Source organism: Ranitomeya variabilis, chromosome 4 (assembly GCF_051348905.1).
Source record: "Ranitomeya variabilis isolate aRanVar5 chromosome 4, aRanVar5.hap1, whole genome shotgun sequence".
Taxonomy (NCBI): domain Eukaryota; kingdom Metazoa; phylum Chordata; class Amphibia; order Anura; family Dendrobatidae; genus Ranitomeya; species Ranitomeya variabilis.
Window position 1 is genome coordinate 62,693,069 of NC_135235.1, and position 72,089 is coordinate 62,765,157.

Here is a 72,089-nt window from a genome sequence, read left to right on the forward strand (position 1 = left end):
AAACAAGCCCTCACATGGCCATTTTGACCAAAAAATAAAAAAGTTATGGCTCTTGGAAGAAGAGGAGCAAAAAACGAAGACGCAAAAACGAAAATACCTCCAGTCATGAAGGGGTTAATGAGCCTTACAACATGACGTTGAATAAAAGCCAAACCAAAATCTCAATTTGTTTTGGAGTACTGCCCCTAGTTACTGCAAATTGTGAGATCTGATTTGGCTCTATGAGGAACCTTTAATAGGTGACACTAAAGTTCAAGTTGTCATCCTCTCTAAAGAGACAATTCGCGTTTTTAATTTCCTAGATGAGCATTGCATGGCCTATAAGCCTCCATAACCTGGCATTTCTGGTATGTTACTCTCCATAAAGTACTACCAGTAGGTGGTGATATAGTTCAAGTCCTCCTCCTTTCTGAAGAGACAATTTGCACGTTGGGGAACTGAAAATAGCATATCTTTTTTAATCCATTCGGTGTCAACCTAGGTGACATGCAAGGATGCTCATGGATTTGAAAAAGACTCAATAAAGATGGTATTCTAGACTTTGCTCATACTGAGACTGGCAAAACAAGTCATGCTCCATGAGGCAGCTCAATTTAGAAGAATGGTTGATGAGGACATGGGCCAGTAGAAGGTCTAGCAAATTGTGGAGCAAGTAGTGATGAAGAGATAAGCAGGGGCAATAAAGATCTTGGAAATATTTCACACAAATGCATTCTTACTAAAGAAAAAAAGGCTGTGGCATTAATAAAATATCTACAGAGAAGGTGTGAAATAAGGAAAAATGTAGATGGGGGTTTGTAAAGAGCATAATGATCAATTTTAAAGTTTTTCAATGGAATTATATTTGGAGGGTCAAGGGACACTGTCTACTCACAACATTTATTTCTCAATACTATCAGAATATATATTTGCTTGGATCCTCACTCAATGTGAAGTTCTTTAGTTAAGAACAGCAATAAGGCACGTGGAAAACCTTATCTTCATAGAAGAATAAAGGTTCTGTAGATTTTGTTTTTCTTAAGGAGTCTGTCCCAGCGTAGATAACAAGTTGTATATCATTTTTAATGAGCTTCTCCAATGGAAAACAAAAGGGAGGAGGAAAGTAATTTATGTGTTCGTTTATCTAACTTTCCAATTACCAGAAGTGGTGATTAGAAACAGCTATAGTCATGTTCCTCAGACCTTACTGGGACCATGAACGGGTTTGTTCCCTATTAGATAAATGCATGTTTTTCCTGATACTACTGATGTCCATTCTCCAGCCTATAACACAAAGGAGTTGACGTCAAAGGAAATGTTGTTAAATGATATAGTACATTAGAAAAATGCAGTTCTAGATTATTTTGGATTTTATCTAGATGATAATGTTTGTGTCTGTTTTACCTTGGTTTTAATCATTTTTACATACACCTGCTTCTCTGCCACACACTCACTATCTTCTAAATGTGTAAAAAAAAATTGTGATTTTGACATTGATTCATTAAGACTGGCATTGAGCACTCGAGTATTAATGGAGGCACCACTGGAATAAGATGAAAATAATTCATTAGGAGTCACACAATGAATAAAGTGCATCTTACAATAGCCATGTGCCAGCGCCAGAGATGTTACTCCAGTCATGGACTGAACACATTTTTTTTACGTAAGTTAGGTCACTCAAGTAGTGTAATGAATTTGCCAGGCAGTTTTCACCACTCCCCATCCCGCCGTAGCTCAGTCCAATTTGCCACAACTGCCAGAAACAGGAGTAAAAATGCCAAAAGTTGCAAATGTTTATACAACTTCAAGTTGGGCAAAAATTGTGTTAAATTTACCCCGAAGCCTGCTTTCACCTTCCTGACCAGTTCAGATTTTACAATTCTGACCAGTGTCATTTTATGAGGTAATAACTCTGGAACTCTTCAACAGATCCCACTGATTCTAAGATTGTTTTCTCATGATATAGTTTTCATGATAGTGGTAAAAGTTGTTCAATATGACTTGCTTTTATTTGTGAAAATATAGGGAATTTGGCAAAAATTTGGAAAATTTAGCAATTTTCAAACTTGTAATTTTTATGCCCTTAAATCAGAGAATTATGTCACACAAAATAGTTAAAACATTTCCCAAATGTCTACTTTACATCAGAACAATTTTTAAATATAATTTTTTTGTTAGGAAATTATAAGGGTTAAAAGTTTACCAGCGATTTTTCATTTTTCCAACAAAATTTACAAAACCATTTTTGTTAGGGAAAACATCACTTTTGAAGTGACTTTAAGAGGCATACATGACAGAAAATACCCAAACATGACATTATTCTAAAAATTGCACCCCTAAAGATGTTCAAAATCACATTCAAGAAGTTTATTAACCCTTCTAAAATGAAAACAAAACACACTTTTCCTTTTTTTCTTTAAAAATAACAAACACAATTATACTCTCCTATTGCCAATTCCACTGAATCCCTCGTCTTCTGTAATAAAACAAAAATAAAAAACAACAATATCCTTCACCTGTCTGTTGTTCTGTCCCAAGCCATAATCTATGTCTATGGATTAATAGTTTTCAACCTAGACGGTGCCAAGATGTGACCGTCCAGGCCGAGACCCACTGGTGAATAAGCTGCTGCAAGCTCAGCATCAGTGACTAGCGATGATGTAATTGAGGTTACTGCCGGTCACTGAGGCTGCATTCTCAGTTGGGCTAATGAACTGTGGTTACCTCAGTATATTTTGTTTTTATTTCAAATAAAAGACTTTATCTTGGCTGTGTGTTAATTCACAATATAACTATAGGATTAGAAATGGATAGGTGTCTTACAGACGCTTCTCCTTTACTAATCCGTGGGCTTGATGTCACCGGACAATACAAAAGTGACATCAACCCCACAAATACTACCTAATTTGCCACTGCTACAGGGCAAGTGGGAAGACCCTGGCACAGTGCCAGAATTAGCACTTCTATTAGATGTGCCTTTTCTGGGCGACTGCTGGCTGGAATTTTTAGGCTGGGGGGCCAATATCCATGGTCCCTTACCAGCCTGAGAATACCAGCCCCCAGCTGTCAGATTTAGCAAGGCTAGTTGTCAAAAATGGGGGACCCCACACTGTTTTTTAAATTATTTACGTAAATATTTAAAAGAAAATTCTGGGCTGCAGCCTCCAGCTGTGAGTTTTACCTGGCTGGTTATCAAAAATATAGGGGAACCCACGCCACTTTGTTTTAAATTATTTATTTACAGTGCAGGCCCCGGTTGATGAATACTCCCATTAGCCACTCCTGCTCTCACTGTTATTAGCAGCAGCAGGCGTCAACTGATGGGAGCAGACGCCCCATCAGTTGACACCAGTGACCGGAGCTTCATTTTGTACCTCCTATCATAGTTGCAGGCTCATTCTGTAATTTGACAGAGTGGGAACCGCGGCTGTCTGACCAGCAGAAATGACAGCACACATGACAGCGTGACAAACACTCAGTTGGCCGAACCCAAACAGTAACATGGATTTCCTTGTGTGGGTGTTCGTTACGGACACCGAACTTAACTGTTCAGGTTTACCCATCGCTATTAACCCCTTTTTGACCTCAGACGGGATAGTACGTCCGAGGTCAGAAGCCCCGTTTTGATGCGGGCTCCGGCGGTGAGCCCGCATCAAAGCCGGGACATGTCAGCTGTTTTGAACAGCTGACATGTGCCCGCAATAGCGGCGGGTGAAATCGCGATTCACCCACCGCTATTAACTAGTTAAATGCCGCTGTCAAACGCAAACAGCGGCATTTAACCGGCGCTTCCGGCCGGGCGGCCGGAAATGAGCACATCGCCGACCCTGTCACATGATCGGGGGTCAACGATGCTTCTGCATTGTAACCATAGAGGTCCTTGAGACCTCTATGGTTACTGATCGCCGGTAGCTGTGAGCGCCACCTGTTGTGAATTCTGTTCTCGAACTCCCTCCTGTGGTCATGAATGGTACTTTGGCGAGTTCTGTCCATGGACTCCCTCTGGTGGCTGTGAGTGGAGCTGCTGGTTCTGAGGTTCCTTCTCCAGCTGACCTCATTTAGTTCTATCCAAATATATAATCACTGCACACGTACTATGGAATATGCTTGATGCAGGTGAACAAGTTTATTGAAATAATTGTTGCAGTAAGGTGAACTGAAGAAGCGATAGGCGTAAAGACGTTTCGGCCAGCTCGTGGCCTTGATCACATCATCGCCTGGTGAAAGGTTCCTTGTATACTGCCGGCAGTATACAAGGAACCTTTCACCAGGCGATGATGTGATCAAGGCCACGAGCTGGCCGAAACGTCTTTACGCCTATCGCTTCTTCAGTTCACCTTACTGCAACAATTATTTCAATAAACTTGTTCACCTGCATCAAGCATATTCCATAGTACGTGTGCAGTGATTATATATTTGGATGGTTGATGGGACTACTGGTTCCGTTCACTTGCACCGTCATATCCTCAACAGTCGAGTGCTAGCCTTTCGTACCTTCCTCATTTAGTTCTAGGCTGGCTGCTCTATTTAACTCCACTCAGATCGTTACTTGATGCCAGCTGTCAATGTTCTAGTACTGGTTCAGTTCTCTCTTGGATCTTGCAGATGACCTGTCTACTCCAGCAAAAGCTAAGTCCCTGCTAGTTAAATTGTTTATCTCTGTTTTCTGTCCAGCTTGCTATCATGATTTTGCCAAGCTAGCTGGAAGCTCTGGGATGCAGAGTGGCACCTCTGCACCGTGAGACGGTGCGGGGGTCTCTTTTGCACACTCTGCGTGGTTTTTATAGTTTTTTGTGCTGACCGCAAAGTTGCCTTTTCTATCCTCAGTCTGTTTAGTTAAGTCTGGTCTCCTTTGCTGAAACCTATTTCATTCCTGTGTTTGTGACTTCCATCTTAACTCACAGTTAATATTTGTGGGGGGCTGCCTGTTTTCTTTGGGGAATTTCTCTGAGGCAAGGTAGGCTTTATTTTCTATCTTTAGGGGTAGTTAGCTCTTAGGCTGTGAAGAGGCGTCTAGTGTTATAACCCCAATGGCAGAGGGTCTCAGAAGTAATTACCAAGTCTGCAAACACAAAAAACCAGCTCATAGGACAGTGGTAACTGGGCTGACCGTATAACTAATCCTAGCACCACAAATAGCAGCAGCCGGGGAACGTGCCTACGTTGGTTCTAGACGTCTCGCACCAGCCGGAGAACTAACTAACCCTAGAAGGGAAAAGATAGACCTTTCTTGCCTCCAGAGAAAAGACCCCAAAAGTTGGATACAAGCCCCCAACAAATAATACCGGTGAGGTAAGAAGAAAAGACAAACGTAAGAATGAACTAGATATTTAGCAAAGAGAGGCCCACTGACTAATAGCAGAATATAGTAAGATGACTTATACGGTCAGCAAAAACTCTATCAAAATTTCCACGCTGGATATACAAGAACCCCCGAACCGTCTAACGGCCCGGGGGGAGGATACCAGCCCCCTAGAGCTTCCAGCAAAATCAGGAATCACATTTAGTACAAGCTGGACAAATAAATAAGAGCAATGCAAATAACCAAAAAACAAGGAAGCAGGACTTAGCTTAATTTTGCAAGAACCACGACCAGCAGACAGGAGCAAACAGAAAGGAACTGATTACAACGATGCCAGGCACCAGACTGAGAATTCAGGAAGTTTATATAGCAACACCCCTGGCCTAACGACCCAGGTGGGTGCCAAACTAGGGAAAGACAATCCCAGAGTCATATCACTAGTGACCACAAGAGGGAGCCAAAAAAGTCTAATTCACAACAGTACCCCCCCTTTAAGGAGGGGTCACCGAACCCTCACCAAGACCACCAGGGCGATCAGGATGAGCAGCGTGAAAGGCACGAACTAAATCGGCCGCATGCACATCAGAGGCAATCACCCAGGAATTATCCTCCTGACCATAGCCCTTCCACTTGACCAGATACTGAAGCCTCCGCCTGGAGAGACGAGAATCCAAGATCTTCTCCACCATGTACTCCAACTCACCCTCAACCAACACCGGAGCAGGAGGCTCAACAGAAGGAACCACAGGTACAACGTACCCCGCAACAAAGACCTATGGAACACGTTGTGAATGGCAAATGACACAGGAAGATCCAAGCAAAAGGACACGGGATTAAGGATTTCCAATATCTTGTAAGGACCGATGAAGCGAGGCTTAAATTTAGGAGAGGAGACCTTCATAGGAACAAATCGAGAAGACAGCCATACCAAATCCCCAACACGAAGTCGGGGACCCACACCGCGGCGGCGGTTGGCAAAACGCCGAGCCTTCTCCTGTGACAACTTTAAGTTGTCCACCACATGATTCCAAATCTGCTGCAACCCATCCACCACAGAATCCACCTCAGGACAGTCAGAAGGCTCCACATGTCCCAAGGAAAAACGAGGATGGAAACCAGAGTTGCAGAAAAATGGCGAAACCAAAGTAGCGGAACTAGCCCGATTATTAAGGGCAAACTCAGCAAACGGCAAGAAGGTCACCCAATCATCCTGATCTGCAGAAACAAAACACCTCAAATAAGCCTCCAGAGTCTGATTAGTTTGCTCCGTTTGTCCATTAGTCTGAGGATGAAAGGCAGACGAAAACGACAAATCAATGCCCATCTTAGCACAGAAGGATCACCAGAACCTGGAAACAAACTGGGATCCTCTGTCAGACACGATATTCTCAGGAATGCCGTGTAAACGAACCACATTCTGAAAGAACAGAGGAACCAGATCGGAAGAGGAAGGCAGCTTAGGCAAAGATACCAAATGGACCATCTTGGAAAAGCGATCACATACCACCCAGATGACAGACATGTCCTGAGACACCGGAAGATCTGAAATGAAATCCATGGAAATGTGTGTCCAAGGCCTCTTCGGGACAGGCAAGGGCAAGAGCAACCCGCTGGCACGAGAACAGCAAGGCTTAGCCCGAGCACAAGTCCCACAGGACTGCACAAATGACCGCACATCCCGCGACAAAGAAGGCCACCAAAAGGACCTAGCCACCAAATCTCTGGTGCCAAAAATTCCCGGATGCCCTGCCAACACCGAGGAATGAACCTCGGAAATGACTCTGCTGGTCCACTTATCAGGAACAAACAGTCTGTCAGGTGGACAAGAGTCAGGTCTACCAGCCTGAAATCTCTGCAACACACGTCGCAAATCCGGAGAAATGGCTGACAAGATTACTCCCTCTTTAAGAATACCAACAGGTTCTGCGACTCCAGGAGAGTCAGGCACAAAGCTCCTTGAAAGAGCATCAGCCTTCACATTCTTTGAACCTGGTAAATACGAGACCACAAAGTCAAAACGGGAGAAAAACAATGACCAACGGGCCTGTCTAGGATTCAGGCGTTTAGCAGACTCGAGATACATCAGATTTTTGTGATCAGTCAAGACCACCACACGATGCTTAGCACCCGCGAGCCAATGACGCCACTCCTCAAATGCCCACTTCATGGCCAACAACTCCCGATTGCCAACATCATAATTCCGCTCAGCGGGCGAAAACTTCCTAGAGAAAAAAGCACATGGTCTCATTACAGAGCAACCAGGGCCTCTCTGCGACAAAACGGCCCCTGCCCCAATCTCAGAAGCATCCACTTCAACCTGAAAGGGAAGTGAGACATCAGGCTGGCACAAAACAGGCGCCGAAGTAAACCGGCGCTTCAACTCTTGGAAAGCTTCCACGGCTGCAGGAGCCCAGTTAGCAACATCAGAACCTTTCTTGGTCATATCCGTGAAAGGTTTAACAACGCTAGAAAAATTAGCGATAAAACGACGGTAGAAGTTAGCAAAACCCAAGAACTTCTGAAGACTCTTAACTGACGTGGGTTGAGTCCAATCATGAATAGCTCGGACCTTGACTGGGTCCATCTCCACCGCAGAAGGGGAAAAAATAAAACCCAAAAAGGGAACCTTCTGTACTCCAAAGAGACACTTTGAGCCCTTAACAAACAAAGCATTCTCACGCAAAACCTGAAACACCATCCTGACCTGCTCTACATGCGAGTCCCAATCATCAGAAAAAAACAGAATATCATCCAGATAAACAATCATAAATAGTGTTGAGCATTCCGATACCGCAAGTATCGGGTATCGGCCGATACTAGCGGTATCGGAATTCCGATACTTGGCGCGTATCGGATACCGGAATCGGAAGTTCAATGATTCAAAATTCAGAAATTCAGCCAATGAGAAAGATTCCAAGTGTGGGCACATCCTGTTTAGCATGGAGGGCATGAAACTACTGGCAAGGCTGTGATTGGCTGCTGAAATGATGTCATGATGCAGTTTAAAAGTCGCTGGCGCCATTTTGCGATCACTCTGCTGTGAATTCAGTTAGTGACAGGACGCTGTTTGCTGACTGAGGGACAGTTTAGAGATAGCGATTTGCTTCTTTGTGCTTTCCAAAGGCTAATTTAGCAACCGCTGTGTTCACCTACTATTCACCTTCCTTTTGCCTTGTAGCGCTGTTTTCACAGCGATCTGCAAGGTCTCTCTGTGTGTGTGTGTGTGAGTGCAGCCCACTCTCTAGTCTGAGTGCAGCCACATAGGCCATCCATAGCTGGTTGTATTCAGTTCAGGGAGGGTGGTTCATTGCCTCATACTGTCCTTTTTTTTTTTTTTTTTGAAGTAGTGCAGGCTGCTGCACATTTTTTCCAAAAATTCCTATTAGTGTCTTTCCACCCGTCTCCAGCTAATTTGTGGAAAAACACTACATAGGATAAAGTAGAGGAGGGTTTTTGGGCCTTGCAGCGCCGTTTACGGCTGTCTGCACGGTCTCCGTGTGACTGCAGCTCGCCCTGTAATCTGTGAGCAGCTATAGCCTGGTTGTCTCCAGCTCAGGGTTTTTCACTGCGTCATACCGCCAAATCAATTTTCTTTTTTTTCAAAGTAGTGTAGTCTGCTGCTAATTTATTTTAAAAAATCCTATTAGTGTCTTTCCACCCGTCTCCAGCTAATTTGTGGAAAAACACTACATAGGATAAAGTAGAGGAGGGTTTTTGGGCCTTGCAGCGCCGTTTACGGCTGTCTGCACGGTCTCCGTGTGACTGCAGCTCGCCCTGTAGTCTGTGAGCAGCCGTAGCCTGGTTGTCTGCAGCTCAGGGTTTTTCACTGCGTCATACCGCCAAATCAATTTTCTTTTTTTTCAAAGTAGTGTAGTCTGCTGCTAATTTATTTTAAAAAATCCTATTAGTGTCTTTCCACCCGTCTCCAGCTAATTTGTGGAAAAACACTACATAGGATAAAGTAGAGGAGGGTTTTTGGGCCTTGCAGCGCCGTTTACGGCTGTCTGCACGGTCTCCGTGTGATTGCAGCTCTATCCGTTGTCAGTTCAGCCCCAAAAAAATAAATAAATAATAAAGTTCACCAAACACACCAGTTACACACCACTTTACATTTGTGTAGGCCACATTAGCTCATATTCAAGTCTAGTCCACACTTTAGAAAATTAGTGTGTCTTATACCTGTTAGGAGGAGTTGCTCAGGAATAAGCACACAAAGCCGTTAGTACTTTTCTGCTTATCTTTATCAGTCAACCAAGATGAAGAAGGCAGTGAGTAAGGCACGTGGGCGTGGGCGTGGGCGCGGAGCAGGGAGGGGACGTGGGGATTCTGTGCCTGCTGCGGGCACCGGTGAGTCATCAGCACCCACTTTCACAAGGGAACAGTCGTTCATGCGCAGCTTTGTCGCCGAGCGCCGTACACCGCTGCTGCGTGAAGACCAAATTGAAGCCGTTGTGGGATGGATGGCAGCTAATGCATCAACTTCCATTAGTGCCACATCCTCTCAGACACAGAGCACTGGAGAGCAGCCATCTGTCTCTTCACCACCTGCAAAATTGCCCAGGCAGACAGAGATCCCAGGACAGGAGCAGTCTCTACTTCTGTTCTCTGAATCATCTCTTGGCTTGGAAACAGGGGGCCAGCCAAGCAGCATTGGAGAAATGGAAGAAGAGGCAGGGTGCAGTGATGCCCAACAGCTTTTTCTGTCTTCCTCTGAAGAGGCGGGTGGGCCAGTGGCTCCGGTCACCACCTCGCAGGCCGCATCAGCTGATGATGACACTCAGGTGCCACTTACTGGTGCGTGCTCTGCTGCTGAGACTACCCAGGAGGAGCAGTTGGGGGCAGAGGGTAGTGTAGATGATGAGGTCCTTGACCCATCTTGGCGTCAGGGACAGGAAGGTGGTGGGAGCAGCTCTGAGGAAGAGATTCCCCGTACGGCCCAAAGAGGGAGAGGGAGGGGGAAGACTGCGGATCCTGCAGCCTCCGCTTTGGCACCCGTAAGGAGCATGTCTCTTCCAAAAGTCAAAAGGGGGGCTCCCAAGACTTGCAGTGCCTGGTCCTTTTTTGACACAGTTGCAGATGACATTTGCTATGTCAGATGCAAGGTGTGTCATCAAAAAATCAAAAGAGGTCAAAAAGTCGCCAACCTCAATACCTCCAACATGTGGAAACATGTGCGCAACAGGCACCCGGCGGAGTTAGACAAACACACTGAAGAGCTAGGCCAACCAACAGCGGCAGCTACCACCTCTTCAGCTCGTGTTGCCTCTTCCTCTAGCTCACACGCAGCTGGTTCGGCTTCCTCCCAGGATCGCCGTGGAAGAACCTCTGGCCCTGTTGTCCAGAGACCCGCTGTCATTCCACCCGCAGCACCACTTTCCCAGTCAACCACACACTCCCAGCCCAGTCTACAGCCATCGGTAGTACAGGCATGGGAGAAAAGGCGGCCTTTCTCGTCAAACCACCCACGAGCACAGGCTCTGACTGCAGGCATTGCCAAACTTCTGTCACTGGAAATGCTGTCATTCAGGCTGGTGGAGACTGACAGCTTCCGTGACTTGATGTCATTGGCAGTCCCACAGTACAGTGTGCCCAGCCGCTTTTACTTCAGCAGGCAAGCCGTCCCTGCCCTGCACAAGCATGTGGAGGGACACATAAAACACGCGCTACTGAACGCCGTCAGTAGCAAGGTCCACCTCACCACCGATGCGTGGACCAGTCAACATGGACAGGGGCGATACCTTTCCCTCACTGCCCATTGGGTTAATGTCGTTGAGCCGGGTACAGACCGTGCGAGTGGCGCAGGACGTGTCCTGCCCACTCCAAGGATTGCAGGAATCCATTCTGTACGCATTGACTCCTCCTCTTACACCAGTTCCTCAGAATCATCGCTGCAGGAGCCGTCACAGTCCACCTCCACATGGACCCGTGATGAACGTGTACCTGTTACGACCGACATGAGCACAGCCGTGGCCAAACGTCAACAGGCCGTGTTGAAATTAATTTTTTTGGGGAATCGTAGCCACACAGCGCAGGAGCTCTGGAATGCCATCAAGCAGGAGAGCGATGTGTGGTTTGAGCCAGCGAATCTCCAGCCAGGCATGGTAGTGTGTGATAATGGCCGAAATCTGGTGGCAGCCCTGGGCCTCGGCAACCTCACTCACATCCCATGTCTGGCACATGTGCTCAATTTGGTCGTGCAGAGTTTTTTGAGGGACTATCCGGATCTTGATGCACTGCTGCACAAGGTCCGCCTAGAGTGTGCTCACTTGCGGCGTTCCAGCACGGCAAAAGCGCGCATTGCGGCTCTGCAGCGCCGACACCGCCTGCCGGAACATCGCATCATATGTGACCTACCTACCAGGTGGAATTCCACGTTACATATGTTGGAGCGGTTGTGTGAGCAGCAGCAAGCTGTAATGGAGTACCAGCTGTATCAGGCGCAAAAAAGTCGCAGTCAGCGCCGTACAGACTTCACAACCACAGAGTGGGCCACTATGAAGGATGTCTGCCAGGTTTTGCGTCCCTTTGATTATTCCACGCGGATGGCGAGTGCAGATGATGCACTAGTCAGCATGACTGTCCCCCTTATCTGCCTGCTTGAAAAATCACTGCAAGCGCTAAGGGATGATGTTGTGGAAGAGGTGGAGGATGAGGATTCACCACTTCCATCATCTTCTGGACAGTCAGCGCCACGTGGTTCCTCACAAACGCGTAGGCAGGGGACAGTTTGTGAGGAGGATGAGGAGGAGTCAATGGAGGAGGAAGACATCCGTCCAGAGGAGGGAGTTCCCGAATTGTCCAGTACTCAGTGTGTACAGCGAGGGTGGGGTGATGACGAGCGGGCAGAGATCACGCCTCCAGCTGGGGACAGCGTTTCTTGGGCAGTTGGCAGTCTGCAGCACATGGTGGATTACATGCTGCAGTGCCTGAGAAACGACCGCCGCATCGACCACATTCTCAACATGTCTGATTATTGGGTGTTCACCCTCCTCGATCCTCGCTACCGGGACAACGTAGAAAGCCTCATCACACCGTTGAACCGGGAGCGAAAAATGCGGGAGTACCAAGACACACTGGTCAGTTCCATCATCTTCTCCATTCCAACTGAGAGAAGTGCTGCTAGTGCATTCCAAAGCAGCTCAGTGCGTCCAGGCAGTGGTGGAGGCTCTGCACAAAGAGGGAGCAGAAGCAGTGCCTCTGCCCAAGGCAAGACCAGTATGGCTGAACTGTGGCACAGTTTTCTGTGCCCGCCACAAAAGTCTACACCATCACAGACGGCTCCAGTCAGCAGGAGGCAACGGTTCCGTCAGATGGTGACAGACTACATGTCTTGCCCTCTTGCTGTACTCCCAGACGGCTCTTCCCCTTTCAAGTTTTGGGTCTCAAAGCTGGATACATGGCCAGAGCTAAGCCAGTATGCATTGGAGGTGCTGTCTTGCCCTGCGGCCAGTGTATTATCAGAACGTGTCTTTAGTGCTGCAGGTGGTGTACTAACTGACCGTCGCATGCGACTATCCTCCGATAACGTTGACCGGCTTACTTTCCTGAAAATGAACAAGGCCTGGATCTCGCAGGAATTTGCCACTCCTCCTCCTGATTAAATAATTAGGTCACTGTATACGTTATCCCGGTCTCCTGTTGTGTTCATCTTTCTACCACCTGAACTTAAATTCCTGGGCTCCAACACCGCCAGTTGAGGCTCAGATGTGCCGTCTGCACAGTCAAAACATACGACCCAGTGTTATTGGGTTTCAGTAACGTCAGCTGATCCCCAGCTGTGTAGCCGGCAATGTGTCATGCGACCGCCACGCTGATACAACAACTGAAATGTAAGGGAATCTGTCCCCCCCCCCCCCCAAGGCGTTTGTTACTGAAAGAGCCACCTTGTGCAGCAGTAATGCTGCACAAGGAAAAAGGTAGCTATTTTGGTTTTGCTCCTTGCACACGCAAAACTTAACACTTATAAAATGTGTCCACTGATACCGTAAAACCGTCCCGGAGGTGGGACTTTCCTTCGTAATATGACGCAGCACAGCCGTCATTCCTACCCCCCAGGCGCCGCGCCCCGGCTCCTCAGCGTTGTTTGATTCCGTCCCGGAGCCTGCGCTGTTATGTTATCCCGTGGCCAGGCACACTTAGCGCTGCCCGTCTTCTGGCATCATTTGGTGTCAGGCTGGCTGCGCCTGTGCGGCCACGCTGGCCGAGAGCCCGCCTCGCAGTGTCTTCTGATTTAATCCCACTGGGGGCCTGGGATCTATGGACATGCGCAGTGCATATCTGAACCTCCACCTCTCACTCATCTCCCTATGGCTTCTTCAGACTGTTCGGTGTCAGCTGGTCCCTAATAGCATGCCACGGCCGTGACACCGCACAGTCTGAAAAAGAAGCCGTAGGGAGGGGAGTGAGAGGCGAGGATATGCACTGCGCATGGCCATGGATCCCAGGCCCCCAGTGGGATTACATCAGAAGACACTGCGAGGCGGGCTCTCGGCCAGCGCGGCCGCACAGGCGCAGCCAGCCTGACACCAAATGATGTCAGAAGATGGGCAGCGCTAAGTGTGCCTGGCCACGGGATAACATAACAGCGCAGGCTCCGGGACGGAATCAAACAACGCTGAGGAGCCGGGGCACGGCGGCGGGGGGGTAGTAATGATGGCTGTGCTGCGTCATATTACGAAGGAAAGTCCCACCTCCGGGACGGTTTCACGGCTTCAGGGGACACATTTTAAAAGTGTTTAGTTCTGTGTTTGCAAGGAGCATGATGAAAAGAGCCACCTTTTCCTTTTGCATCTTTTGTGCTGCACAAGCTGGCTCTTTCAGCTACAAACGCCTTGGGGGGGGGGGGTTAAAGGTTCCCTTTCGACTTTCTCAGGCTTCGGCCTACATTGTGTTCCTCTGCTTTTCCACCTGCCCCTGGGCTCCAACACCGCTAGTTGCCGTCCAGAAGTGCTGTACGCACAGTCAACAGTCGCTCCTCTGTTATTGGGGTTCAGTAACGTCAGCTGTTCCCCTGCTGTGTGTGTGGCAATCCCTCCTACCTCCTCCAACCTCCTCCAACCTCCTCCTCCTCCACCTGTCCCTGGGCTCCAACACCGCCAGTTGCCGTCCAGAAGTGCTGTACGCACAGTCAACAGTCCCTCCTCTGTTATTGGGGTTCAGTAACGTCAGCTGTTCCCCTGCTGTGTGTGTGGCAATCCCTCCTACCCCCTCCAACCTCCTCCTCCTCCACCTGTCCCTGGGCTCCAACACCGCCAGTTGCCGTCCAGAAGTGCTGTACGCACAGTCAACAGTCCCTCCTCTGTTATTGGGGTTCAGTAACGTCAGCTGTTCCCCTGCTGTGTGTGTGGCAATCCCTCCTACCTCCTCCAACCTCCTCCAACCTCCTCCTCCTCCACCTGTCCCTGGGCTCCAACACCGCCAGTTGCCGTCCAGAAGTGCTGTACGCACAGTCAACAGTCCCTCCTCTGTTATTGGGGTTCAGTAACGTCAGCTGTTCCCCTGCTGTGTGTGTGGCAATCCCTCCTACCCCCTCCAACCTCCTCCTCCTCCACCTGTCCCTGGGCTCCAACACCGCCAGTTGCCGTCCAGAAGTGCTGTACGCACAGTCAACAGTCCCTCCTCTGTTATTGGGGTTCAGTAACGTCAGCTGTTCCCCTGCTGTGTGTGTGGCAATCCCTCCTACCTCCTCCAACCTCCTCAAACCTCCTCCTCCTCCACCTGTCCCTGGGCTCCAACACCGCCAGTTGCCGTCCAGAAGTGCTGTACGCACAGTCAACAGTCCCTCCTCTGTTATTGGGGTTCAGTAACGTCAGCTGTTCCCCTGCTGTGTGTGTGGCAATCCCTCCTACCTCCTCCAACCTCCTCCAACCTCCTCCTCCTCCACCTGTCCCTGGGCTCCAACACCGCCAGTTGCCGTCCAGAAGTGCTGTACGCACAGTCAACAGTCCCTCCTCTGTTATTGGGGTTCAGTAACGTCAGCTGTTCCCCTGCTGTGTGTGTGGCAATCCCTCCTACCCCCTCCAACCTCCTCCTCCTCCACCTGTCCCTGGGCTCCAACACCGCCAGTTGCCGTCCAGAAGTGCTGTACGCACAGTCAACAGTCCCTCCTCTGTTATTGGGGTTCAGTAACGTCAGCTGTTCCCCTGCTGTGTGTGTGGCAATCCCTCCTACCTCCTCCAACCTCCTCCAACCTCCTCCTCCTCCACCTGTCCCTGGGCTCCAACACCGCCAGTTGCCGTCCAGAAGTGCTGTACGCACAGTCAACAGTCCCTCCTCTGTTATTGGGGTTCAGTAACGTCAGCTGTTCCCCTGCTGTGTGTTTGGCAATCCCTCCTACCTCCTCCAACCTCCTCCAACCTCCTCCTCCTCCACCTGTCCCTGGGCTCCAACACCGCCAGTTGCCGTCCAGAAGTGCTGTACGCACAGTCAACAGTCCCTCCTCTGTTATTGGGGTTCAGTAACGTCAGCTGTTCCCCTGCTGTGTGTGTGGCAATCCCTCCTACCTCCTCCAACCTCCTCCAACCTCCTCCTCCTCCACCTGTCCCTGGGCTCCAACACCGCCAGTTGCCGTCCAGAAGTGCTGTACGCACAGTCAACAGTCCCTCCTCTGTTATTGGGGTTCAGTAACGTCAGCTGTTCCCCTGCTGTGTGTGTGGCAATCCCTCCTACCCCCTCCAACCTCCTCCTCCTCCACCTGTCCCTGGGCTCCAACACCGCCAGTTGCCGTCCAGAAGTGCTGTACGCACAGTCAACAGTCCCTCCTCTGTTATTGGGGTTCAGTAACGTCAGCTGTTCCCCTGCTGTGTGTGTGGCAATCCCTCCTACCTCCTCCAACCTCCTCCAACCTCCTCCTCCTCCACCTGTCCCTGGGCTCCAACACCGCCAGTTGCCGTCCAGAAGTGCTGTACGCACAGTCAACAGTCCCTCCTCTGTTATTGGGGTTCAGTAACGTCAGCTGTTCCCCTGCTGTGTGTGTGGCAATCCCTCCTACCTCCTCCAACCTCCTCCAACCTCCTCCTCCTCCACCTGTCCCTGGGCTCCAACACCGCCAGTTGCCGTCCAGAAGTGCTGTACGCACAGTCAACAGTCCCTCCTCTGTTATTGGGGTTCAGTAACGTCAGCTGTTCCCCTGCTGTGTGTGTGGCAATCCCTCCTACCTCCTCCAACCTCCTCCAACCTCCTCCTCCTCCACCTGTCCCTGGGCTCCAACACCGCCAGTTGCCGTCCAGAAGTGCTGTACGCACAGTCAACAGTCCCTCCTCTGTTATTGGGGTTCAGTAACGTCAGCTGTTCCCCTGCTGTGTGTGTGGCAATCCCTCCTACCTCCTCCAACCTCCTCCAACCTCCTCCTCCTCCACCTGTCCCTGGGCTCCAACACCGCCAGTTGCCGTCCAGAAGTGCTGTACGCACAGTCAACAGTCCCTCCTCTGTTATTGGGGTTCAGTAACGTCAGCTGTTCCCCTGCTGTGTGTGTGGCAATCCCTCCTACCTCCTCCAACCTCCTCCAACCTCCTCCTCCTCCACCTGTCCCTGGGCTCCAACACCGCCAGTTGCCGTCCAGAAGTGCTGTACGCACAGTCAACAGTCCCTCCTCTGTTATTGGGGTTCAGTAACGTCAGCTGTTCCCCTGCTGTGTGTGTGGCAATCCCTCCTACCTCCTCCAACCTCCTCCAACCTCCTCCTCCTCCACCTGTCCCTGGGCTCCAACACCGCCAGTTGCCGTCCAGAAGTGCTGTACGCACAGTCAACAGTCCCTCCTCTGTTATTGGGGTTCAGTAACGTCAGCTGTTCCCCTGCTGTGTGTGTGGCAATCCCTCCTACCTCCTCCAACCTCCTCCAACCTCCTCCTCCTCCACCTGTCCCTGGGCTCCAACACCGCCAGTTGCCGTCCAGAAGTGCTGTACGCACAGTCAACAGTCCCTCCTCTGTTATTGGGGTTCAGTAACGTCAGCTGTTCCCCTGCTGTGTGTGTGGCAATCCCTCCTACCTCCTCCAACCTCCTCCAACCTCCTCCTCCTCCACCTGTCCCTGGGCTCCAACACCACCAGTTGCCGTCCAGAAGTGCTGTACGCACAGTCAACAGTCCCTCCTCTGTTATTGGGGTTCAGTAACGTCAGCTGTTCCCCTGCTGTGTGTGTGGCAATCCCTCCTACCTCCTCCAACCTCCTCCAACCTCCTCCTCCTCCACCTGTCCCTGGGCTCCAACACCGCCAGTTGCCGTCCAGAAGTGCTGTACGCACAGTCAACAGTCCCTCCTCTGTTATTGGGGTTCAGTAACGTCAGCTGTTCCCCTGCTGTGTGTGTGGCAATCCCTCCTACCTCCTCCAACCTCCTCCAACCTCCTCCTCCTCCACCTGTCCCTGGGCTCCAACACCGCTAGTTGCCGTCCAGAAGTGCTGTACGCACAGAGCCAAACACCTCGCCAATGTGTTAGTGGGGTTCAGCACCGCCAGCTGTTCCCCTGCTGTGTATACGGCAACGTGTACTGCGACCGCCACGCAGGCACAACAAGTTAAATGTAAGGGAACCTGACCCCCCCCCCCCCAGGCGTTTGTTACTGAAGGAGCCACCTTGTGCAGCAGTAATGATGCAAAGGGAAAAAGTGCCTCTTTTCGTGATGCTCCTTGCACATGCTGAACCAAACACTTATGAAATGTGTCCCCACACAGCGTTAAACCGTCCGGTAGGTGGAACTTTCCTTTGTCATGTGACGCAGCACAGCCATCATTTTTACCCCCTTGGCGCCGTGCGCCGCCTCCTCAGCGTTGTTTTAATCTGTCCCGGAGCCTGCGCTGTTAGGTTAGCCCTTGGCCATGCACACATGTTGCGCTGCCCGTCTTCTGACCTCATTTGGTGTCAGTCTGGCTGCGCCTGTGCGGGTGCGCTGGCCGAGATCCCGCCTCGCAGTGTCGTCTAATGTAATCCCACCGCGGGCCTGTGATCCGTGCCCGTGCGCAGTGCATATCCTCTCCTCTCACTCCCCTCCCTACGGCTTCTTCAGACTGTGCGATGTCAGCTGGTCCCTAATAGCATGCCACGGCCGTGACACCGCACAGTCTGAAAAAGCCGTAGGGAGGGGAGTGAGAGGAGAGGATATGCACTGCGCACGGGCACGGATCACAGGCCCGCGGTGGGATTACATTAGACGACACTGCGAGGCGGGATCTCGGCCAGCGCACCCGCACAGGCGCAGCCAGCCTGACACCAAATGAGGTCAGAAGACGGGCAGCGCAACATGTGTGCATGGCCAAGGGCTAACCTAACAGCGCAGGCTCCGGGACAGATTAAAACAACGCTGAGGAGGCGGCGCACGGCGCCAAGGGGGTAAAAATGATGGCTGTGCTGCGTCACACGACAAAGGAAAGTTCCACCTACCGGACGGTTTAACGCTGTGAGGAGACACATTTCATAAATGTTAGGTTCCGCATGTACAAGGACCATAATTAAAAGAGCTAAGTTTACCTTTTCCAGCATTAGTGCTGTACACAATGGCTCTTTCAGCTACAAACGCCTGGGGGGGGGGGGGGTTAAAGGTTTCCTTTCAACTTGCTCGAGTGCAGGCTTCGGCCTACACTCCGCTCCCCCTGCTCCTCCTGCTGACCCTGGGCTCTAACACCGCCAGTTTTTGCCCAGATGTGCTAGCTGCACAGAGAAAAACACCAGCCAATGTGTCAGTAGGGTTCAGCACCGCCAGCTGTTCCCCTGCTGTGTAGCCGGCAACGTGTCCTGCGACCGCCACGCAGACACAAGAACTGAAATTGAAGGGAACCTGTCCCCCCTCCCCCAGGTGTTTCTATGTTTTACAGCTACCTTGAACAGCAGTAATGCTGCATGTGTTCAAGGTGGCTCAGAAACTTATTCTCCTTGCCCATGTTGAAGTGAACACGTCTAAAATGTGTCCTCTGTGACCATTAAAACGTCCCTCAGGTGTGATTTGACTTTGTATTGACACACGCAACAAGCTCCTTGGTAACGCTGCCCGTCTTCTGGCATCATTGTTTGGCTGGCTGCGCCTCTGCGGCCGCCCTGACCCACACAACAGCCCTCGTTGTCTTATTTAATGGGACTGCGAGGGTGCGATTGATGGGCAGGATCAGTGCATCAGTTCGCCTGTCCCTCCTCTCCTTCCGCCTTCTTCGGACTGTGCGGCTTCATGGCCGTGGCATGCGATAAGGGATCAGATGACGCCGCACAGTCTGAAGCGGGTGTAAGGACCCGAGTGTGAGAGGCGAACATATGTGCTGCGCCAGGCCCTGAATCCCAGCCCCGCAGTGTTTTAACAATGTTAAGACACTGCGGGGCTGGGATTCATGGGCATCGCGAACCGCACCGGCCGACATTACATGATGCCAGAAGATGGGCAGCGCTAACGGCGCTAGGCCAGGGGATAACACGACAGCGCAGACTCCTGTACAGCAAATAACAATGCTCGGGAGGCTGCACCCAGCACCAAGGTGGGATTCTTGACACCTGTGCTGCGTCTCATTACAAAGGGAACTCTCGCCTCCATTACACAGTTTGACTGTATAAAGGGCTAAATGTTATACGTGTTCCATTCAGCGTGTGCAAGGAGAAAAATTACAAGAGCAACCTTTGACTTGCGCAGCACTGCTGCTGCATAAGCTGTGGCTCTTCTACTTTGTAACCCCTGAGGGGGGGTTAAAGGTGACTTTTGAAATCGGTTCAATTAGGCTTCGGCCTACACTCTGCTCCACCTGCAGAGCCCGGGCTCCAACAACGCTAGTTGCTGTCCGGAAGTGCTGGCTGCACAGAGCCAAACACCTCGCCAATGTGTCAGTGGGGTCCAGCACCGCCAGCTGTTCCCCTGCTGTGTAGCCGGCAACGTGTCCTGCAAAAGCCACGCAGACACAACACACCCAAAGCTGCCGCCTGTGCAGGCTTCGGCCTACACTCCCCTCCCCCTGCTCCTCCTCCTCCTGCTCCTCCTCCTGCTGTCCCTGGGCTCTAACACACCGCCAGTTGGGGCCCAGATGTGCTAGCTGCACAGAGAAAAACACCAGCCAATGTGTCAGTGGGGTCCAGCACCGCCAGCTGTTCCCCTGCTGTGCAGCCGGCAACGTGTCCTGCAAAAGCCACGCAGACACAAGAACTGAAATTGAAGGGAACCTGTCCCCCCTCCCCCAGGCGTTTTTACGTTATCCAGCCACCTTGTACAGCGGTAATGCTGCATGTGTGCAAGGTGGCTCAGAAACGTATTCTCCTCGCACATGTGGAACTGAAAACACGTCTGAAATGTGTCCTCTGTGTGACCATTTAACCGTCCCGGTGGTGTGACTTTCCTTTGTAATGACACGCTGCAACCCCCTTGGTAGCGCTGCCCGTCTTCTGGCATCATTGTTTGGCTGGCTGCGCCTCTGCGGCCGCCCTGACCCACACAACGCCCCTCGGTGTCTTATTTATTGGGACTGCGAGGGTGTGATTGATGGGCAGGATCAGTGCATCAGTTCGCCTGTCCCTCCTCTCCTTCCGCCTTCTTCGGACTGTGCGTCTTCATGGCCGTGGCATGCGATAAGGGATCAGATGACGCCGCACAGTCTGAAGCGGGTGTAAGGACCCGAGTGTGAGAGGCGAACATATGTGCTGCGCCAGGCCCTGAATCCCAGCCCCGCAGTGTTTTAACAATGTTAAGACACTGCGGGGCTGGGATTCATGGGCATCGCGAACCGCACCGGCCGACATTACATGATGCCAGAAGATGGGCAGCGCTAACGGCGCTAGGCCAGGGGATAACACGACAGCGCAGACTCCTGTACAGCAAATAACAACGCTCGGGAGGCTGCACCCAGCACCAAGGTGGGATTCTTGACACCTGTGCTGCGTCTCATTACAAAGGGAACTCTCGCCTCCATTACACAGTTTGACTGTATAAAGGGCTAAATGTTATACGTGTTCCATTCAGCGTGTGCAAGGAGAAAAATTACAAGAGCAACCTTTGACTTGCGCAGCACTGCTGCTGCATAAGCTGTGGCTCTTCTACTTTGTAACCCCTGAGGGGGGGTTAAAGGTGACTTTTGAAATCGGTTCAATTAGGCTTCGGCCTACACTCTGCTCCACCTGCAGAGCCCGGGCTCCAACAACGCTAGTTGCTGTCCGGAAGTGCTGGCTGCACAGAGCCAAACACCTCGCCAATGTGTCAGTGGGGTCCAGCACCGCCAGCTGTTCCCCTGCTGTGTAGCCGGCAACGTGTCCTGCAAAAGCCACGCAGACACAACACACCCAAAGCTGCCGCCTGTGCAGGCTTCGGCCTACACTCCCCTCCCCCTGCTCCTCCTCCTCCTGCTCCTCCTCCTGCTGTCCCTGGGCTCTAACACACCGCCAGTTGGGGCCCAGATGTGCTAGCTGCACAGAGAAAAACACCAGCCAATGTGTCAGTGGGGTCCAGCACCGCCAGCTGTTCCCCTGCTGTGCAGCCGGCAACGTGTCCTGCAAAAGCCACGCAGACACAAGAACTGAAATTGAAGGGAACCTGTCCCCCCTCCCCCAGGCGTTTTTACGTTATCCAGCCACCTTGTACAGCGGTAATGCTGCATGTGTGCAAGGTGGCTCAGAAACGTATTCTCCTCGCACATGTGGAACTGAAAACACATCTGAAATGTGTCCTCTGTGTGACCATTTAACCGTCCCGGTGGTGTGACTTTCCTTTGTAATGACACGCTGCAACCCCCTTGGTAGCGCTGCCCGTCTTCTGGCATCATTGTTTGGCTGGCTGCGCCTCTGCGGCCGCCCTGACCCACACAACGCCCCTCGGTGTCTTATTTATTGGGACTGCGAGGGTGTGATTGATGGGCAGGATCAGTGCATCAGTTCGCCTGTCCCTCCTCTCCTTCCGCCTTCTTCGGACTGTGCGGCTTCATGGCCGTGGCATGCGATAAGGGATCAGATGACGCCGCACAGTCTGAAGCGGGTGTAAGGACCCGAGTGTGAGAGGCGAACATATGTGCTGCGCCAGGCCCTGAATCCCAGCCCCGCAGTGTTTTAACAATGTTAAGACACTGCGGGGCTGGGATTCATGGGCATCGCGAACCGCACCGGCCGACATTACATGATGCCAGAAGATGGGCAGCGCTAACGGCGCTAGGCCAGGGGATAACACGACAGCGCAGACTCCTGTACAGCAAATAACAACGCTCGGGAGGCTGCACCCAGCACCAAGGTGGGATTCTTGACACCTGTGCTGCGTCTCATTACAAAGGGAACTCTCGCCTCCATTACACAGTTTGACTGTATAAAGGGCTAAATGTTATACGTGTTCCATTCAGCGTGTGCAAGGAGAAAAATTACAAGAGCAACCTTTGACTTGCGCAGCACTGCTGCTGCATAAGCTGTGGCTCTTCTACTTTGTAACCCCTGAGGGGGGGTTAAAGGTGACTTTTGAAATCGGTTCAATTAGGCTTCGGCCTACACTCTGCTCCACCTGCAGAGCCCGGGCTCCAACAACGCTAGTTGCTGTCCGGAAGTGCTGGCTGCACAGAGCCAAACACCTCGCCAATGTGTCAGTGGGGTCCAGCACCGCCAGCTGTTCCCCTGCTGTGTAGCCGGCAACGTGTCCTGCAAAAGCCACGCAGACACAACACACCCAAAGCTGCCGCCTGTGCAGGCTTCGGCCTACACTCCCCTCCCCCTGCTCCTCCTCCTGCTGTCCCTGGGCTCTAACACACCGCCAGTTGGGGCCCTAGGAAGACAAGCTTGAATAGGTCCCCATCCGGGTTCCAGTACCGTCAGCTGGTTCTCGGCAGTGTCTTTTGCTCTTGTACCTTCTGCTCCCCATCCTGGTTCCAGTACCGTCAGCTGGTTCCGGGCAGAGCCTTTGGCTTAGGTGCCTCCCTCTGGGTATCCGAGTTCCACCAACGTCAGGTGGTCCTTGGTAGTGCTTTCAGGCACGGGTACCTCCTGCTTAGTAACCGGGTTCCAGTAACGTCAGCTGGTCCTCGGTAGTTCCATTGGCTCTTGGACCTTCGGCTACCCATCCGGGTTCCAGTACCGTCAGCTGGTTCTCGGCAGTGTCTTTTGCTCTTGTACCTTCTGCTCCCCATCCTGGTTCCAGTACCGTCAGCTGGTTCCGGGCAGAGCCTTTGGCTTAGGTGCCTCCCTCTGGGTATCCGAGTTCCACCAACGTCAGGTGGTCCTTGGTAGTGCTTTCAGGCACGGGTACCTCCTGCTTAGTAACCGGGTTCCAGTAACGTCAGCTGGTCCTCGGTAGTTCCATTGGCTCTTGGACCTTCGGGTAGCCATCCGAGTTCCAGTTCCATCAGCTGTTTCTCGGCATTTTCTCAGCCTTCTTGTACCTTCTGCTACATTTCCAAGTTCAAGACCCGAAAGACGATGACCCGGAAGACCACCCCTAAGATGATGACGACACCAGAGACGACAACCACCGAGATGACGACGACCCTGGAGACGATGACCCTGAAGACGACCCCGATGACGACGACCCCGATGACGACGACCCCGATGACGACGACCCTGGAGATGACGACCCTGGAGATGACGACGACAACCTGGAAGACCGAGAAGCAGAAGAACAAGAGGCTGCAGAACAAAGAGCAGAAGAACATTAAGCATAAGACTAAATATCAGAGCAAAAGATATTATCTAAATTATAAGCAGAAGAAGACTAAGCAGTGTATGGGGGTGAGTCCGTTCCTCCTCGTGGTGCCCCTGGATAAAGCCTGATGCTGCAGGCCAAACTGAACGCGGACAAATGTAACTGTTTTGTGACAGGCAGAACGGAAGGTGTAATCTTCAAACTTTTATAGATAACAACTACGGGAATGCCTGTCACAAATAAGAATATGATGAAGAAGTTGAATATAAAAAAGATAATAGTTAAATAAAAAGAATATGAACAATGTAAAAAAAAAAATATATATATACGTAGAAAAGAAGAAGATGAATAAGGTGAAGAAGTTGATGTCACAGAAGCTGATGATGAGGATAATGAAGAAGAAAGTGTGGGAGAAGTAAAAAATAGGGTGAAGGGCGTGGAAGTAGTGAAACATCAATATCTGACAAAATAAATAAAAAATTAACATAGTCAAATTCTTTCTAACGCCGAACGTCATAAAAAAATTAAAAATACTGCTATTCTATTTGATTGGGATAAACCCCTGTGCCTTTAATGTCTCCGCCACCTCCCCCAATACATCCTACATTATTCTTAGTTGTTTTCCTTCATGTAGAATTAACCTACAAGGAAAGAAAGGGTTTATTTTAATTCCGATATTTTCGTCCCATTGACTTGCATTGGGATCGGGTATCGGTATCGGATTGGATTCCGATACTGTGACGGTATCGGCCGATACTTTCCGATACCGATACTTTCCGATATCGGAAAGTATCGCTCAACACTAATCATAAATTTATCCAGATACTTCCGGAAAATATCATGCATAAAGGACTGAAACACTGAAGGAGCATTAGAGAGCCCAAAAGGCATCACCAAGTACTCAAAATGACCTTCGGGCGTATTAAATGCAGTTTTCCATTCATCTCCTTGCTTAATGCGCACAAGGTTGTACGCACCACGAAGATCTATCTTGGTGAACCACTTGGCACCTTTAATCCGGGCAAACAAGTCCGACAACAGAGGCAAAGGATACTGAAATTTAACAGTGATTTTATTCAGAAGCCGATAGTCAATACAAGGTCTCAAAGATCCGTCCTTCTTGGCCACAAAAAAGAATCCCGCACCAAGAGGGGAAGAGGATGGACGGATATGCCCCTTCTCCAGAGATTCCTTGATATACGAACGCATTGCGGTATGCTCAGGTACAGACAGATTAAATAATCTTCCCTTAGGAAATTTACTACCTGGAATCAAATCTATAGCGCAGTCACAGTCCCTATGAGGAGGGAGAGCACTGGACCTGGACTCGCTGAATACATCCTGATAATCAGACAAATACTCAGGAACTTCCGAAGGAGTAGAGGAAGCAATAGACACCGGGGGGGAATCACCATGAATTCCCTGACAGCCCCAACTTGACACAGACATTGCCTTCCAATCCAAGACTGGATTATGGGTCTGTAACCATGGCAGACCCAAAACGACCAAATCATGCATTTTATGCAGCACAAGAAAACGAATCACCTCCCGATGTTCAGGAGTCATGCACATGGTTACCTGTGTCCAAAACTGCGGTTTATTTTCCGCCAATGGCGTAGCATCAATACCTCTAAGAGGGATAGGATTTACCAACGGCTCAAGAACAAAACCACAGCGCTTGGCAAATGACAGATCCATAAGACTCAGGGCAGCACCTGAATCCACAAACGCCATAACAGGGTAGGAGGACAATGAGCAAATTAAAGTCACAGACAAAATAAATTTAGGTTGCAAATTACCAATGGCGACAGGACTAACACCCCTTGTTAGGCGTTTAGAGCATGCTGATATAACATGTGTAGAATCACCACAGTAAAAACACAACCCATTCTGACGTCTATGATTTTTCCGTTCATTTCTAGTCTGAATTCTACCACATTGCATTAAATCAGGTGTTTGTTCAGACAACACCACCAGAGGATTAGCGGTTTTGCGCTCCCGCAAACGCCGGTCAATTTGAATAGCCAGCGCCATGGAATCATTCAGACTTGTAGGAATGGAGAAACCCACCATCACATTCTTAATGGCTTCTGAAAGGCCATTTCTGAAATTAGCGGCCAGAGCACACTCATTCCACTGAGTAAGCACAGACCATTTCCGAAATTTTTGGCAATACACTTCAGCTTCATCCTGGCCCTGAGAAATAGCCAGCAAGGCTTTTTCTGCCTGAATTTCAAGATTGGGTTCCTTGTAAAGCAATCCGAGCGCCAGAAAAAACGCATCAATATTTGCCAATGCCGGATCTCCTGGCGCTAGCGAGAAAGCCCAATCCTGAGGGTCGCCCCGCAAAAAAGAGATAACAATTTTAACTTGCTGAGCTGAATCTCCAGATGAACGGGGTCTCAGAGACAGAAACAATTTACAATTATTCCTGAAATTCCTAAACTTAAATCGGTCTCCAGAGAACAGTTCAGGAATAGGTAATTTAGGTTCAGACATAGGACTACTAGTAACAAAATCTTGTATGCCCTGTACACGAGCAGCAAGCTGATCTACACTTGTAATCAAGGTCTGGACATTCATGTCTGCAGCAAGCACAAGCCACTCAGAGGTAAAGGGGAGGAAGAAAGAAAAAAAAAAAAACTCAGAATTTCCTTTCTTATTATCCCACTTCTGCAATGCATTAAACATTCAACTTGGGCCTGGCATACTGTTATGACCCCAATGGCAGAGGGTCTCAGAAGTAATTACCAAGTCTGCAAACACAAAAAACCAGCTCATAGGACAGTGGTAACTGGGCTGACCGTATAACTAATCCTAGCACCACAAATAGCAGCAGCCGGGGAACGTGCCTACATTGGTTCTAGACGTCTCGCGCCAGCCGGAGAACTAACTAACCCTAGAAGGGAAAAGATAGACCTTTCTTGCCTCCAGAGAAAAGACCCCAAAAGTTGGATACAAGCCCCCAACAAATAATACCGGTGAGGTAAGAAGAAAAGACAAACGTAAGAATGAACTAGATATTTAGCAAAGAGAGGCCCACTGACTAATAGCAGAATATAGTAAGATGACTTATACGGTCAGCAAAAACCCTATCAAAATTTCCACGCTGGATATACAAGAACCCCCAAACCGTCTAACGGCCCGGGGGGAGGATACCAGCCCCCTAGAGCTTCCAGCAAAATCAGGAATCACATTTAGTACAAGCTGGACAAATAAATAAGAGCAATGCAAATAACCAAAAAACAAGGAAGCAGGACTTAGCTTAATTTTGCAAGAACCACGACCAGCAGACAGGAGCAAACAGAAAGGAACTGATTACAACGATGCCAGGCACCAGACTGAGAATTCAGGAAGTTTATATAGCAACACCCCTGGACTAACGACCCAGGTGGGTGCCAAACTAGGGAAAGACAATCCCAGAGTCATATCACTAGTGACCACAAGAGGGAGCCAAAAAAGTCTAATTCACAACAGTCTAGGCAGAGTCAGGTACGCTCCACGGCTATTTCTAGTTGTTGTGATAGGATTAGGGGTTGCGGTCAGCAGAGCTCCCACTTCCCAGAGCTGGTCCTGTATTACTAGTTTGCTCATCAGGTCATTCCTAGTGCTCCTAACCACCAGGTCACCATAACAGCCACCCTGTGGGAGGTGCTCACAGCACACCTGCACTGCATTTCTGCTGCATAGCAGCGATCTTATGATCGCTGCTATGTAGCAGAGCCGATCGCATTGTGCCAGCTTCTAGCCACCCATGGAGGCTATTAAAGCATGGCAAAAGTAAAAAAAAAGTAAAAAAAATGTGAAAAAATAAAAAAAATATAAAAGTTTAAATCACCCCCCTTTCGCCCCAATCAAAATAAATCAATAAAAAAATCAAACCTACACATACTTGATATCGCCGCGTTCACAATTGCCCGATCTATCAATAAAAAAAAGCATTAACCTGATCGCTAAACGGCGTAGCGAGAAAAAAATTTGAAACTCCAGAATTACGTTTTTTTGGTCGCCGTGACATTGCATTAAAATGCAATAACGGGCGATCAAAAGAACATATCTGCACAGAAATGGTATCATTATAAGCCCTCAACCGACCCCAGATCTTGAAAAATGGAGGCGCTACGAGTATCGGAAAATGGCGCAATTTTTTTTTTTTTTTAGCAAAGTTTGGAATTTTTTTCACCACTTAGATAAAAAATAACCTAGTCATATTAGGTGTCTATGAACTCGTACTGACCTGGAGAATCACAATGGCAGGTCAGTTTTAGCATTTAGTGAACCTAGCAAAAAAGCCAAACAAAAAACAAGTGTGGGACTGCACTTTTTTTTGCAATTTCACCGCACTTGGAATTTTTTTCCCGTTTTCTAGTACACGACATGGTAAAACCAATGATGTCGTTCAAAAGTACAACTCGTCCCGCAAAAAATAAGCCCTCACATGGCCAAATTGACGGAAAAATAAAAAAGTTATGGCTCTGGGAAGGAGGGGAGCGAAAAACGAACACGGAAAAATGGAAAATCCCAAGGTCATGAAGGGGTTAACAGATGATGTAGCTGAGCGGGTACTTGCTTTTTTGTGGATTGAGTTGAAGCTTTTCTTGGTAACATTTTACATAATATTTGGGATCACATTTATCCAGCGCTCTACGCTAAGCTCCTACATCGTGGATTCCATCTAAATCTCTCAGTAACATGATTCAGATGAAACCCCCGAGGGATCATTTCACTATAATGCAGCAGCAGAATTTCTCTGGACTCCGTCTGGCCTCTGTTCAGTGGTGGTCTTCTTTTCAGAAATGCACAAAACTGTCCGCGCCTAAAAAAGACAGACAGCAAAGCATCATAGGCCAAACTGCATCCACAGTGCCTCCATTTGCCTCATGAAAGGGACAATTCCCTTTGGGGTTCCATCTGAATCACATATTTCAGAGATTTACTCTGAAACCCCAGTGCAAGAACTCAGCGTAGAGCGCAGGATAAAAATGTGCACTGGGCCTTACTGCCTTTGGAAGGCAGAATGAACAAATCAACAGCAGCTAAAGAGTTGGTTTTATTTATTTTTATTTCGTTCCTCGTGTGGTATGAGTGATTAGACAGCTTTATTTTTCAGGTCAGTGTGATGATAGCGATACTAGATTTATATAGCTTTTTATGTTTGGCTGCTGTCACACACTAAAAGATGCTTTTTATTGCGCATTGCCATACTTTGAGCGCTATAATTTTTCCTTATTTCAACCAGACCATTCATGTGAGGGCTTATTTTTTGCGGGATGAGTTGATGTCTTTATTGGTACTATTTTTGGGCACATGATTTTTTTTATCACTTTCTGTTCCAATTTTTGGGAGGCAGAAAGAACAGTATCTTGCTTATTTTTTACTGACGGAGCTGTATGGCAGGCTGCTTTTTGCGGGACAAGATAATGTTTTCAGACATACATTTTTTATTTACACTTTTTTTATCGCATTTTATTCCACTTTTTGTTCAGCAGTATGATGATAAAGCATAGTTTTTGCCTGTTTTTGTATTTATTTTTTTAACGGTGTTCACTGAAGGGGTTTACTAGTGAGTTACTTATATAGGTCGGGTCGTTCTGGAAGCGATGATATCAAACATATACTTTTTCTTTTTTTACATAAATAAATGTTTTTATTGGATTAATAGTTTTTTCTTTTTCTATTCTTTATTTTCTGATTTTTTTAAATATTTTAACAATTTTTTTTTTTTAACTTTTTTACATTGTCACAGGATGGGACATCAAATTCACTCTGACAGATCGCTGATCTAAAGGCCCCGTCACACATAGAGAGATCGCTAGCGAGATCGCTGCTGAGTCACAAGTTTTGTGACGCTACAGCGACCTCAGTAGCGATCTCGCTATGTGTGACACGTACCAACGATCAGGCCCCTGCTGCGAGATCGCTGGTCATGTCGGAATGGCCTGGACCTTTTTTTGGTCATTGAGGTCCCGCTGACATCGCTGAATCGGTGTGTGTGACACCGATCCAGCGATGTCTTCACTGGTAACCAGGGTAAACATCGGGTTACTAAGCGCAGGGCCGCGCTTAGTAACCCGATGTTTACCCTGGTTACCAAAAAAAACAAACAGTACATACTCACCATCTGATGTCCGTCAGGTCCCTTGCCATCTGCTTCCTGCTCTGACTGAGTGCCGCCGTACAGTGAGAGCACAGCACAGCAGTGACGTCACCGCTGCGCTCTGCTCTCACTGTACGGCGGCACTCAGTCAGAGCAGGAAGCAGACGGCAAGGGACCTGACGGACATCAGATGGTGAGTATGTACTGTTTGTTTTTTTTGGTAACCAGGGTAAACATCGGGTTACTAAGCGCAGCCCTGCGCTTAGTAACCCGATGTTTACCCTGGTTACCCGGGTGCTGCAGGGGGACTTCGGCATCGTTGAAGACAGTTTCAACGATGCCGAAGTCGTTCCCCTGATCGTTGGTCGCTGGAGAGAGCGGTCTGTGTGACAGCTCCCCAGCGACCACACAACGACTTACCAATAGTGTTGAGCATTCCGATACTGCAAGTATCGGGTATCGGCCGATACTTGCTGTATCGGAATTTCCGATACCGAGATCCGATACTTTTGTGGTATCGGGTATCGGGTATCGCAACAACATTAATGTAATAATGTGTAAAAAAGAGAATTAAAATAAAAAATATTGCTATACTCACCTGTCCGACGCAGCCGGGACCTCAGCGAGGGAACCGGCAGCGTTGTTTGTTTAAATTTCGCGCTTTTACTTGGTTACGTGAAGTCCCGGCTTGTGATTGGTCAGGGCGGCCATGTTGCCGGGACGCGGACCAATCACAGCAAGCCGTGATGAAATTACGTCACGGCTTGCTGTGATTGGTCCGCGTCCCGGCAACATGGCCGCCATTAACCAATCACAAGCCGTGACGTCACGGGAGGCTGGACATGCGCGTATTTTGAAAAGCGCGCGTGTCCAGCCTCCAGTGACGTCCCGGCAACATGACCGCCATTAACCAATCACAAGCCGGGACGTCACGGGAGGCTGGACATGCGTGTATTTTGAAAAGCGCGCGTGTCCAACCTCCAGTGACGTCCCGGCAACATGGCCGCCATTAACCAATCACAAGCCGGGACGTCACGGGAGGCTGGACATGCGCGTATTTTGAAAAGCGCGCGTGTCCAGCCTCCAGTGACGTCCCGGCAACATGGCCGCCATTAACCAATCACAAGCCGGGACGTCACGGGAGGCTGGACATGCGCGTATTTTGAAAAGCGCGCGTGTCCAGCCTCCAGTGACGTCCCGGCAACATGGCCGCCATTAACCAATCACAAGCCGGGACGTCACTGGAGGCTGGACACGCGCGCTTTTCAAAATACACGCATGTCCAGCCTCCCGTGACGTCACGGCTTGTGATTGGTTAATGGCGGCCATGTTGCCGGGACGCGGACCAATCACAGCAAGCCGTGACGTAATTTCGTCACGGCTTGCTGTGATTGGTCCGCGTCCCGGCAACATGGCCGCCCTGACCAATCACAAGCCGGGACTTCACGTAACCAGGTAAAAGCGCGAATTTTAAACAAACAACGCTGCCGGTTCCCTCGCTGAGGTCCCGGCTGCGTCGGACAGGTGAGTATAGCGATATTTTTTATTTTAATTCTTTATTTTACACATTAATATGGTTCCCAGGGCCTGAAGGAGAGTTTCCTCTCCTTCAGACCCTGGGAACCATCAGGAATACCGTCCGATACTTGAGTCCCATTGACTTGTATTGGTATCGGGTATCGGTATCGGATTGGATCCGATACTTTGCCGGTATCGGCCGATACTTTCCGATACCGATACTTTCAAGTATCGGACGGTATCGCTCAACACTACTTACCAACGATCACGGCCAGGTCGTATCGCTGGTCGTGATCGTTGGTAAATCGCTATGTGTGACGGGGCCTTAAGACTCTGCAATGCTTCTGCATTGCAGAGCATGAGAGCAGCGTCTGAAATGCAGGGAGGAGGCGTGTCAGCTTATGCTCAGAGTCACCATGGACACCATCACCATAATGCGATCTCATTGCATTGTGTCGATGGGAGCACAGAGAAAGCTGCCTCCCTCTGCGATGCCCCACAATGTTGCTGTCACTATTGAAAACAGGGGTTAAACACCCACGATCTGTGCTTCGCTTCAATTGTGGCTGTTGATGCAGTGCGTCAGCTCTCACATAAAGCTGACACGAGCATTTGATCATGGCAGCACTCAGTATGAGACCTTTGCAATCATGGCGCAGTGTATATATGGCGATTTGGGAGAAAGCAACTCCTGCGGCGCTGTTTATATACAGGGCATGTTGCAAAGGTGTTAATTGAGCTCATTTTAAGTTTGACAACATTTGATTTGAAAACATTTTTGTGAGGACCTGTTAGGACACTGGTAGGACATCGAGGAGGCGCCACATTTTTTATATATCTCACAGTGCCCACCTCTTTGGATAGGTAGGGCTTCTGATAGAATCTAATAGAAACAGACCTTGCTTAATTGTCCATTACTCACTGATAAAGATGAGCGAACCTGTTCGGTTATACTCAGATATCACTCAAGTATCTGGGTGTTCGGATGTGCTCAGCACCCGGCGAGCAATAGCCAGTGCTCAAATTTGAAACTAGAATCCCAGTCCCACATGTTTGGCGCTTGCTACACAGCAAATAATTTGGGGATTGCCTGTGAGTCACTGTAATGCCAGAGCCATTTTGGTAGCTGCATTACTGTGATTGGCTGGCCATATTACCTTATCAGAGGTTATAAAAGGACTGGCGCTGCTGCGCTCGGTTCACTGATGCCACTGCACAGCTCAGGGTCAGTTGTTATTGGAGGGAGAAAGTGCTTATCTAGGCCTGTGTGTGCCCAGTTTAATGAATCAAAGATCTCTAGTGTTGATACTGGTGCTGAAGCTGAACCATCATTCTAAAGGCTGAGTCACACATAACGATATCGTTAACGATATCGTTGCAACGCCACGCTTTTGGTGATGTAGCAATGATCCCGCTAACGATCTGGTTATGTGTGACAGCGACCAACGATCAGGCCCCTGCTGGGAGATCGTTGGTCGATGGGAATGATCAGGACCTTTTTTTGGTCGCTGATCACCCGCTGTCATCCCTGGATCGGTGTGTGTGACGCCGATCCAGCGATGTGTTCACTTGTAACCAGGGTAAATATCAGGTTACTAAGCGCAGGGCCGCACTTAGTAACCCGATATTTACCCTGGTTACCATTGTAAAAGTTAAAAAAAACCAGTACATATTCACATTCTGATGTCTGTCACGTCCCCCGGCGTCCACAGGGTTAAAGCTGCTTTCGGCAGGAGCGCTGCTAATATGCATGCGCTGCTGCCGAGAACTTCCCTGCACTGACTGTGTCAGCGCCGGCCGTAAAGCAGAGCACAGCGGTGACATCACCGCTGTTACTGCCGGCGCTGACACATTCAGTGCAGGGAAGTTCTCAGCAGCAGCGCATGCATATTAGCAGCGCTCCTGCCGAAAGCAGTTTTAACCCTGTGGATGCCGGGGGACGTGACAGACATCAGAATGTGAGTACTTTTACAATGGTAACCAGGGTAAATATCGGGTTACTAAGCTTGGCCCTGCACTTAGTAAGCCGATGTTTACCCTGGTTACCTGGGTGCTGCAGGGGGACTTCGGCATCGTTGAAGACAGTTTTAATGATGCCGAAGTCGTTCCCCTGATAGTTGGTCGCTGGAGAGAGCTGTCTGTGTGACAGCTCCCCAGCGACCACACAACGACTTACCAACGATCACGGCCAGGTCGTATCGCTGGTCGTGATCGTTGGTAAGTCGTTTAGTGTAACGGTACCTTTACAGTCTTTCTAAGGGCTAATCTTGTGCTTTTCTGTTTTATCAGATACATTCTGCATGCAACCTAGGGAGGGACAGTTGAAGGAGAAAGGAGAGTGGCTGAATATTATCTCTAGGCAGGGTTTAGGGCTTTGCAGTCTGTTGCAAAATATATAGCTGCAGCAGTGGACCACATTGTTTTTTTGGGTGAAAAATTTACAATATTGTCATGCAAAGAGTATTACATGATTTGTGGTACATTTCAATGCTATATCACACTCCCAAAAGACATTCACATTTTTTTTCTGCATTCAATTACACATCCATAGAGTATTCTGTGCTCTCTTTTACATTTCTGTGCTTTATAACACTCTAAAAAAGTGTTGGAGACATTTTTTTGGTATTCAATTACTTACCCATAGAGTATTACGTGCTTTGCGGTATATATTGGTGTTATATAACACTCAAAAAAGCGGGTCATCGCCACCGTGACCACCCCTTTAAGAACCAGCCTGGTACCAAGTGTCCCATGTCCCTGGCAGTCGCTCCACTAGTGTCTTGTCTGAGCAGGTGTTTAGTGCTGCTGGGAGGGTTCAAAACAGACAGTTGCTTTCACCTGTCAGCAAAAAATGCTGACAGGCTCACTGATTAAATGAAGACAGCTTGGATTAGCCCCAACTTTTCCACATTGCCAGAAAACAGCAACACATAAAGTGTTTTTAATCTTCAATATTTGAATGAGGCCCGAAAATTGTTACCCTCAATGGCCTATGGATGACTGGATCACCATACTTACAATGTTATCCTAGCTTTGCACTTTGTGCAAAGACTTTATGAGTGTCGGAAAATATCAACTACACTTTCAAAATATTTTAATGAGGCCCACAAATTGTTGCCTTCAAGGGTCTATGGATGACTGTATTATCCTCCCTATTATTTTCCTTTTTTATTATAGCTTTGCACTGTCTGCCAAGCCTTTATGAGTGTAGAAGTGCCACATCTACACTTTCTTAATTTTTTTATGAGGCCCTCCAGTTGGTGCCTTCATGGGTGTATGGGTTACCCTGATTGTAATTTTTGGCAGGCTTTCCACTTAGTGCATAGTCTTTATGAGTCTAGGAGTACCACTGCATAATAATAATAATAATCTTTATTTGTATAGCGCCAACATATTCCGCAGCGCTTTACAGTTAAACATGAACAGAATGTGTATGAGGCCCTACTTTATTTCTAAAACAGAGTGTATCTGAGTACCTATTCCTTCAAATTTTTGGCAGTTCTTGCTTGCTTCATAAATTACACTGAAATTTCTAATGTTTTAATAAAATTTTCAATTTTGGCTTTTTTAAATTATTTTTTTAAACCCTTTTTAAATTTTGCTTTATATACAAGTCATTTTAAGGAAATAATGTTTATTAACATTTTTTTTCCTGTAAATTATAATGTCTCATCGATTTTGAATGTTTTATTGTCAGTCCTTAAAGTGGAGTAAAAGTGGGAAGCTATTGTTCTCAGCAGCGATCTGGGACTCCGAGATGCTTCCAGGGGTCTTCTCCATGCTGTTCTCCTTCCATTCATTACTTCTTCCATTCAGTTCAACATTTTCACTGCCCCACCAACCTTTTTTGTAGGGTCTGCCAGAAAAGTGCTCTGATTTCCCATTGACTTCCATTATATTCATTACTCAAAATGAGCATCCGAGCATTGGGAATTTCTTGGTTTGAGTAACAAGCATCCAAGCATTTTTGTGCTCACTCATCTCTACTGATTGGTCATTAGTACTCTCCACTTTCTCATCACCTCTTGGTCAGTCACTCATGATAAAAAAAATTAAGAGATTAAAATAGTTTTTTTCATTGGTAATTATATCGAGTGCCCCACTTATTAATGTGCTCTAGAAATATTGATTCGTTGTTCACCATTTATCAGATAGTTATTGGTTCTTGTACTGGATTATGGCATCAGGCAATATGTGTACTAGTTTTTCATGCAATTCTAAAAACAGAGGATATGGTTTTAGTTGGGTAAGTTAATTTGTTTATTTGTTTCATCATTTATCATTAATCTTATCATTCCTGTATAGTTGAAGTCACTCACAAAATCAAAAATGTTCTTCCTGGTCCATCCTTTTTTGTTAATTTTCTAGAGCAAAGAGTCTAATGTTCTACGAAAATATTCCAAAATTTGCTGGGTGGAAGGAGGAATTTCAGATATACATAAAATTAGTCCATGGAGAATTAGAGTAGATCGGAACAAATATCTTGCTACTTTGTAAAAAGTTTCAATTGATGAATCAACCCAAAACATCTCAAAATTCCAAACCTCTCCCACAACTGCAAACATAAAAATTAACTGGCGAATACATATGAAATAGACATTAAAAATGGCGTAATTTAAAAGAAGACTAAAGCTCAAATGAAAAACAGACAAAAATGCAAAAAACTATACAAAATACAATAACTGTCAACAGAGAACAGTATTTTACATGATAGTGCAAATGGCGTGGACTTGAAACAGTAATCAATGTCAATATTACAATGGTTACAAAAATCTAATATTAAATATAATAGTAAAAAAAAAGTTTTAGACAAGTTTTTCACCCATTAATGACCAGAGTGTTTTGGCTTTTATTTGACATATAATGTAGCTATTAGCACATGGTGGCAAGACTAACTATAATGCTGTTTTATACTATTTTATAGTACTATTTTTTTCTTTTACTAGTGCTATTCCTTTTATTTAATTTAATATTATATTACTATTTCTAATCTTGCTAATTGATATTAAAATCAGTTTCCTGCTTTGTTTCTCTCCTTTCTATTTATGATTTATAAGTTTTAGAGATCGAGGTGAGTTATCGGCAGGACCTTTTATGTTGGTGCATATATGATACTTGACACTTAGAACAATTTGATTAATTTCTATTTTAAAAGCTAAACTTTATGTGAACTGGGGAAGCACCAGTATGAAGTGCAATCAGCAAACAATTTGAGCAATTGGGTTTTGAAATAGCCCTGATCTGTTCATTCTCAGATCATTTTCAGCACATTTAAAATAGAACTGGTCTGGTAATTATCAGTTGATTTGGGCTTTGGCCATACGTACACAGTATAGCTGATTCTGCTTACCAATGTTAAAACCAGGTATATTTTGAAGGAGATGTTCTCTTTAAAAAAAATACAAAACAAGAGATGTCGTGGCACAACCAAAAAATTGGCATCCAAGTGAGTAAGTCCATCACTGTGTCTGATACAAAATGCATACACAATGAATTCATAGGTAGAGCACAGTCAACCAAATGTGTTTTTTTTACTTGATGATGGTTTATACTTAAATAATTGAAAGCATATGCTTACATCAAATCATCTGGAGAAACACTACAGAACCATCTGTTAAAAAGAACCTAGGTGACTGATTTTTTCCATCCACCATAGTTCCCACCTGGCAGGGCCATATCATTTCATATTTACTCAACTCAACCTTAGATTTTATGTTATTATCCAGGTAAACTTCGGGATTTTTATGCGATAAAAAGTCATGAAAATACTTTTTTGTACGACTTTACAAGGGCCGACGGGAAATCGGTACCATACAGCACATCCTGTACTGATATTTTGTTCTTTGGATAATTTCATAAAATATTAAGTCTTGGTATCTTGTGATTCCTTCACTGTTGCCTATATCAAAACCAACCACCCTTACGTGTGGTTTAGGGTTAAGAATGTCACTCGCAACTCTAAAAAAGTAATGCAAACTTAGTCTTCATTCACAATTCAGTTGAACATTATTATTATTATTATTATTTATTTTTAAAGCGCCATTTATTCCATGGTGCTTTACATGTGAAAAAAGGGGAATACATAGACAACTACAATAAACATGAGCAAAACAAGGCACACACAAGTACACAAGGAGAGAGGACCCTGCACACGAGGGCTCACAGTCTACAGGGGATGGGTGAGGATACACTAGGAGAGGGTAGAGCTGGTCATGCGGCAGTTCAGTAGACTGAGGATCACTGCAGGTTTTAGGCCTGTCAGAAGAGGTGGGTCTTCAGGTTCCTTTTGAAGGTTTCCATGGTAGGCGAAAGTCTGATGTGATGGGGTAGAGAGTTCCGGAGTATGGAGGAAGCACGGGAGAAGTTTTGTATGCAGTTGTGGGAAGAAGAGATAAGAGGGTAGTAGAGAAGGAGATCTTGAGAGGATCAAAGGTTGCGTGTAGGTAAGTACTGGGAGACCATGTCACAGATGTATGGAGGAGACAGGTTGTGGATGGCTTTGTATGTCATAGTTAGGGTTTTGAACTAGAGCCTCTGGACAATAGGAAGCCAGTGAAGGGCTTGGCAGAGAGGAGAGGCTGGGGAATAATGAGGAGAAAGGTAGATTAGTCAGGCAGCAGAGTTTTGGATAGATTGGAGTGGTGCAAGAGTGCTAGAGGGGAGTCCAGAGAGTAGAAGGTTGCAATAATCAAGGCAGGATATGATGAGGGCGTGCATGAGCATTTTTGCAGTTTCTTGGTCAAGGAATGTACGGATCCAGGAAATGTTTTTGAGTTGGAGTCGGCAGGAGAAGGCAACGGCTTGGATATGTGGCTTGAAAGAGAGGGCAGAGTCGAGTATCATCCCGAGGCATGGAGCATGCGGGACTGAGGAAAGTGAGCAGCCATTAACATTGATGGATAGGTCTGGTAGAGGGGTAGAGTGAGATGGGGAAACATGATGAATTCTGTTTTGTCCATGTTAAGTTTTAGAAAGCGAGCAGAAAAGAAAGGTGAAATAGCGGACAGACATTGTGGGATTTTGGTCAGTAAGGAAGTGATGTCAGGTCCAGATAGGTAGATCTGCGTGTCATCAGCATAGAGATGATACTACAAACCGTGGCATTCTATGAGCTGTCGCAGGCCGAAGGTGTAGATGGGTAAGAGTAGGGGTCCTAGAACTGAGCATTGGGGAACACCGACAGACAGGGGGAGAGGTGAGGTGGTGTGGGAGAGGGAGACACTGAATGTCCGGTCTGTTAGATATGACGAGATCCAGGATAAGGAAAAATCTGTCATACCAAGAGATGAGAGAATCTGGAACAAGAGGGAATGGTTCACAGTGTCAAAGGCAGAGGACAGGTCCAGGAGAAGGAGGACAGAGTAGTGTTACAGAAGGGAGCAGGAGGAGAGGTGGGAGGACAGTTCAAAATGTACATGCTGTTCCAATAGTTTTGAGGCATAAGGGAGATGTGATATTGGGCGATAGCTAGACACAGAGGATGGGTCGAGGGGGGGCTTTTTGAGAATGGGTGTGATTGAGGCATGTTTGAAGGATGAGGGGAAGACACCATTTGCAAGTGAAAGCTTGAAGAGGTGTGTTAGGATTGGGATGAAGACTGTGGCGAGGTTAAGGATGAGTTGAGATGGAAGCGGGTCAAGCTTGCAAGTGGTGAGATGTGATCATGACAGAAGGGTGGAGAGCTGATCTATCATGGTGGAGAATCTGGTTTTGGAAGAACAGGGCTGAGCAGTTAAGAGGAGAAGCATTGGAGCTGTGGGCCAAAGCTTTCTCTGATGTTATCGATCTTCTGCTTAAAGAAAGAGGCAATGTCTTTGTCAGGACACTGAACATTTTTTACCTTTTGTGCATTACTGCCCTTTTCCAAGATGGCATCTTTTGTTATGATCTGGTGGTTTAGGAGCAACATGAGATGTGCTCTGGAGGAGGTGGTACCTGTACTGACCGCAGACCCTGAACTTAACACAACTAGAAGTAGCCGTGGGATGTTCCTAACACTGCCTAGACACCTCGTCACAGCCTGAGGACTAAATACCCCTAAAGATAGAAACAGGAAAGCTATCTTGCCTCAGAGAAAATCCCAAAAGGATAGACAGCCCCCCACAAATATTGACTGTGAGAGGAGAGGAAAATAACAAACGCAGAATGAAACCAGGATTTAGCAAAGGAGGCCACTCTAGCTAGATAGAAAGTACAGGACAGAATACTGTGCGGTCAGTATTAAAATACTAGAAAAATCCACCACAGAGATTACAAAAATCTCCACACCTGACTAAAGGTGTGGAGGGTAAATCTGCTTCTACAGAGCTTCCAGCTTAACTGAATAAATCCATACTGACAAAGCTGGACAAGAGAAAACATAAAATGCACTGAACTATTAAGTCCACAGCATGTGGACTGCAAAAAACCAAGCCAGGACTTATCTTTGATGATTTGGTCAGAATAGCAGGAGAATCCAAGCAGAGATGTGAATCCACCAAAGAACAATTGACAACTGGCACTAAGGAAAGGGTCTAGCCAGATTAAGTAGCCCAATCAGAACTGGTAATAAGTGGATGCACCTGATAACTGCTGAAATCCAAAGGAGCAGCAGTACCACTCATAACCACCGGACGGAGCCCAAGATCAGAACCCACAACATTACCACTTATAACCACCGGAGGGAGCCCAAGAGCGGAATTCACAACAGTACCCCCCCTTGAGGAGGGGTCACGGAACCCTCACCAGAGCCCCCAGGCCGATCAGGACGAGCCAAGTGAAAAGCACGAACCAAATCGGCAGGCAACAACCCAAGAATTATCCTCCTGGCCATAACCCTTCCATTTGACAAGATACTGAAGCCTCCGCCTCGAAAAACGAGAATCCAAAATTTTCTCAACCACATATTCCAACTCCCCCTCAACCAACACCGGGGCAGGAGGATCAGCAGAGGGAACAACAGGCATCACATATCTCCGCAACAAAGATCTATGGAAAACATTATGGATGGCAAAACAGGCTGGAAGGGCCAAACGAAAAGACACAGGATTGATAATCTCAGAAATCTTATAAGGAACAATAAACCGAGGCTTGAACTTAGGGGAAGAAACCTTCATAGGAACATGACGAGAAGATAACCAGACTAAATCCCCAACCTGAAGCCGGGGACCAACACACCGACGACGGTTAGCAAAACGTTGAGCCTTCTCCTGAGACAACGTCAAATTGTCTACCACATGAGTCCAAATCTGCTGTAACCTGTCCACCACAGAATCCACACCAGGACAATCAGAAGGCTCAACCTGCCCTGAAGAAAAACGAGGATGAAAAACAAAATTACAAAAGAAGGGTGAAACCAAAGTAGCCGAACTAGCCCGATTATTAAGGGCAAACTCGGCCAACGGCAAGAAAGCCACCCAATCATCCTGATCAGCAGACACAAAGCATCTCAAATAGGTTTCCAGGGTCTGATTAGTTCGTTCAGTTTGGCCATTTGTCTGAGGATGAAATGCTGAAGAAAAAGACAAATCAATGCCCATCCTAGCACAAAAGGCCCGCCAAAACCTAGAAACAAACTGGGAACCTCTGTCAGAAACAATATTCTCTGGAATACCATGCAAACGAACCACATGCTGAAAAAACAACGGAACCAAATCAGAGGAGGAAGGCAATTTAGGCAAAGGTACCAAATGGACCATCTTAGAAAACCGATCACAAACCACCCAGATAACAGACATCTTCTGGGAAACAGGAAGATCTGAAATAAAATCCATGGAAATATGCGTCCAAGGCCTCTCAGGGACCGGCAAAGGCAAAAGCAACCCACTAGCGCGGGAACAGCAAGGCTTGGCCCGCGCACAAGTCCCACAGGACTGCACAAAAGAACGCACATCCCACGACAAGGAAGGCCACCAAAAGGACCTAGCAACCAAATCTCTGGTACCAAAAATCCCAGGATGACCAGCCAACACAGAACAATGAACCTCAGAAATGACCTTACTAGTCTATCTATCAGGAACAAACAGTTTCCCCACTGGACAGCGGTTAGGTTTATCAGCCTGAAATTCCTGAAGAACCCGCTGTAAATCAGGGGAGATGGCAGAAAGAATCACCCCTTCCTTAAGAATGCCAACCGGCTCAAGGACTCCAGGAGAATCAGGCAAAAAACTCCTAGAGAGGGCATCAGCCTTAACATTCTTAGAACCCGGAAGATACGAGACCACAAAATCAAAACGGGACAAAAACAGGGACCATCGAGCCTGTCTAGGATTCAGCCGCTTGTCAGACTCGAGGTAAATCAGATTCTTATGATCGGTCAAGACCACAACGCGGTGCTTGGCTCCCTCAAGCCAATGTCGCCACTCCTCAAATGCTCACTTCATAGCCAACAACTCCCAATTGCCGACATCATAATTGCGCTCCGCAGGCGAAAACTTTCTGGAAAAGAAGGCACACGGTTTCATCAAAGAACCATCAGAATTCCTCTGAGACAAAACGGCCCCTGCCCCAATCTCAGAAGCGTCAACCTCAACCTGAAAAGGAAGAGAAACATCCAGCTGACGCAACACAGGGGCAGAATTAAATAGGCGTTTAAGCTCCTGAAAGGCAGCAACCGCCGCAGAGGACCAATTTGTCACATCAGCGCCTTTCTTTGTCAAATCGGTCAGGGGCTTAACCACACTGGAAAAGTTGGCAATGAAACGGCGATAAACATTAGCAAAGCCCAAAAATTTCTGAAGGCTCTTCACAGATGTGGGTTGAATCCAATCATGAATGGCCTGGACCTTAACAGGATCCATTTCTATAGACGAGGGAGAAAAAATGAAACCCAAAAAAGAAACCTTCTGAACTCCAAATAGGCACTTAGACCCCTTCACAAATAAAGCATTATCACGAAGGATCTGAAATACCATCCTAACCTGCTTCACATGAGACTCCCAATCATCGGAAAAAATCTAAATATCATCCAAATATACATTCATGAATTTATCAAGATAATTGCGGAAAATATCATGCAAGAAGGACTGAAATACAGATGGAGCGAAAGCCCGAAAGGCATCACAAGGTATTCAAAATGGCCTTCGGGCGTATTAAATGCAGTTTTCCATTCGTCACCCTGTTTAATATGAACAAGATTATACGCCCCTCGAAGGTCAATCTTAGCAAACCAACTAGCCCCCTTAATCCTAGCAAACAAATCAGAAAGCAAAGGCAAAGGGTATTGAAATTTGACCGTGATCTTATTAAGAAGGCGATAATCAATACAGGGTCTCAAGGAGCCATCCTTCTTGGCAACAAAAAGGAATCCCGCTCCCAATGGTGACGAAGATGGCCGTATATGCCCTTTCTCCAAAGACTCCTTAACATAACTCCGCATGGCTGCATGCTCTGGCACAGACAGATTGAAAAGTCGGCCCTTAGGGAACTTACAGCCAGGAATCAAGTTAATAGCACAATCACAGTCCCTATATGGAGGAAGGGAACTGGACTTGGGCTCATCAAATACATCCTGGAAATCCGACAAAAACTCAGGAACTTCAGAAGAGGGGGAAGAGGAAATTGACATCAAAGGAACGTCACTATGAACCCCTTGACAACCCCAACTAGTCACAGACATAGATTTCCAATCCAGCACCGGATTATGTACCTGTAACCATGGAAAACCCAGTACAACAACATCATGCAAATTATGCAACACCAGAAAATGGCAATCTTCCTGATGTGCTGGCGCCATGCACATGGTCAGCTGTGTCCAAAACTGAGGTTTATCTTTGGCCAAAGGTGTAGCATCAATACCCCTCAAAGGAATAGGGTTCTGCAAAGGCTGCAAGGAGAAACCACAACGCTTGGCGAATTCTAAGTCCATTAAGTTCAGAGCAGCGCCTGAATCCACAAATGCCATGACAGAAAATGACGATAATGAGCAGATCAAGGTCACAGATAAGAGAAATTTAGGCTGTACAGTACTGATGGTAACAGACCTAGCGACTCTCTTAGTACGCTTAGGGCAATCAGAAATAACATGAGCAGAATCGCCACAGTAAAAACACAGCCTATTCTGACGTCTGAATCCCTGCCGCTCAGCTCTAGTCAAAATCCTATCACACTGCATAGGCTCTGGACTCTGCTCAGAGGACAATGCCATAGTGTGCACAACTCTGCGCTCGCGCAAGCGCCGATCAATCGGAATGGCCAGAGACATAGAATCACTCAGACCAGCAGGCGTGGGGAACCCCACCATAACATCTTTAACGGCTTCAGAAAGACCCTTTCTGAAAATTGCTGCCAAAGCATTCTCATTCCATTTAGTGAGCACAGACCATTTTCTAAATTTCTGGCAGTATAATTCTGCCGTTTCCTTACCCTGACACAGGGTTAACAAGGTCTTTTCTGCATGATCCACTGAATTAGGTTCGTCATACAATAATCCTAGCGCTTGAAAAAATGCGTCTACATTAAGCAATGCCGGATTCCCTGATTCAAGGGAGAATGCCCAGTCCTGAGGATCACCACGCAGCAGAGAGTTGACAATTTTAACCTGCTGAATGGGATCACCAGAGGAACGGGGTTTCAGAGCAAAAAACAGTTTGCAGTTATTTTTAAAGTTCAAAAACTTGGACCTGTCCCCAAAAAACAAATCAGGAGTAGGAATTCTAGGCTCTAAAGCCGGAGTCTGAACAACATATTCTAGAATACCCTGTACTCTTGCAGCAAGTTGATCCACACGAGAAGACAAACCCTGAACATCCATGCCAGCGCCAAAGTCCTGAACCACCCAGAGATTAAGAGGAAAGGAAAGACATAACAGACTGCAGAAAAAAATGGCTGAGAACTTTTCTTTCCTTCTTTTGAGATGCATTTAACTCATTGTTGGCCAGTTGTACTGTTATGATCTGGTGGTTTAGGAGCAACATGGGACGTGCTCTGGAGGAGGTGGTACCTGTACTGACCGCAGACCCTGAACTTAACACAACAACTAGAAGTAGCCGTGGGATGTTCCTAACACTGCCTAGACACCTCGTCACAGCCTGAGGACTAAATACCCCTAAAGATAGAAACAGGAAAGCTATCTTGCCTCAGAGAAAATCCCCAAAGGATAGACAGCCCCCCACAAATATTGACTGTGAGAGGAGAGGAAAATAACAAACGCAGAATGAAACCAGGATTTAGCAAAGGAGGCCACTCTAGCTAGATAGAAAGTACAGGACAGAATACTGTGCGGTCAGTATTAAAATACTAGAAAAATCCACCACAGAGATTACAAAATGATTTGATGATTTGGTCAGAATAGCAGGAGAATCCAAGCAGAGATGTGAATCCACCAAAGAACAATTGACAACTGGCACTAAGGAAAGGGTCTAGCCAGATTAAATAGCCCAATCAGAACTAGTAATAAGTGGACGCACCTGATAACTGCTGAAATCCAAAGGAGCAGCAGTACCACTCATAACCACCGGACGGAGCCTAAGATCAGAACCCACAACATTACCACTTATAACCACCGGAGGGAGCCCAAGAGCGGAATTCACAACAGTCTTTGGTCTCATGTGCACTGTGTCTTCCTGCTATAAAACTCCACCCCAGCCTTCAGTCTGTGCTAGAGTATTCTGCCTTGCATCCAGCTCCTGATGACTCCCTGGCTTTGCACCTGCACCTGCTCCTGTAAACCTGTGTGGAGATCCTGCTGCTCATCTCTGAGTTTCTGCTGCATACATCGGTTTCCAGTAATCCTCCATCTGGCTGCTTGTGTTTGTTTCCATCTGCATTGGCTGGACATGTAAGCTGTTGCTGCTCTGCTTAAACCTGAGACTTTTACCCAGGCCTCCATGGTTGTGCTAAGATATTATTTGAACTGCCTTATAAGCATATCTATCTGTGTTTGGACTACCAAGGACTTATTCGTGTCAAGTATCCTCAAGAATAATTGTGCTTCATAGACTTTCTGTGTGATTGCATTTTCCTCTGAAGTTTCCTACAGACTGCTAAGCTGCGTTTAATATTTACTCCAAGTGTTGTGGACTTGCGTTTCTCTCTGCACCTGTTTGAATCACTGTGTGATAATATAGACTTTACCACTTATAAAACTGTGTCCTGTAGTTGTCTTGTTCCATGCAAAGAGTCTACTGAGTTATCCCTTATAATCTTTACAGTCTTCAGCAGAAATGAGAGGAGAGGGAGGAGGTGCTGGGGAGTAGAGAATTGAAAGTGTTTGTTTTGCGGCAGTAAGCATGGACTTGAAGCTTGCAAAGGACTGCTTGTATGCGATAAAGTGTTCAGCAGAACGGGATCTCTTCCTTCTCCACTCAGCAACCCTGGAAGTGCATCTCAGTTCTTTGGTTCTACTGGTCAGCCAGGGTTGCCTGTTGAACTTATCACCAGTTTCCTTTTATTTTAGCCTTTAAAAGGAATCTGTCAGCAGGATTTCACCAACCACCTCTCCCATCCCCAAACTATATGCTCATGTAGCTTTTTCAAAGAGAAGTCCAGCAATACCCTTAACTGGCCAGTACATTCCTGCTATGCTGAGAAATCACCATTTGAATTGGTATGCAAATGATTCCGAAGAGCTATTTGTAGATCTGAAGCCTCTTTCACACCAGCTCTAATCCCCACCTAATGCTTCCTCCTCCTGCGTAACTAACAGACTCTATGCTGTGTGACAATCAAGCAGGAAGAGGCGGTACTGGGCGGGGAATAAAGCTGGAGTGACAGAGGCTTCAGAGTTACTAAAAACTCTTCAGCTTCATTTGTATATGATTTCAACTCCTGATTCCTCAGTAACAGAGGAATGGATTGGCCATGTAATGATATTGCTGGACTTGCCTTTGAAAAAGTTACATCTGCATATAAATATTTTGATAGGGTGAAATCCTGCTGCCAGATTCCCTTTAAATGTAATTATTAGTTGCATTTAATTCATATTATGCACTAAAATTCTAAAGTTCTTTCCATAGTATAATAATGTGATAAAGCACATTGCATCAGCAGAAAACGAGTACAGTATTTACAACATATTTGAGCATATAATCTATAGGGAATATGTACAAGGGGTCAAGGATAGGTGTTCTCCATGGGTCCAGTGGAAGTAGTGTTGGTTTACTGTCCAAGGACAGTGTACCTTAATATAGTGATGTTTCATAGTTTTATAGTTTTTAAGATTGAAGGTAGACATAAATAAGTTTATTCTGTTCAACTTATAGCCTAACATGTGGATAAGAATAGGAAATTTAATGACACTAAAGAGTTTTGGCAAAATTACAGTAGATCATTGGGTCCAGGGGTTTATTCAGGTATGGACTGGGGCTGAAATTCAGTTCTGGCATTTGAAATCATACAGGCCCATGTTGTCCCCCATGTTGTTGTTACTAATATTACCCTGGATGGAGGAAAGGAAGATTTTCTACAAGACCAATATTTCTAATGATACCCATGGCCTGCTGGGGAACTTTGTGCTCCATCTCAACTCTTAACAGTATGGGTATCTTGAGAACATCAATTCTGTTAACAACATAGCAGACAAGGCAGCCCATGACTAGACAGGCCCTTCTGGCATAGCCAGTCCGGCCCTGGGTTGAACCCAACTAATCACATCATTTGCATCTAGTTTTAATGTTCATTGTGTGTCACTAATTTTTCCCTAACACATTTTCCCAGTTATGCTAACCGTAAATTATGCATGAGTGTTCGTTACAACATTTTTTCAACGATTATCAGATTGTGTAGATATATCGACGATCACCAGACGAATGAGCAAAACACTAATTTGTCAGGTTATTGGATTATTCATGCCGTCAATAAAATAATTGTCCTAACAATGGTATTCGATGCCCAGAGAGCAACCATATTACTGACCATTCTGTGTGCACTGGACTCGGCTTGACCTTTGAACAGGACACTGAATGACCATCGATTGGCTTGCATGTAGCTGTTCGTCGTTCATTTAATAGTCCCAGTCAATCATGTAATTGGGCCCTATCGCCCTTGCAGCTAATTATGCTTTTCTAGAATTTCCAATTTAAATCGTTATTCCCATCTCAGTAAAGTCCACACACACATAAGATAGTGGCAATCATGTGGCCAACAGGTATCTCTTCTGACCTCCCCCATACACAGAAACTCAAGGCTCAGCCAAGTGCTCCTTTGATCTCCTGTGGCATCATCTGTTTGGAGTAAGCCAGGAGGCCCCCCCCCCCGGACATCCACTAATATAGACAGGTTTGGCAATTTTTAGTCTCTTATATACGGTACTCTTAAAAGGAATCTGTCACCAGGTTTTCTCTATCTTATCTGACAGTAACATATTATCATTTACTGGGCTCCTTGCTGTAGGTTAGAAAAAGTAATCCTCCGTATTCATGAGTTTTGTATAAACCCACCCCCAACACTGACTGACAGTTTCCTACCTATGCACAGTGGAAACCGAAAGCTGCCAATCAGTGGTCTGGGCGGGGTTATACACAGCTTAGCATTCAGAGAACTGGTAGATCGCAGCAGATAAAACAGGGACTTTATCAAAATGCCACAAGTAGACCAGTAAGTGTTGCATTGCTTGAATCAGGGTCTTTGTCCCCTACTCCCTGCTGAGTCAGATGGGGTAGCAAAAACCTGATGACAGATTTCTTTTAACTGATGACATATTTCCAGGATATGCCATCATTTATTGATCACTGGATGTCAAACCTTTGAGACTTTCATCAATTCTGAGAATGTTGGGGTCACAGCATTGCTTCCCCTTCATAGTTTGCCCGCTGTACATGGGTGGTCCTGGCCATCAGATTACAAGTTCTGCTGCAATTTTTGCACTGGAGTGGTAGTTAATAAAAGGTTATAGTATTTTGTTAAGATAATAGCAAAATCTAAGATAAAGCTTACCTTGATCATCCAAGAATCGGTAATTATATATAAATGTTGTATTTTTTTATGTTTAAGTAATTTGTAATAGAGTTGCATTATCCAGAGATTCAGGAATCCGGCAGCAATTTATTTTTTATTTTTATTATTTTAAAAAACACCTTTAAATTGAAATTTAAAGTGAGACGTTTTAGGATTCTTTTGTCCAAAAGTTGGCTATCCTAAGTAATGGCTTGATGATCGGAATGGAATAGCTTTGTTTATTTCAAGATCACCGCTTGCTACCCCAAGATAACATCATTAGTGAGGTCTACAATGATTAGAGATACCTTAAGGCTAAAAACAACCACAACATCAATCTATAGAGAGACTTGTGCAATGCAGCCTCTGGGAAAGAATGTTATTAAGGGTGATGGACATTATCTTATCAGATAGCAGCTCAGCTCATTAGTTTTTTTTTATCCACATTATAAGAAATGAAGAGTTAATTACAAGCGTAAGGTCTAATAATATGGCTCATTGTGCTGCCGATGATAAGAAATCCTACAGTTTTGTTCATGTTCGTCATCCATATAAAATATAATTTTCACACGTCAGGAAGAAGCCATCTTACCTGCTTGTACTTTTTTCACCAGTAATACTTGATATGATTGCCAGCAAAGTGATTTTTGTACGACCTAGACAAGATATCTGTTTGATAGTGTCCTGCTGCTGAGAGAATGGTGATTGAGCACTGTCTGGATGGTTCTGATAGTATAGTACTATGATAAGTGAAGTGTTGTATACATGGTTCCATACAATCAAAAGGTGTTACACTCTTTTTTATATATCTGATAAGTCACTAATTGCCCCAGAAGTAAAAAAAAAAAAAAAAAATTAGCAAAGGATATTACACAAAGGGTAATGTTATAAGGAAAGATGGACTCTCAGCAATTTACCTCTAATTGTGCAGTTTATACAACAATAATAGCAAAGTACTTAAGACGGAGCATCAAGATGGAAAGCTCGAACATAGGACTGCTACTCAACCCAAAGAAGACTAAGATATTGCCAGGTACTGCCAGGACACATTTGAGATGGACGATGATGAACTGGAAGTTGTAAAGGACTTCAACCTACTTGTATCCATAATCACTGAAGATGCAGCATCAACACTGGAAGTTAATAGGAGACTACAGTGGCATGTAAAAGCATGGGCACCCCTGGTCAAAATTACTGTTATGGTTAACAGTTAAGCAAGTTGAAGATGAAATGAAGTCTAAAAAGCCTAAAGTTAAAGATCACACATTTACTTTTCATTTTAGGCAAAATAATATATTGTCATTTTTTTCATTTTGAAAATTTAATAAGGAAAGTGGGCCAGAGCAAAAGTTTGAGCACCCTTGGAGATTTGTTTGCTCAGATAACTTTGACCAAGGTTTCAAACTTTAATTGGCCTGTTAGGGTTATGACTAGTGATGAGCGAGTGTACTCATTGCTCGGGTTTTCCTGAGCACGCTCGGGTGGTCTCCAGTATTTGTTAGTGTTCGGAGATTTAGTTTTCATCCCTGCAACTGAATGATTTACAGCTACTACCCAACCTGAGTACATGTGGGGGTTGCCTGGTTGCTAGGGAATCCCCACATGTGTTCAAGCTGTCTAGTAGCCGCAAATCATGCTGCTGAGGCAATGAAAACTTAATCTCCGAGCAGTTACAAATACTCGGAGACTACCCAAGCTTGCTCGGAAAAACCCGAGCAACGAGTACACTCGTTCATCACTAGTTATGACTTGTTCACTACCATCATTAGGAAAGGCCAGGTGATGCAAATTTCCCAGCTTTATAAAAACCCAGCCTTCTCTAACCTTTTACCAAAGAACAGCAGCCATGGATTCTTCTAAGCAGCTGACTAGCACACTGAAAATGAAAAGGCTGGAGGCCCACAAGGCAGGAGAAGGCTATAATAAGATAGAAAAGCGTTTTTAAGTTCTCATTTCCTCAGTTCAAAATGTAATTAAGAAATGGCAGCTAACAGGAACAATGGAGTTCAAAATAAGGTCTGGAAGTCCAAGTAAAAATTCAGTTAGAGTCAAAATTAGCCAAAAAGTAGTAAAAAATTACATTTATTGAAAATTATTAATTTCCACCTAAAACATACACATAATGTATAACAAATGATAGTTCATAAAAAGTACATAGTGACTGTATCCGTGGATGCAACCGATGATCCAGGTGTACAGAGCAGGACACTAGTGAATCAAGTGTTAACACAAAGTACCTGTCATTCACACATGAATACTGGTAAGTCCGGTGAATGGCACATAGAACAAGTGGTATAATCACTTCTATCGAAGTGTCCTGTCTGGGTCCTGGTCCCATACCCCAACACGCATTTCGCGTTCGTGTGTTACCGCTTCCTCAGGGGGACCAGGACCCAGACAGGACACTTTGATAGATATGGGTAATTAGCCTCTTTTACCTTCTTATTTTATTTCACATGTTTCGGTCTGTACATTTATGGTGTATGGCAACTTTATTGGTCTAGTTTGTACAACTATGTGATTATACCACTTGTTCTATGTGCCATTCACCGGACTTACCAGTATTCATGTGTGAATGACAGGTACTTTGTGTTAACACTTGATTCACTAGTGTCCTGCTCTGTACACCTGGATCATCGATTGCATCCACGGATACAGTCACTATGAACTTTTTATGAACTATCATTCTTTAAACATTATTTGTATGTTTTAGGTGGAAATTAATAATTTTCAATAAATGTAATTTTTTACTACTTTTTGGCTAATTTTGGCTCAAGTTTCTCCGGTACAAATAATTTATGATTGAGTCGCCGTAAGTAATTTACTAACTGACGTCTTTTTCTATAAAATTTCAGTTAGAGCTGCTCGTAGGATTGCTAGAGAGGCAAATCAGAACCCCAGCTTGACTGCAAAAGACCTTCTGAAACATTTAATTGATTCTGGAGTTGTGGTTCATTGTTCTACTGTTCAAAGACACCTGTACAAACATGGAAGAGTCATCAGAAAAAAACCTCTCCTGTATCCTCACCATAAAATTCAGCGCCAGAAGTATGCAAAAGAACAGCTAAACAAGCCTGATGCATTTTGGAAACATGGGGGTGGAACAATCATGCTTTGGAGTTGTATTGCAGTGAATGACAAAGGGAACATTTCACGGGTAGTGGGAAGAATGTGTTCAATGAAATGTCAACAAATTTTGGATTCAAACATAACACCATCTGTAAAAAAACTGAAGTTGAAAAGAGGATGACTTCTACAAATGGATAATGATCCTAAACAGACATCAAAATCCACAATAGAAAAAGGAGGGGGTCGCACGTGATTTTGCAGTCCGATAGCTTGTTGAATCTTATTGGGCCTCGGAGGAGTACGAGGACGTTCATTACCTTTCATTACCTTGATGTACAGGGGTCTGATGGACACCTTGTTCTTGAAACATCCATTAAGGATAAAGGAAAAATGGGTGGCTGACGTGGGTCCTTTGTCGGAGTCCAAGTGGGAGTCTATACTTCAATATATCCCCAGGGCTTCCTTGACTGAGGCTAAGAGGGTGTCGCAGTTATACCTGGTGTATAGGGTGTACAGGACCCCAGCATGGATGAGGAAGGCAGGACTGAGAGGTGACTCAAAATGCCCAAGGTGCAGTGAGGAGGATGCAGATTTGATACATATGATGTGGTCGTGTGTTCGCCTCAAACCCTTTTGGGTGAAGGTGCTTAATTTGATTCAAGAGGTGACAGGGGTAAATGTGGTACATAACCCGCAGACTAGCCTTCTGAGTTGTATGGATGATAATGTTACGGATGAATGTGGAAGGTTGATTATTGCAAGATTGTTGTATGCTGCGAGATACCTTATTGCGATGCATTGGTTGGATGAAAAACCGCCGGGAAAAAGGAATTTATTAATAAAATTTATTTTATTGTCCTTATGGAAAGGAATATCTACATCAAGAGAGGTCAGAATATAAAATTTTAAAATGTGTGGGGTGGATGGATGGATTACCCAGGCGTGGCATCTGCTAAGTTCTTGCAGAGTAGAATGGAGGTTGTTTAGTTGCTTCTGGAGGGACTTTTACATGTATTGTTGTACAATTTTTAACAGGTGATGCCAGTTGGTTGTATTGGATAATGGGTAGGGGAGTGGGGGGGCAGAGGGGGGCTGGGTATGGGGTAAGGGTCCTGTTTTCGTAAAATGAAAATGTATTAATAGGTTTTGCATTTGTTGTACCTGTCTGAAAAATGTGTCAGACTGTGTTACTGCGTGTCATATGCTTTAATAAAAATTATTTGATTTTAAAAAAAAATCCACAATAGACTTCCTCAAAACACACAAGCTGAAGGTTTTACAATGGCTTCACAGTCGCTAATATGAACACATTGAAAATTTGTGGCTAGTCCTCAAAATAGCAGATGACACAGGAATCTCACAGAACTGGAAGAATTTTCCAAGGAAGAATGGATTAAAATCCCTCAAACATCAAACAAGAATTGAAAGACTCTTGGTTGGCTGCAAAAACCGTTTACAAGCTGTGATAATTTCAAAGGAGTGTGTACTAGGTACAAACCATGCAGGATACCCAAATTTTGCTTTGGCCCATTTTCCTTTTTGGAAATTCTAAAATATAAAAGATGAAAATATATATTTTTTGGCTAAAATGCTAAGGAAATGTGTCATCTTTAACTTTAGGCCGTTTATAAATTATTTCATCTTCAACTTGATTGACTGTTCACGATAACAGTAATTTTGACAAGGGTTGCCCAAACTTTTACATACCACTGTAGAAATGGGCAAATCAACAATTAAGTCACTGACTAAGGTCTTCAAAACAAGGAACAATGAAGATTCGGCTTGAACATAGTTTGGTCTTTCTGCATTAACATGTGGATGCAAAATCTGGACGATAAACAAAACAAGACAGAAGATGAATCAATGCCTTCAAAATGTTTTGCTGGAGAAGGATGTTATCAATACCATGGATGCCATGAAGGACAAACAATTCAATGTTGGACTAAATAAAGCCAGACATGTCACTTCAAGGATCACCAAGCTATGACTTGCCTACTTAGGCAACATCAAACGAAGAGAGAAATCACTGGAGAAGGACATCATGGTCAGAAGAATAGAAGGAACAAGAGGTAGGCCAGCAACCCGATGGTTTGATATAAAGATACCAGTGGAGAAGATCCTGATGGACCTATTTGGACTTGCACAAGATCAATCTTTCTACAACTATCATGTCACCATGGCTCAAGATTGAGCTGAAAGTCGTTACATATTAATAAAATAGCGATAAATAATCATACTATCAGATTATATTATTAGAATTAGATGATCCTATAAAATCATTATGGCCATTTACAAATAGCAGTTATAGGGCAATTTCAGATAAAAAGTAGTATTTGCTATTAGCAAACTCAGTCTTTTTTTTCTCCCAAATGAAAAGTGTGTGAAAAATGAATATCCATACAATAAACTGTGACTTTAAAGTTCCAGTCATGTCAATAGGATAACCAATAAATTAAAACAGGATAAATTGAACAGGAATAATATCAATATCCAAAGGTCTTCAAGTTAAAAACCATAGGAACACAACTATCAGAAAAGAGTTAGATCCCCTTAATTCTAAATTAGTGAGGTCTTAACAGCTATCAACCTATCGCAATCATCTTCCAGTAAAAAAAATAACTTTATTCTTTCATTTTCGATGGTTTTAGAAAAACTTTTTGTTTTCAGTCTCAGAGGAAACCTTTAGACATTGAGTAAAAGGACAATGCCATGAGCACATAAATACATTTGCGTTGTTTATTGTGCTGTCTTGCTTTTAATGTATTTATATGTAGAAATACAAGCTGAATCATTGATTTAAAAAATAGTACCCTTTTAAAAGTTTCTAAAAAGTTGACATAAATATATTTGCCTTTCTTAAAGCACCTGCACTAATGTCAGCTGTTTCTTTGATTTGGAGATATAAAAAGATACAAGAATGTAAATTAATTTCTAAGCCAATTTGCACAATCTGCCTTGAGGCAGAATAAGATAAGATCATAAATTGGAAGGTGCAGTTTATACAGTACAGTATGAACAATTATGCCTAATTGCATTTCATCGTTTTGTAATCTTTTCTCTTTGCAAAATAACACCACATTTGAGAAAAATCACAAATAAACAGGTGACCACACATTATGGTAGGTTGATAGTTAAACAACCATTGATCATTCAGTCATCTTGTGATCAATCATTATGTCGACACATTCTTACTTATTGCCGCACAATCAATCATTGTTACAATAAACTAGCAATCATTTTGGTTGACTTTTTCATATGAACTTTCTTTTATGAACAATATAATTATTTTTAGGAACGTGAATTTTTAACAAAGTTGACCATAGACTTTAGATGCCTGTTGGCCAAACAGTCATACTAGCAACAGCTATCTTTCTCAATCCCATTACAAGTGAGACTGAAGCATGAATGCGGTCTCAGTAAGAATATCCAATATCAACAGGTATGGCCAACACTCTAATGTACTGTATATGGGGGCACTGGCCAACTGCTTGTGGGGTAAAATGTTGATCGGACAGGTCCTATTTCTGGCTGTCAATGGCTTAGTTCCCCAAGAGATAAGCCGCCAGCAAAGATGTCTGCCTGCGGCCATTCCTTTGAGACCACTGGAGCACTCGGTTGAGAGCGCTCCTATGAATGGGTGAGACTTCCAAGTAATATATTGGTCGACTAACCAGCCAAAACCATCTAATATGTATGGCTGTTAGTTGCGGCTTATCTCTGAAACAGCAAAACAATCAGGCATTTTGAATTTCAGCTGCCCAATTCTTACCTCCATCAACAACATCTAGAATCTGTATGTCATTTCATGGCAGAAGTACATGCCAAAATATTACCTTAATTTGGCAAAACACATAAGATTAGCATCGGCCAGAAGGCGTTCAATCAACATGCTAAACGAAACTGGCAGATTTGAAAAATGTGGCAAAATTTCACATGATATACTGAAATATACACTGAAAATACATCAAATCTGACAGATGACATTTGGGCAGACAGTAGTCTGCTATGGACCATTGTGAACAATTCTATGCAGAGATGATAGATACATTGATGTAGACTTATTTGTGATCAAAAAACACCACAATATGAAACCAGAGAGGTACCAATTCCAACATCTTGTACATTTGGCTGTGATGAGACAGCTGTGCCAGTTTATATCATTACAGACACACCCCAGAATGTGTGTAATATCCTGACTGGTACCACGGAAAACTGTACAGCTGGTGATTATTTTCATATAATATTTCAGCTGCCTTTTAAAACAATTGCTTTCATGTTTTAACAACCAAAAGGGCATGAATGTAAAATCTGTCAAAACACTTGGAAAATACGTAACATGATGGATGAGGTCAGAATCAATATTCTTATTAATCCCTCTCTATCTTCTATCTTTCTTCCATTATGAAACAGGCTCATTTTATAAACATCAGGAAAGCCTAGTTAAAATAAAGATATTGATTACATGGATCCCATGTAAGATATACATTACATTAACGACGTCACACATTATTCCTTGAGAATGTTTATTATTATCTGCATTTTTCAGCCCATTTGATGGAAAAGTCATTGAATTTTTGGACGTTCTGTTCACAAACACTAGAATTAAGGTGTGTCTTTATCATATGCCTAATTTGGGTTATACGCCTATTTTAACTGTGTACAGTTCCGAAGAGAAGTTAGAGATAAGTGCGCAAGAATTTATTTTAGTTGTGGTCTCGGAGTGGTTCGCAAAATATTGGAGAACAGCAAGCAGGTTGATGTATGTACTGAGGATATATCAATGTCATTAGTTAAATAGAACTAATGTACATTTGTTTTTTCTCAACTTCTGAAATCCAATGGAAAATACACTATAATGTGTCATTTACAATAATGTTATCTTTGTTTTTTTTCCTATAAGCCCCTGTAGGCAAAAGGGCCCAAGTGGAACTACTATTTCTTAACTCTCAATTTCTATTCCTTTTCACAACTCAATTAATTATATTACCTTCATTCTTAAATACAACATAAAGCAGTCCAATTTTTTTTATAATTTATAGAGTAAATTTTCATAAGCACAAATAAATCAATTTTTTTTTTAAACAATTAATACATATCCAGCAATGCTCCAAAAATGTTGAGAAAAAGGGGACATCTCATGGACTCCTGGAAGACCTGGTAAATATATTCAAGATAATTGCCCATAAGTAAATAAAAAAAGGTGCACCAGTAAAATAAGACAAATCCAAATAAATGATTTCAATGAAATATGAATAATTATAAAAAATGTATATCTTTATTGTAAATACTAAGTGCACTACCAAAAGTTCAAAAAGGTACATTTAGAAGAACAGGGACCACCAAATTTATTGAAACAATGATAAATACTAATACGGCAGTCGTACAATGTCGTAAAGAAATCACCAACAGTAAAACATGCAAAACATGATACTATAAAAACAATGTATAAAAAACATAGAACATAATTAAGAGCAAATGGACCAATTGATATGGTGTGGGGCATATGAGTGTGATAGTAACATAAGATGAAGAATTTCAAATTCAAGGCTCCAAAACAAGGAGAATGAAGCCCATCTGGCATAGAAAAGCCCATGTGGAATAGAAAATCCCCATGTGTATCACCCGTACCAATCAGCTTCCTCAGAGGGTAATGATTAATAGTGTCAATGTCCAGATTTAAATGCTTTCTATTAATAAAGTATTACTGAAAAAATGCAATGGATCAATCAAAATGCCCATGTTGAGTGGTCGAGGAAATGAATATTGTTAAGCTCTGAGCCGTGGGTTTCAATAAGAAATAAAATAAGTGTTATCAATGAACACATACTCACTATGTAAATTTCTACTGCTGACGCCTACTGACAATACACTCAAGAACCGCCACAATATGCCAATGTGACAGATCACATGGGCCAAGCGCATGCGCAATAATGGAGTGCAGTGTCACAGATGGAATCTCTCTCATAGTCACCACCTCAATGTGCTCATATAGGTCAGATGGGTCCAAGTACAAGCGTTTCTGTAAAAAGTGTGTTGCCTAACAGATAAGATACAACGGTCACATGAGCATCATTTCAGTGCACTAATGTGACGGCATCCATATACTGGCACATGCACAGTAGAATATCATAATTTATTTCATGTGCACAAGCATCATGACGATGGTATTAAAATAGTATGGATGCAAATAATACCAAGCCAAGCGCATGCGCACAAAAAACTTAGCAACTTAAATGTACATGTGCTGAATATTAATTGCATTTTCTAAACCAATGGCCAGAAAAAGAAAAAAAGCAAAATAAAATATAGAATTTTAAATTTTGTGCAAAATAATATATAAAATGTGGATTGATAGGTATAGAGATGTAATTATTGTCAACACACAGAAAATATATTGAAAATTTCCTCCTAAAAGCAGTGTTCCCTAGTCAGTCTACTTTTATTGCCACGTACCCCAGTGCGCAGAGTGGGAATAGATATGGATGGGAAGTGTCTTATTGGAAATAGACATGGTTAGCCAAATAAAGCTTCTGTTATCATTTATCTCCCAGAAGATAGTTTTCAAAAATCAGCAAGTATAAATTGACCTAGAGGAAAATGTGCTTATAAGAAGTTCTCCATTTGAAGTAATTGTAAATCCTCTATGATTACTTTCTCCTCTGATTTTTTAGGACTGGTACATTTATACACAAGAACAATATTGTTGGTACCTTTCAGGTAAAGTAAAGGTACCTTCACACTACGCTGCAGCGATATCGACAACGATGCCGATCGCTGCAGCGTCACTGTGTGGTCGCTGGAGAGCTGTCACACAGACAGCTCTCCAGCGACCAACGATGCCGAAGTCCCCGGGTAACCAGGGTAAACAGGGCCGCGCTTAGTAACCCGATGTTTACCCTGGTTGCCAGTGTAAATGTAAAAAAACAAACACTACATACTTACATTCGCGTCCCCCGGCGTCCGCTTCCCTGCACTGTGTAAGCGCCGGCCCTAACAGCAGAGCGGTGACGTCACCGCTGTGCTTTGCTTTCCGGCCGGCACTGACACACTCAGTGCAGGAAGCTCTGAGCAGCAGCGCGGACGCCGGGGGACGTGACAGACATCAGAGGGTGAGTATGTACTGGTTTTTTTTTTTACTTTTACAATGGTAACCAGGGTAAATATCGGGTTACTAAGCGCGGCCCTGCGCTTAGTAACCCGATATTTACCCTGGTTACCATTGTAAAACATTGCTGGCATCGTTGCTTTTGCTGTCAAACATGACGATACACGCCGATCTGACGACCAAATAAAGTTCTGAACTTTCAGCAACGACCAGCGATATCACAGCAGGATCCAGATCGCTGCTGCGTGTCAAACACAATGATATCGCTATCCAGGACGCTGCAACGTCACGGATCGCTATCGTTATCATTGTAAAGTCGCTTAGTGTGACGGTACCTTAAGAGAAACCCACAATAGTCACTGAAATAACTTGAAACTTACAAAAGTAATTTTTAAATTACATTTACTGAATATCAACTTATGCAAACCAGACATTGCTTTTGAATTGTGGTTCAACCGAAAAAGAAAAATAATGAAAATTTCCTGGACAAAAATGATGATACCCCTAGAAAAGATTGGAAATAATTTTACCATAGAGACATGTAATACTTAGGTGTGTCTTGTAATCAGCATATCAAATGTCTACAAACTTGCTCGGTCTGCCCATTTAAAGGGGGAAAAGTAGTCACTTTGCTGTTTGGTATCATGGTGTGATTAACAACAACTACCGTAATTTTTTTCACCTGTATATGAGATGTCCATGAGTTCCCAATAAAACCTTTATTTATATATGTACTTTATTTGGACCTTGTACATGTAAAGTAAAGTATAGATGGCATAACAATGTGTCTTAATTGCTTAAACTAATCAGATTCCAGTTTTCACATTTTTTAGAAACATATTTCAAGTGTATATTAAATCTGGATCTTATGCTACAATATTTAAGTTTCAATTTTCTATTTACTGTACTTAATTCTAAACTATTCTTCCAAATACAATTTTTAGGATTGTGATCCTCAACCCATAAATACATCGACAAGTTGTGCACCAGCAAGGAATCAACGTCCATGTATCATCCATAAAGAAAGCTAAAATGGAGCAAAACACAACAAAAGAAACGTAAAAAAAAATACTCATACTGTGTTTATGTCCAGGATCCTATTTTATATCAGCTTTTCTGTTTAACTGAAAACTAAATTCAGTCATCTCACTGTTAACCCTTTGAAACATACCGTCGTCGTAAAACATCTTGCATTTCTCTATTTTCTCTTTTGTGTTTCCAATTTGCAGTTTATAGAGAAATATGCAAAAGGTATTAATCACCCGTAGCCGTTTTCATGTTTACCCTATTTCTGACCAGTAATCTGAAAAACACATGGATTAGAGGCTAAATGCACAGATTACAATCAGTGAACTCTGTGTGTGAGAGAGAGCGACACATACACACAATAATGGGGAGCTGAGGATTAGCAGGGTCACATTCAGTTTGCAATGTCACCTTGTTTGGAATTGGGGTGGAGTGGGAGACTTCAAAACAGAATCCTTTTTTATTTTAAATACCAGCGGCAAACAGACAAGTATGGATTATAGGTATCAGCCAACCCAAAGTGATCTCAGAAGTGTGATCAGGATGTCTGTCCCTGGGTCATTGGAACTCACTAATACTTGCTCAAAGGCACAAGACCCAAAATCCTAATGCATACATTTCAGAGAGGCAATAACTCCTACTCCTACTGATGTGTGAAGGGCTTAGTAGGTCATGGGGAGTGCACCATACAGGCCCCAACTGCATGGACGTCACTTTTACTTTGGATTGGATGCAATTGTCCTCCATCTGCATTAAACTGTAACTGCATACAATAAAAAGTGTATAATTTCGCAAGATCTGTATAAAAATGTCCTACTGAAAATTAATTCAGCTTTTATTAGGTTTCATATTTCATGATGGAATGAGTTGGACTGTTTGTGGATTTGTTAGTAGAGTGAGACCATACGACGGCATGTCTGGCTGTGCAATACAATATTTTGAGACACATTTGTGTAGCCAATACTTACTGTGGGTGAGCGGAGTTTCACCTACACTGAAATCCAGACCTTATGGTCTCGCACGTAACAATAAACCTTGCGCATTTAATTTTCAAGGAGTTTTCAGTCTGCAACATGAAAGACAGCACACCTGCATTTATGATATCCCGGATGCTCAGCAGCCAGATCAGGCATAGAAGTATATGCAAATTGAAGAAAAGTTGACACGCTGCCTTCCTTGAATCAATTTTTTATTATAAGTCCATGTGCAAAGTTAACATTACAAAAGGTATCCAAACAATGATGTGTTTTGGAATTACATTCCAAGGTAGTGTTTGGATACCTATTTTAATCTATACTTTGCTCATGGACCAACAATAAAGAGTTGTGTGGCACCCCAGGAGTCCAGTAGCCACAGTGGCATTGCCTCCCTCACAGGGGGTGATGTCATGCCTGGAAGCAAGGAAGGATCCCCTTACCAGGTAACACCAGCATCCAATACTTTTCCTACTCCAGACCAGAAGGGGGAGCTCTAACACCCGGTTTCAGAGGAGCTTCCCTATAAGTTCTGGCCTGGAGGTGGAGTTAGTTAGTCTAGTCTGAGTGAGCGAGAGGAGAGAAGTCGAGGAGAACCTGGAGAGTGGAGCTGTGACCAAGCTAACCCCAGAACAGAGCGCTGACAAAGAAGACGCCAGAGTCCTTGGCTGTGTGAGCGCTGTACACCCGGACAGCCGAATCTGGAGGGCAAAGAATTGCAAGCTCCCTGGCTACACCGAACATCCAGAGGCATCACAGCAGGCCAAGAGCCCGGGGCTGCCAGTGAAAAGGCAGTGTCCGTGATAGGCTCACGCTGTCTGTCATACAGGTTAGGAGCAAAATGCAGGAGAGGAACTTGAGCAGAACTTAAAGCAGCAAGAACTTAAGCGAACCAAAAGAAAAGGTAAATGCAAACCCAGAGAGTAAAATTCAAAATGTTTTATTCATAATAGATTAAAACCAGAAATTATTCTAAATTATACAACATAACATGAATCAAAATATCAATCAACAATAGACTGGTATATTCAGTGCAGAAAAACCATACACCAGCAGGTTCTGGAAAATACTGGAAAAATTCCACTGAATAGATAAAAGACTGCCCATAGAAAACGAAACAAATATCAGTCGCTAGAGTGCGCACTCAGGGCTCTCAAAGTTTAAATGAACAATATATAGGTGCTGTGCAATGTACAAATAGAGGTATCTATATAATAAAGTAATGAATACTAGTAAAGTGCACATGCATTAAATAGAATGGATCTCAATACATAAGAGAACACCTGGCATGAAAGGATTGGTTATCAGGGCAGTAGCGACATGTTGTTACCTGCACAGTGTGGATTGCCATGAGAAAGAAAGGAAACCCCGATGCGCGTTTCGCAATGTAGCGAAGTGAAGGGGACGCAGTGCCAGCTTTTTAAATGCAGCGGTAATTACGGTGCTCGCATCCATCGGACATACAACAGGAAGCGGCGGGTCCGGCGTCCCACGTCATCAAGTCCCGCCCAACTCTGACGCGTCAGGAGAGGGGAGGGAGAAGACGAAGCTGAGGGACGCGTTACCACGGCAACCTGAAGGAGCCGAAAGGCGCAAGCGCGCTGCGCAGCAAGTAAAGAGTACAAACCGGGAAATAAAAGAGGACATGGTGAATGGTGACAAAGCAATGGTGAATATATAAACCGACGGGAGGTACTAGGAGATTATATGCAGGGATAATGTGAGAACAATGGAGCAAACTATATGCACAGCAATAATGACAATACAATATAGATGGAAATACACATGAATACAGTACAATAGAAAGTGCTTATAATGGTATACACCAATAGAATTGGTAGAATGTGATATAAAAATATACAATATATAAATATACAGATAAATAATAATAATTATATAATAGTGAAAAAATATATATAATAATAAAAAAAATTGTAAAAATTGTTTTTTCTTTTTTAGTTATTGTAATATAGTAATTGTGCAAAACAAAGAACGATAAAGTAATAAGGTCCTTTTCTTGAACAGAGAAGTAGAACCTAGGGAACACCATCGTGATAGACAGCAACTGGTCAGTACAAATTCAAAGCTGCAAAACGTATAAAGCTGAAAAAAGAGGGGGAAAATACATACAATTAGAATGCATGAAACATGATACAATAAAAAAACATTAAACAGTTAATAGTTAATATTAATCAAAAATAAAAAGATAAAATGCGAAGGGCACCATAAAGTCCCAATTTTCTTAAAGAAAAGGAGCAAAACTTATAACTTCATTTAAACCATTCGGTTGGAGTGAGCCTATCTTTGAGATCCATTTTCTCTCCAATTGAGCCAATTTGGTTGTAACATTGCCACCTCTTGAATCTTTCAAAATCCTGTCAATACCAATAGCTCTCAATAAGCTCAGGTCACAATTGTGAGCAGATTTAAAATGCCAAGGTATTGGTTTTAAAGATGTTGAATCTTTGACCTCCCGAGTATTGGCTATATCACGGACATGTTCTCTAGTCCGTATTTTGAGCTGTCTGGTAGTCATGCCAATATATACTGAAGAGCATGGGCACGTGGCATAATATATCACATGGTCAGTGGCACATGTGATATTGTGAGTAACTTGAAAAACCATATTGCCCCATGTGTTTTTAAATTTTTTGGCTCGATCCATATTAACACAGGCCAGACATTTCCTACACGGAAAAAATCCCCATTGTGGTCCTCTGGAATCAAAAGGGTTGCGTGTGGTAACACCCTTGTATTGGCTGTGAACCAAAATATCCTTCAGACTTTGAGATCTCCTATAGGTGATGGTTGGAGTTGTGGGGATGCTCTTGGCCAAGACTGGGTCATTCATAATGATAGGCCAGAATTTAGCGAGGGCTTGTGTCATAGGTTTCCACTTCTCATTATAAGATGATATGAATCTCACTGTAGTTGATGTTGGCGACTGCATTTTAGGTTTTAATAAATCAGATCTTGATTTACCGCATGCTTTAGACTATCCATGGCGAATAACCCGATGGGAATACCCTCTCTGCACAAAACGTTGTGCTAGTTCAGAGGACTGTGTCTGGAAGGATGATTCGGTGGAGCAAATCCTCTTAGTTCTCAAGAACTGCCCATACAGAATGCTATCTTTTAAAGGCCTAGGGTGTGATGAGGCGGCATGTAATACCGAATTTACAGATGTTTCCTTCCTGAACACTTCCGTGTGTAGAAGTCCATCCTCACCTTTATAGATTTTTGTATCGAGAAAGTCGATACATTTCTGACTGTACTTACATGTCAATTTCATGTTTAGGGCATTATCATTGAGAAGTTGTATGAATGATGTTAAATCAGTCTCAGAGCCCTGCCAGATGACAAAAATGTCATCAATAAATCGAATCCACGTACATACTTTTTCAATCAAGGGGACGACATTAGTCAAAAAGATGGTACGTTGCCATGATCCTAAAAATAAATTTGCGTATGAGGGCGCAAACGCAGCCCCCATAGCAGTCCCCTGTAATTGGAGGTAGAGGACTTCCTTAAGGCCATGTGCACACGCTGCAGATTCCATTGCGGAATTTTCCGCAGCGGTTTTGATAAATCCGCAGTGCAAAACCGCTGTGGTTTTTACTGCGGATTTATCGCGGTTTTTATTGCGGTTTCCGCTGCGGGTTTTCACCTGCAGTTTCCTATTGAAGCAGGTGAAAAACTGCTGCGGATTCCGCACAAAGAATTGACATGCTGCGGGAAAATAAACAGCTGCGTTTCCGCTCAGTTTTTTCCGCAGCATGTGCACTGCGGATTTCATTTCCCATAGCTTTACATGGTACTGTGAATGCATGGGAAACCGCTGCGGATCCGCAGCTGCGGAAACGCTGCGGATTCGCAGCAAAATCCGCAGCGTGTGCACATACCCTAAAGATGAAAAAATTATGTGTGAGGGCATATTCCAACAAAGTAAGAAGAAATTCTATTAAATCATTGTCACTGGTTGACATGTGGAGGAAAATTCTGACCGCTTCAGTACCATCATTGTGTCGGATAGATGTGTACAATGATTCAACGTCAAAAATCACCAACCACATGTCTGTCTCAAGGGGTATATCTGCCAGTTTACGCAGCACATCACCAGTATCCTGGATATATGATGGAAGTGCTTCCACCATCAGTTTCAGATGAAAATCAAGGAATTTGTTAACCTGTTCACAGAGCCCCCCCCGAGACAATGGGACGCCTCGGAGGGTTGGTGGTTGATTTATGTATTTTTGGAAGTAAATATAAACATGGCGTTCGTGGTGTTTCAGGTACTAATCCCTCCATAATTTCTCTGATAATTGTACCATTGTAGAATACCTGTTCAACTAAATCCCTCAACTGGTTCTGGTAGATACTGGTGGGGTTGAACTTAAGCGAATAGCACAGAAGGAAGGCCTCTAAACCCACCTGGCTAGGTGGATCCTAAGTTGCTTCCAGGCTGCCCGGACCCACCATCACTTGTTACCCATGCCCCGGACTGCACCTGCAACTAACAAGTAAAGGTAAAGGAAACAGCAATCCTTGTGTCCTCCAGTCATTTCCCGCACCCTCAGTCCTGCACCCCATCGTCTACGATCCCTTACCAACTGTACTGGTAGCCCTGGGGCCCTGATCCACCTTTGGGGAGCAGAACCATCCCAGCTGCCCCACCATTGGCCCCAGCGGTCCCCTTAAGCAGCGTCGGCCATCCATTGCCGAACACCACAGGTGGTGTCACAAACTAGCTCCCTATAGACTTTATTTCCCCTTCATTTCATTAATTTTATTGGACGCCTAGGGCCATGGATGGGGTCACTGCTGCCGTGACAACCTCCTGAAGAACCATCGGACCCGGCCCGAGTACCCCATGGCCATAGTTGAACAGCGATGGATGGCCTGGCTGTCCAACTACGAGTTTACCATCAAGTACTGAGTGGGGCATAAGAACGCTAATGCTGATGCGCTGTCCAGGATGCCCAATTTACAAGACGATGGAGAAGACCGTAAGGGCTAGAAAAAATCGAGCTACCAGTCTTCCACCGCCCTGAGGCAGCCTAGTGCTCCCATTGTGTGAGGAACAAATGCTATGTCATGCAAGATGCCACGTTGAACCCGTTGCCCCACCATGGATAGGCAGAGATGCAGGATAGTGACCTGGCAGTCCGCCTAGTAAATGAGTTTGTGACACAAGCTGACTCACACCCTGGCCCAGATGCTCCACAGGAAGCACAGCAGTTGTGGAAGGAGAAGGGCAAGCTGTTCATCTATGAGGGTAAGCTATGTCGGAGGAACATCAACTTGCACACACACGAACTGGTCTGGCAAGAAAATAAACATAAACCATACAGGGCAACATAAATAAAGGGGTGCCACAGAGACCAAAACCCATGTGTGTATCTCAAAGGTGCACCTATAGGACTCTCCTAAGAATAATATAAACCATAAGAAAAATTGGAGCAAAATCCAAAAAGTAATCAAAATATAAATTTATTGAAAATAATACACAACATGTAAACTGACTAGGATATGGTAATAAAAACAAGGACAGTAGTATCCTGACAGAAAATGTTATTATTTAACATGGGTAAAGTGCTCAAGTGCAGCAGGAAAGAGCCCAAAAGGTCCGAGGTAAGTAGTAAGGATAAAAGGATCCAAATGGCTATACTAATCTGCGCGCTATGCCATTATATAGGATCGGGTCCCATGCTTGAATCATTGCTTACCCATGGTATAAATATGTCAGGATCAGTGCCCACGCTGCCACCGACGCGCGTTTCGCATCTTTCTCAAGGTGCGGTGGTGTGCAGTGTGCCAAACCGCCGTTAAATACCCTCACCTCCATGTGTTCATCATCATGGCGCATGTATCCGGATCTGTGCGCCGGTGATTGAATCACTTCCAGTGCAGCGCGTCAGTATCACAGGTCAGGTGATGGTGGATGTTGGTGCTGTTGCGGTTCAGTCCCGATATGAAGTCATGCAGTTCGGAGACCGGACAAGAAGCGGGATGCGCCAATGGTCTTAGAGGTGTACCACGATGGAGCAGGACACTTCAGGTGGAAGAAGCTGCAGGTCCTACTTCGTGAGAGATTCTACTGGATTGGCATGAAGAAAGCCATTGAGAGTTGGTGCCGAAAAAGTGGCCCATGCAACCTGCGCAGGAAAGACCATAACAGCCAGCGAGCCCCATTACAGCCAATCATCACGAAGCAGCCGCTTGAACTGGTAGCTTTGGAATACGTGAAGTTATCCTGAGTAAGAATGGCTACACCTACACTCTGACCATAGTGGACCATTACTCAAGGTTCCTGGTAGTCGTGCTTGTCAAAGACAAAACCGCGAAGACAGCAGCCAAAGTGTTTGAGGAACATTTTTGTCAACCGCACGGTTTCCCTGAACAAGTGCTCACTGACCAAGGCACAGCCTTTGAGGCAGAAGTGTTCCAGGAGTTCTGTAACCTGTACAGCTGCAAGAAAATCAGGTCACCGCCGTACCATCCACAGACAAATGGTATGTGCGAGAAAATGAACCAGGTGGTAATTGACCTGTTGAAGACCTTGCCCCTGGAAGAGCGAAACCAGTGGCCAGAGAAGTTGCCAGACTTGGTAGATCTATACAACCATATCATGGTAAATTCCACCAACTGCACTCCGGCCTACCTGATGGGAGCGAGACCTGGCAAGTTACCCCTTGACTTAGACATGGGAGTTCTAACACATGAAACGACATCACCAGATGCAGACTGGGATACAGAGCGGCAGCAGCAATACCGCAAAGTGCAAGAATGTGTAGAGAAGAGTTTATCCCAAGCAAGACAAAGGCAGGAAAGAAATTATAATCAGCATGCCCCTGCAGTTAACTTGTCACCTGGAGAACAAGTACTCAAAAGGAAGAGATGAGTTCACAAACTACTGTAGATGATCAGTGGGAGGTTGAGCCATACACCGTTTGACCTTCAGACTTTGATAACACCAAGGTGTGTCTCATCAGTAAAGATGGAGGAGAAACCTCAGCGGCAGTGTCGAGGGATCATCTAAAACCATACTCTGACCAACTGAAGGAGAGGATTGAAGGCCAAGACATTCCTCAGCCAATGGAAGAAGTGTAGGAAAAGATCTGCACAGTACTCGGACAGTTCCCTCCAAATTGGACAAGAGTGAACCAGGCCATAGTTGTGCCCGTTTTCACCTTTCCCCAGCTAGTAGTGCCAGAAAAAGATGTGACTCAAGACCAACCTGAAGACCAGCGGGCTCAAGCAGCAGATGCCACACCAGCAGCGGAGTAAGAGAATCCACTTCCGGCCAGCAGGTAAATTTGTCATGCTCAAAATGAGCAGGAGTAGTCCTAGAAAATCAGGTATACCTATTCTATGTAGCATCACCCGTAGCGTAGCCAATAGAGAGCGCACTACACCAGTGGTAGCAAGCACAGTGAATCTGGTCAGGTCACTACCAGTACCAGTACTTACAAAGAAACCAGCAATATACCTATAGGTAAGTATACTAAACTCAAACTAATCATAAATAATAAAGAGAATCAAGAGTTTTTACGTATAAAGAGTATATATTTTTTATTATTACATATAGTACCAATAAATATTCATTATAACAAGTACAAAGACAATCTGTCAATATGGAGGAAGGGATGATCCAACTTGGTGATAACGCAATATGAAACGCTAAAACACAGGACTGACTATGTGCTGAAATTCCTAAACAATTACTAACTGCCCCATAGGCATATACAAGGTAATCCCAAATGGACCCAATTTGAATAAGAGTAACAACACCTGGTATGTATCAGTATTAATTGTGCTGTTAAAGTAACTGCGCTAGTTCAATAAACTGTAGGTGTCGCATCATATTCAAGGAGAGACCGCACATAAACATATAACAAAGTATAAAGGTTATTTACCCATATCATCAGAGTGTCAGACCTGGGAGCGTTTACTTTCCCCGACGCGCGTTTCGCGAGAAAAGATTCTCGCTTCCTCAAGGGGGCGTCATTACCAGTACTGTGTAGATCAACCCGTAGTGCCAGAGCTCAGGTCCCAACCCGGTATAGTGACTAAAATATAAATGTGTTGAATTGATAATGTAAATAAGTTAATAGTGTGTAAAATTGCAACCGTTAAGCATGAGAGCCTACAGAGACTTACTGTATGAACTTTTAAAAATATTCCTAATAACCTATTGAAGGACAATTGGGCCACAGGACTATGTGTGGCCAGGACTAGTGTTGAGCGATACCTTCCGATACTTGAAAGTATCGGTATCGGATAGTATCGGCCGATACCCGAAAAATATCGGATATCGCCGATACCGATACCCGATACCAATACAAGTCAATGGGACTCAAGCATCGGAAGGTATCCTGGATGGTTCCCAGGGTCTGAAGGAGAGGAAACTCTCCTTCAGGCCCTGGGATCCATATTCATGTAAAAACTAAACAATTAAAATAAAAAATATGGATATACTCACCCGTCCGGCGGCCCCTGGACCTTACCGCTGTTAACCGGCAGCCTCCGTTCCTAAGAATGAGGAGTTTAGGACCTTAGATGATGTCGCGGCTGACGTCGCGGCTTGTGATTGGTCACGTGACCGGTCATGTGACCGCTCACGCAACCAATCACAAGCCGCGATGTCATCGTAGGTCCTAAACTCCTCATTCTTAGGAACGGAGGCTGCCAGTTAACAGCGGTAAGGTCCAGGGGCCGCCGGACGGGTGAGTATATCCATATTTTTTATTTTAATTCTTTATTTTTTACATGAATATGGATCCCAGGGCCTGAAGGAGAGTCTCCTCTCCTCCAGACCCTGGGAACCATACACTGGGAACTTCCGATTCCGATTTCCGATATCACAAAAATATCGGAACTCGGTATCGGAATTCCGATACTGCAAGTATCGGCCGATACCCGATACTTGCGGTATCGGAATGCTCAACACTAGCCAGGACCTTACTTCTACATAATTACCCCGATTTGGTCTTGAAAATAAGCCGCCGGCATGGCTAAAAATCAGGCCCACCGACAGAGTGCCCTGTAGCCATGCCCACAAGGTGGGTTAAGGCAGTTCCCACCAAACTCTAGGGACACGGATAAAGACAATTCCTGGATGGTAGCGTAAGGACTAGGCGCTGCTGTAACCGTGCTGTTGTTATTTTGTTTGTGGGGTTTTGTAATTTTTTCATTTTTTTAAGACTTTGTAAATTTTCATTAATTGTTGTTATGAATTGTTCACTTATGTTAATGAGTACTGAATTGCACTAGGGGGAAATGTGGCACCCCAGGAGTCTGGTTGCCAAAGTGGCATTGCCTCCCTCACAGGAGGTGATGTCATGCCTTGAAGCAAGGAGGGGTCCCCTTAGCAGGTAACACCAGCATCCAACACTTTTCCTACTCCAGACCAGAAGGTGAGCTCTAACACCCGGTTTCAGGGGAGCTTCCCTATAAGCTCTGGCCTGGAGGCAGAGTTAGTTAGTCTAGTCTGAGTGAGTGAGAGGAGAGGAGAGAAGTTGAGGAGAACCTGGGGAGTGGAGCTGTGACCAAGCTCACCACAGAACAGAGCGCTGACAAAGAGGACGCCAGAGTCCTTGGCTGTGTGGGCGCTGTACGCCCAGACAGTCGAATCTGGAGGGCAGGGAACTGTAAGCTCCCTGGCCACACTGAACACCTGGAGTCACCACAACAAGCCAAGAGCCCAGGGCTGACAGGGAAAAGGCAGTGTCCATGATAGGCTCACATTGTCTGCCATACAGGTTAGAAGCAACACGCAGGAGAGGAACTTGAGCAGATCTTAAAGCAACAATGACCTAAGAGAATAGCGCAGAAGGAAGGCCTCCAAACCCACCTGGCTAGGTGGATCCTAAGTTGCTTCCAGGCTGCCCAGACCCCATCATCACTTGTTACCCGAGCCCCGGACTGCACCTGCAACTAACAAGTAAAGGTAAAGAAAGCTGCAATCCTTGTGTCCTACAGTCATTTCCTGGATCCTCAGTCCTGCATCCCATTGTCTGCGATCCCTTACCAACTGTACTGGTAGCCATGGGGCCCCGCTCCACCTGTGGGGAGAAGAACCATCCCAGCAGTGTCAACATCAGCCCCAGAGGTCCCCTTAAGCAGCGTCGGCCATGCATTGTCAAACACCACAGTTGGCATCACGAACTAACTCCCTAGACTTTATTTCCCCTTTATTTCATTAATTTTATTGGACCAGGTCACTGCTGCTGTGACAACCCCCTGAAGAACCGTCGGACCTGGCCCAAGTACCCCACGGCCCTAGCGGGGGCTCCATTTGATCCAAGGAATACGGAGTGAGAACTTTTATTTATGAAAAATAGTAGACAACATCCAATGGTAGGTCATGAAAAGATTAGAACTTCTTTATTCTGCCATAGAAAATGCAACATTTCAACCTGTCACAGGTTCATTACCTACCGTTGGATGGCATTTGCTATTCTTTTTCTACATGTTAGTGACACTGAGTCATTTCTCACGGACAAGCTGTGAGTTGGGATAACAAAGGAGTCTGAGGTCAAAAGCCAGGAGTGTACGTAATAAAAGGAAGAGACAAGGGCGTATTCAGGTAACGGTCTGAAGTCAAAATACCAAGAAAATAGCTGATCAGAACTAAGGGGTTAAACAGGCAAATAGTCATAACGAGGTCCAAGGTCAGGCAGTGAAAGATCAACAAGCAGAACACAAGGCACAGAGAGACAAACCACACTTAGTGGAATGTACATATGACGGAGGTCTGGGACTAACAGCCCAATTAAGTAGCCAAGCAATAACCTGAGACAAAGAACAACAGGAGACAATCAGCACCTACCAGTCTCAGATTGGATGGCCGAGCTGTCAATTAAAACATAGACAGCTCAGCACGCCCCTGCATCAGACTGAACACCGAGCTGTCAGTCAATGTACTGACAGCTTTAGCATGCCCCTATACCAGACTAAAAGTCTGAGTCTTTAGTAACTGCATACTAGACACACTGAGGGGTGGAATCCTGACAATGTTATTCCCAAGTGGGCTCCTTGGAAGTTTTTGTCTATGCGTTCACATACCACTGTACTACATGTAAAAGTTTGAGCACCCCTTGTTAAAATTACTTTTTATGTGAACGGTTAAGCAAGTTGAAGATTAAATGATCTTCAAAAGGCCTATAGTTAAAGATGACACATTTTCTTTGTATTTTAGGCAAACAAAAATATGCATTTACAGTTGTGCTCAAAGTTTACATACCCAGGTAGAAATTTTTGCTTTCTTGGCTTTTTTTCAGAGAATATGAATGATAACACCAAAACTTTTTCTCCACTCATGGTCAGTGGTTAGATGAAGCCATTTATTGTCAAAATACTGTGTTTTCTCTTTTTAAATCATAATCACAACCCAAAACATCCAAATGACCCTGATCAAATTGGTATGTGCCCTGTTTGATGGATTTTATTTTTTTTTAAAAAGACCGCATATAAGAAAAACTGTTCTGACAGTGGCCATAGGATTGTCCTGATGAAGAGTTACAATGCTGATTTCAAAACGCATTGACCTAAAAAACCTGTTCAATAAAGTTTTCAAAGAATACTGACTGACCATCAATTTT